Raw genomic sequence first — 72,089 nt, forward strand, 5'->3', positions numbered from 1 at the left:
AAGTCTCACACGCGATTTGGCAGGGTACGTGAATTTCAGGGGTGCTCGGGAAGTTCCACACGCGATTTGTCTGGGTACGTGGATCTCAGGGATGCGCGGGAAGTCACACACGCGATTTGGCAGGGTACGTGGATTTCAGGGGTGCACGGGAAGTTCCACATGCGATTTGGCCGGGTACGTGCGCGGGAATTTCCACACGCGATTTGTCTGGGTACGTGGATCTCAGGGGTGCGTGGGAAGTCTCACACGCGATTTGGCAGGGTACGTGGATTTCAGGGGTGCGCGGGAAGTTCCACACGCGATTTGGCCGGGTACGTGCACAGGAATTTCCACACGCGATTTGTCTGGGTACGTGGATCTCAGGGGTGCGCGGGAAGTCTCACACGCGATTTGGCCGGGTACGTGCGCGGGAATTTCCACACGCGACTTGGCTGGGTACGTGGATCTCAGGGGTGCGCGGGAAGTCCCACACGCGATTTGGCAGGGTACGTGCGCTTGAATTTCCACACGCGATTGGGCTGGGTACGTGTATGACAGGGGTACGCGGGAAATTCTACACGCGATTTGGCTGTGTGCTCCCAGGTATTCCCTGTACACCCTCCACGGCCCCTGCAGGCAGACGACACCACAGGGGACTACCCTGCACACCTGCTCATGTCACCCAGCACCCCCACCCCCCAGCATCCAGGGGCACCCTCCACCAGGCCCCCACTCATGTCTCCCACCACCCCCACCCCCCAGCAGTGCAGGGGCACCCTCCACCAGGCCCCCACTCATGTCTCCCACCACCGCCACCCCCCAGCAGTGCAGGGGCACCCTCCACCAGGCCCCCATTCATGTCCCCCTGCACCCCCACCCTGCAGCAGTGCAGGGGCACCCTCCACCAGGCCCCCACTCATGTCTCCCACCACCCCCACCCCCCAAGCAGTGTGGGGCAGCCTCCACCAGGCCCCCACCCATGTCTCCCACCACCCCCACCCCCCAGCATCCAGGGGCACCCTCCACCAGGCCCCCACTCATGTCTCCCACCACCCCCACCCCCCAGCAGTGCAGGGGCAGCCTCCACCAGGCCCCCACTCATGTCTCCCACCACCCCCACCCCCCAGCAGTGCAGGGGCACGCTCCACCAGGCCCCCACTCATGTCTCCCACCACCCCCACCCCCCAGCAGTGCAGGGGCAGCCTCCACCAGGCCCCCACTCATGTCTTCCACCGCCCCCACCCCCCAGCAGTGCAGGGGCACCCTCCACCAGGCCCCCACCCATGTCTCCCACCACCCCCACCCCCCACCCACCATGGGCAGCCTCCGCCAGGCACCCACTCATGTCTCCCACCACCCCCACCCCCAGCATCCAGGGGCACCCTCCACCAGGCCCCCACTCATGTCTCCCACCACCCCCACCCCCCAGCAGTGCAGGGGCAGCCTCCACCAGGCCCCCACTCATGTCTCCCACCACCCCCACCCCCCAGCAGTGCAGGGGCACCCTCCACCAGGCCCCCACCCATGTCTCCCACCACCCCCACCCCCCACCCACCATGGGCAGCCTCCGCCAGGCCCCCACTCATATCTCCCACCACCCCCACCCCCCAGCATCCAGGGGCACCCTCCACCAGGCCGACACTCATGTCTCCCACCACCCCCACCCCCCCCAGCAGTGTAGGGCACCCTCCACCAGGCCCCCACTCATGTCTCCCACCACCCCCACCCACCCAGCATCCAGGGGCACCCTCCACCAGGCCCCCACTCATGTCCAACTCATGTCTCCCACCACCCCCACCCCCCAGCAGTGCAGGGGCACCCTCCACCAGGCCCCCACTCATGTCCCCCTGCACCCCCACCCCCCAGCAGTGCAGGGGCAGCCTCCACCAGGCCCCCACTCATGTCTCCCACCACCCCCACCCCCCCAGGAGTGCAGGGGCACCCTCCACCAGGCCCCCACTCATGTCTCCCACCACCCCCACCCCCCAGCAGTGCAGGGGCACCCTCCACCAGGCCCCCACCCATGTCTCCCACCACCCCCACCCCCCAGCAGTGCAGGGGCAGCCTCCACCAGGCCCCCACTCATGTCTCCCACCACCCCCACCCCCCAGCAGTGCAGGGGCACCCTCCACCAGGCTCCCACCCATGTCTCCCACCACCCCCACCCCCCACCCACCATGGCAGCCTCCGCCAGGCCCCCACTCATGTCTCCCACCACCCCCACCCCCCAGCATCCAGGGGCACCCTCCACCAGACCCCCACTCATGTCTCCCAGCAGTGTGGGGCACCCTCCACCAGGCCCCCACTCATGTCTCCCACCACCCCCACCCCCCAGCAGTGCAGGGGCACCCTCCACCAGGCCCCCACCCATGTCTCCCACCACCCCCACCCCCCACCCACCATGGGCAGCCTCCGCCAGGCCCCCACTCATGTCTCCCACCACCCCCACCCCCCAGCATCCAGGGGCACCCTCCACCAGGCCCCCACTCATGTCTCCCACCACCCCCACCCCCAGCAGTGCAGGGGCAGCCTCCACCAGGCCCCCACTCATGTCTCCCACCACCCCCACCCCCCAGCAGTGCAGGGGCACCCTCCACCAGGCCCCCACCCATACCTCCCACCACCCCCACCCCCCACCCACCATGGCAGCCTCCGCCAGGCCCCCACTCATGTCTCCCACCACCCCCACCCCCCAGCATCCAGGGGCACCCTCCACCAGACACCCACTCATGTCTCCCACCACCCCCACGCCCCCAGCAGTGTGGGGCACCCTCCACCAGGCCCCCACTCATGTCCAACTCATGTCTCCCACCACCCCCTCCCCCCAGCCACCAGGGGCAGCCTCCACCAGGCCCCCACCCATGTCTCCCACCACCCCCACCCCCCACCCACCATGGGCAGCCTCCACCAGGCCCCCACTCATGTCTCCCACCACCCCCACCCCCCCCAGCAGTGTGGGGCACCCTCCACCAGGCCCCCACTCATGTCTCCCACCACCCCCACCCCCCCAGCATCCAGGGGCACCCTCCACCAGGCCCCCACTCATGTCCAACTTATGTCTCCCACCACCCCCACCCCCCAGCAGTGCAGGGGCACCCTCCACCAGGCCCCACCTCATGTCCCCCTGCACCCCCACCCCCCAGCAGTGCAGGGGCAGCCTCCACCAGGCCCCCACTCATGTCTCCCACCACCCCCACCCCCCAGCAGTGCAGGGGCACCCTCCACTAGGCCCCCACTCATGTCTCCCACCACCCCCACCCCCCAGCAGTGCAGGGGCACCCTCCACCAGGCCCCCACTCATGTCTCCCACCCACCCCCACACCCCCAGCAGTGTGGGGCAGCCTCCACCAGGCTCCCACCCATGTCTACCACCACCCCCACCCCCCAGCCACCATGGGCAGCCCCCACCAGGCCCCCACTCATGTCCAACTCATGTCTTCCACCACCCCCACCCCCCGGCAGTGCAGGGGCAGCCTCCACCAGGCCCCCACTCATGTCTCCCACCACCCCCACCCCCCAGCAGTGCAGGGGCAGCCTCCACCAGGCCCCCACTCATGTCTCCCACCACCCCCACCCCCCCAGCAGTGTGGGGCACCCTCCACCTGGCCCCCACTCATGTCTCCCACCACCCCCAACCCCCCAGCAGTGTGGGGCACCCTCCACCAGGCCCCCACTCATGTCTCCCACCACCCCCACCCCCCAGCATCCAGGGGCAGCCTCCACCAGGCCCCCACTCATGTCTCCCACCACCCCCACCCCCCAGCAGTGCAGGGGCAGCCTCCACCAGGCCCCCACTCATGTCTCCCACCACCCCCACCCCCCAGCAGTGCAGGGACAGCCTCCACCAGGCCCCCACTCATGTCTCCCACCACCCCCACCCCCCAGCAGTGCAGGGGCACCCTCCACCAGGCCCCCACTCATGTCTCCCACCACCCCCACCCCCCAGCATCCAGGGGCACCCTCCTCCAGGCCCCCACTCATGTCCAACTCATGTCTCCCACCACCCCCACCCCCCAGCATCCAGGGGCACCCTCCACCAGGCCCCCACTCATGTCTCCCACCACCCCCACCCCCCAGCAGTGCAGGGGCACCCTCCACCAGGCCCCCACTCATGTCTCCCACCACCCCCACCCCCCAGCAGTGCAGGGGCACCCTCCACCAGGCCCCCATTCATGTCCCCCTGCACCCCCACCCTGCAGCAGTGCAGGGGCACCCTCCACCAGGCCCCCACTCATGTCTCCCACCACCCCCACCCCCCAAGCAGTGTGGGGCAGCCTCCACCAGGCCCCCACCCATGTCTCCCACCACCCCCACCCCCCAGCATCCAGGGGCACCCTCCACCAGGCCCCCACTCATGTCTCCCACCACCCCCACCCCCCAGCAGTGCAGGGGCAGCCTCCACCAGGCCCCCACTCATGTCTCCCACCACCCCCACACCCAGCAGTGCAGGGGCACGCTCCACCAGGCCCCCACTCATGTCTCCCACCACCCCCACCCCCCAGCAGTGCAGGGGCAGCCTCCACCAGGCCCCCACTCATGTCTTCCACCGCCCCCACCCCCCAGCAGTGCAGGGGCACCCTCCACCAGGCCCCCACCCATGTCTCCCACCACCCCCACCCCCCACCCACCATGGGCAGCCTCCGCCAGGCACCCACTCATGTCTCCCACCACCCCCACCCCCAGCATCCAGGGGCACCCTCCACCAGGCCCCCACTCATGTCTCCCACCACCCCCACCCCCCAGCAGTGCAGGGGCAGCCTCCACCAGGCCCCCACTCATGTCTCCCACCACCCCCACCCCCCCAGCAGTGCAGGGGCACCCTCCACCAGGCCCCCACTCATGTCTCCCACCACCCCCACCCCCCAGCAGTGCAGGGGCACCCTCCACCAGGCCCCCACCCATGTCTCCCACCATTACCCCCCACCCACCATGGGCAGCCTCCGCCAGGCCCCCACTCATGTCTCCCACCACCCCCACCCCCCAGCATCCAGGGGCACCCTCCACCAGGCCCCCACTCATGTCTCCCACCACCCCCACCCCCCCAGCTGTGTGGGGCACCCTCCACCATGCCCCCACTCATGTCCAACTCATGTCTCCCACCTCCCAGCATCCAGGGGCACCCTCCACCAGGCCCCCACTCATGTCTCCCACCACCCCCACCCCCCAGCAGTGCAGGGGCAGTCTCCACCAGGCCCCCACTCATGTCTCCCACCACCCCCACCCCCCACCCACCATGGGCAGCCCCCACCAGGCCCCCACTCATATCTCCCACCACCCCCACCCCCAGCATCCAGGGGCAGCCTCCACCAGGCCCCCACTCATGTCTCCCACCACCCCCACCCCCCAGCAGTGCAGGGGCACCCTCCACCAGGCCCCCACTCATGTCCCCCTGCACCCAGGTCCTCACAATCCCCAATCATGTGCGTTATGGTCAGCCTCCACAGCCCAAAGGCCCTACCAAGTAACCCATTCACCCACATGGAAATGGAAATTACATGTTACACCCCCATTGTTCATAAAGCAAATGAACCCATGTCCGTCACACACAATGGTTGCAATTGAATGGGAAAACACCCAACATGACATGCATGAAACCAATGAGATGATACCACACAGTCAAGTATGAAAACAAAAATTTGTATTAAAAAAAATTGAATGCAAATGAAATGAAACAAACTACAATGGCAATGAAAAAAAGATAAGCTGCATGTCCCTCCAAAAAAATAAAAAATACAAATCCAAATCCAAAAAAATGTTGTCCAAAGTCACATTAAAAATAAAATCAATCAGAGAGAGAAAAATAAATGCAAAGACCATTGCTCGATGGTGAATAAATAATAAAAAAAAAATAATCAAACAATCCAATGAAGAACTATGTACAAAACATCCAAGGGTCCATGAGCCCAACTGAAGAAAGGAAACCTACAAAAAACCCTAACTAAAATGCAACTATATACAAAAAGTGGATCAGTGTCCATCGACTCCAAATCATAAGAAGAAACAAAGGAAACCTAAAACTAAAGAACTATATACAAAGGCGGCGGGCAAGTCCAGCGGCTCACTCCGTGGTGTTCCGGGCCAGGGCATCATCAAACTCCTCGTCTATGTCCCGGAGGCGGTCCTGTTCCATGGCCCCGAGGGTCCGCAGGGACGACGCCATCTGCTCCTCCAACCCCCTGCGGATTGCCTCAAGGCACTCGGCCCGCCTCAGGGCCCTCCGCATGGAGTTCTCCGCCCTGACCATCGTGAGCCGTGCCTCTTCCGCCCGCCGCCGCTCCGCACCTATCTGCTGGCCCAACCGCAGCCACACGGAAGACACTTCCTGTCCTGGGTCCTCGTGCCCTCCGGCCGATGCCTGCCCCTCCGATGTTGATGGCCCCGAGCCATGATGCCTCCCAAGTTGACTCTGCTGCTGGCTCCGACGCAACTGCCTCTGCCAGCACTACGGCATCCAGGCTGATGGAATCCACCGACGCTGTCGTGCACGTGCCCTGCCTGATGATGCCGGCACATCCTCCATCTGCTGGGGTACAGTTGCTGTGGTGTCCACCCCTGCTGGACCTCTGACTCCCGACTGTGGCAGGGATGGGATCCCCACCGAGCTGGCTGCATTGGTCAGGGTAGGTCCACAGGGGGCCCTGGTGGCATCTGGGCCGGAAGACGGCAAGGAGAACGACCGGCGTATAGCCTCCACAGAGGAGGAGAGGGCCGCCAGATTGGCTGACACATGCAGGAAACCCCTGAACATGGAAGATCCCAATTGGGCCACGTCGGCACGGTGCTCTTCGTGATGACGTGCGTGCTCCTCCCGGGAAGCACGCACGTCATCATGAATTGCACCCACGCGCATCGCGACCCCAATCAGGACCTTCTCCATACGGCCACGGGTCCCCTCGTCCGCAGGAAGAGGGGAGTCAGGTGACATGGACATCCCCTCTACCTGCGGACGGGCCTGGGACGGGGCATCCCTGCTGGTGCATGGTGGTGCACTCACAGGGTCAGGGACAGCGACATGTACAGGCCCCTCCACGGTGACCTGTGCTGCCTCCTGCCCCTACCCCTGGACTGCACCACTTGCACCAGCAGGGATGCTCCCACCAGGCCCCATGTGTGCCTCAGTGGCGGCCTCCTCCTCCTCTGTGGAAACCACCAACCTGGATGGCTCCTCACCGTCTTCCGCCGTAGCAGGCCCCTGTGGGGGCTCACCCACCCCTTTCGCTGCAGCCGTGGGGGCATTCCCGCCGCCTTGCTCCACAGCGCCGTCTCCGCCCTCTTCTTCACTAGCTGCTGCGTAGAGGGAGACATAGAACACAAGCATCAGGGTACTGTTCAATGGTCCCCTAGACAGGAAGCAATAGCAGATGAGTACCACTGTCAAAGTACACTTCCATCATGTCCCTCCACAACACATGGGTCAGTCCAGGCAAAACACACACAGTAACAGGCATCGTGCATGCCATGGACATTTCCATACATGCCCAATGGACTCTTGAAACATACAATGATATGGAACTCACATGCATCATGGGTCATGCCGATCACATGCACACAGTACACCTCAGTCACATCCATCTGGCCTCATACACCCCAAACACAGCGGATACAAGGGTAACTAGGCTGCATCAGTGAATCTGTGCATTGTCACACACATGTGTCATGCATCCATGGCATTCACAAGTCACAGACACGCAGGTCAGGCACACAGACATGGCTACCATATATGTACCTGGCATCAGCACCCATCCCTCACCCCCACCCATGTCCAGGAACAGAGACTGGCATGCCCTCATGTGTAAAATCTGCATCAAGCTCCCCATGTCGCATTTAAACACATGCAACAACCATGTGGTTCACACATCACTGGTCGCACATGCATTACCATGATGTCCCTGCACACATACATGCATACATGGCCTATGTCAAACATACAGGCAAGTATCAGACAACCAGCACACCGCAACATGCCCTGTCTCACACAGCAATGCTTGGCCACTTACCGCTCAACTCCAGACGGGTCTCCCTCTCAAGGATCTGGGCGTGGAGCGCTGGGCGTACGTGTTCCAGGACCCTTATCTGGATGGAACTCATGCGGCCCCGGCCCCCCTCCACAAGGCGCCGGGCCTTCACGAGGGTCCTGGACCTCAAGTCCTCCCAGCGCTTCTTGATCTTCTGGACGTCGCGGGTTGCCACCCCCTCCGCGTTGATGGCAACCACACAGTCGGCCCAGATCCTCTCCCGTCCTTCCTTGCTGGCGCGGGATGATCCAAAGAGGGCATCATACTGCCCCAGGACATGCTCCACCAGAACACCAACTTCGGTGGCAGTGAAGCTGGTGCCCCTCTTCCCCTCTGGCCTGGGGTTGCCACTGGTGCCAGATGTGGAAGTGCCCGACATGGCAACCCCAGAGGCAGGAGTGGGTGGACAACTGGGTCCTGGGGCTGGGCTGTGGAGCGATGTTATCCCAGTCGGGAGTCTTCAGTTCCAGCAGGGGTGGACACAGCAACTGGACCCCTGCAGATGGCTGATGTGCAGGCACCAAATGGCAGGGCACGGTGGCAGCAGGCAGGCAGGCAGGCAGGCAGCAGCAGCAGATGGCACGTGGGAGGCTGCTTGGGGCACTGGGGGGCAGTAATTCGGCCTTCTGGGCAGGAGCGTGGTCTTCCGTGTGTTTAGGCGTGGCCAGCTTGATATGGAGTGATTTGGCACGTGAAAATCCTGCACGTCAGCGTGAAATTCGAGGAAAGGCCCTTAGCGCGTAAGCGCGTCAGCACGCATACGTGATTCTATTGGACCAGAGTCCCTCAGCGCGTAAGCGCGTCTGTGAAGTCACCCGCACGGGTGTTTCCCTCATAGCACATGATGACGGAGCATACGTGGAAAGACTGCATGTCAGAGTGTCATCGCGTGTAATTTGACAAAAGTGCACGTACACGCGATTGGCCTATGTACGTGTATTTCAGGGGTGCGCGGCACTTACACACGCGAGTACATCAGCGCACGTGTATTCCGGGGAGCGCGGGAATTTCCACACGCTATTGGCCTGGGTACTGGATTTCAGGGGTGCGCGGGAAGTTTCACACGTGAGTACATCAGCGCACGTGTATTCCGGGGTGCGCGGGAATTTCCACACGCTATTGGCCTGGGTACTGGATTTCAGGGGTGCGCGGGAAGTTTCACACGCGAGTACATCAGCGCACATGTATTCCGGGGTGCGCGGGAAGTTTCACACGCTCGCCTACAACACGCGCAAAGAAACACGTACGCCAGTAGGAAGCAGGCATACGTCGACCCGCGACGCATAAATTTGCGTGCAAAAAAAAAAAAAAGCTCAGACGCCAGGATGAATATACCGTTCCTAGCAGCAGTGGCCATGGGCTACCAGAGGAGGAGGAGGAGGAGGAGGAGGATAGTCAGGGCCAGAATATTCACACCCAGAACCAGCCTTTTAGGGATGCCTGATGACCAGGTGTATGGGAGGTACAGGTTTCCACCACAAATAATACTGGACCTGGTGAGTGAGTGGGAGGATGACCTCACATCACCCACTCTGTGCTCCCAAGCACTCAGCCCCCTGGAGAAGGTCCTCAATGTACTGCACTTCTTAGCCACTGGATCATTTCAGCGGACAAGTGCCATAGTGGGTGGGGTGTCACAGGCCATGCAGTCACGCTGCCTACACCAGGTCTTGAACATCATCACTGCACGCCCATCAGTCCGCAGGCACATATACCTGCCCAGAACACATGCAGAAAGGCATGCTGCTGCCCTGGATTTTTACGGTGTGGCACGATTCCCCAAAGTGCTAGGTGCCATCGACTGCACCCATGTGGCTCTACGTCCCCCCAGGGCATCTGAGCACATCTATAGGAACCACAAGCACTGGCATTCCATCAACGTGCAGGTAGTATGTAATGCCAAGGGAATCATCACCTCAGTATATGCCAACTATCCCGGGTCCACCCACGACAGCTTCATTTACCGAATGTCCACCCTAAGCCGGGACCTAGAAGCTGGGCGGCATGGCGATACATGGCTGCTTGGTGAGTATGAATGCCACTGCACATGCATGCATGTCAGATACTGAGCAAGGTCACAACCCCACCAATGATACCAATCACCACCTCCACAGGGGACAGTGCCTACCCTCTCAGCCCCCACATGATGACGCCAATTCGGAACCCCACCACGCCACCCGAGGTAAGATATAACACAGCCCACATTGCAACCCGGGGCATAGTGGAGCGCACATTCGGAGTGCTTAAATCACGCTTTTGCTCCCTTGACCGTTCTGGCGGGCAGCTGTTATACGCTCCCTCAGTAGTGTGCAGGATCATAGTGGCAGCATGTGTCCTGCGCAACGTTGCAACACGCCGGGGCCTGCCTGTGGACATGGTGGTGCCCCCATATCCCCAACCACATGCACGCCCGCTGCGCATGGGAGGGGAAAGGGCACGGGGGGAGGCAGCCCGTACACAGCTAGTGGCTAATTACTTCACATAGAAATCACACCCCTGTGGAGTGCACACTGCCCTGGCACATACCATCTGACACTCAATGATGACTCAACCTGACACTGATCCTGAATGTCTGGAGAATCAACCGTTGAAACCATATCAGCCTGAGATTGTTCACCTGGAAGTGTTACAATGTGTGCATCCCTACCTACACAAACACCACCAATGCAGTTTCGTGAAAAAACACATTCATGCAGCTAAAATGAACACCCACTTGCAAAATGCAACATGAGGACAGTGCCATGTCACCCAACCCATCCCCAGCACCGCCACACGACACACCGTGCCACGTCATGCTATGTGCAGGTAAACAAAGTAATCCCCACAACATGACACAAGTGTCACAATGTACAGTGTCCCTAATTGAAACTCGCGACACCTGAAATGCTCACAGTAATGCAGGACCAACAACACACTTGAGCAGGTATTTCGCAAAAAGACTTATCATCTACTGACCCTCAAAACTACCATTAACATGAAATTACGAATGTAAGGAATTAGTAGTCTCACCACCTGGAAATGCCTGCACTCCCACCACTTCCAACTGTATGGTGTTGCCGCCATGTACAGTAGTAGGTGCACTGCTGCCAACATGGACTCCATCTCCAATGTAGAGGGCCTTGTGCAGACATGAGGAAAGGACCTGCAAATCAGGAGGTAGACACGGATGATGAGTTACACATCAATGCAACATGCAGTGTACAACATAACAGCAATATGCACTAGGAATGTATACACAGTATTGACTAGACTGCCCACACATGTAGTGGGAGTCCAATGTCACCATGTACGTCAATGTCACTTGGGCACACCCTTTGCAAGCCTATGGAAACGGGAAGCAGGCGGGGTGTGTGTGGCATAAACCCAAGCATCTGAACCAAATACATGACAAGCCTGCATGTGCCCAGCCACAATGCAGTGTATGCCCACGGGAGCCACACAAGGCAACACATTGTCCCAAATAAATAAAAAAAAAAAAAAAATCAAAAATGGCCATTAATGGGCCGGGGGGTTGGGGAGGCCACCCAGGAGGTCCGAAGACAGGGTGCACACCAAAAACCACCTGTGTGGATCTTGCGAAAAAAAAACACCTCCATGGGCTCATGGCCCACACGGCTACCCTATTGTGGGAGTATCACTGCTGTCGCTATTATCACCCTGTGCAGCTGCATCCGGAGGTGGTTGCACTATGGGAGGCAGCCCATGCAAGGCCCTAGTCTGTTCCTCCATGGCTGCAAGCATGCGGGTGTGGTAGGTCTCGTTCTGGAGGATGAGTGTGCGGAGGTCCCCATGCAACAACTCACGGGATGCCCGGACCTCCGCCCTAGTTGCCTGCATCTCAGCTGAGAGCGTACGGGTGAGACGCTCCAGCTGCTGTTCTGTCCTTCAGTTTGTTGAAGCCTCAGGCTCAACAAGAGTCGTCCTGAGGTGAAGGAGTTCCAGCCTCAGGGATTCCCTGTGGCCCTGGGACTCTATGGAGATGGCTTCCTGCAGAGTCGCCAGTGCCGCCCGCCTGTCCCTGTTGGACGCCAACATGTCCTCCCTGTGTGACTGGCAGATGGAGTCGGTTGCCTGCTGTAGTCGCTCCATCAGCCTTTCGGGGGGGACAATGGAAGTGGCCACCCTATCCATGGCCTGAGCCATCATCTCTGATGATGCTGCCTGTTGGGTTGCCATACCGTAAATGGATTGCTCCCATGCGGTATAGCCAGGTGGCGTACGGCCACCACGTCGGCGGGCACCACACCTGTCTGGGGCAAGACGAACTGCGCCTTGCTGTGCCGGCACTGCCTGAGGCTGCAGGACTGCATTCCCCCTCTGATCTCCTGGCCCAGGAACAGGATCAGATGTCGCGGAGTGTGACCCTGCATCCGTAACCACCAAAGGCGTAGCTGCCAACACTGACATCCCCATTTAGGGTTCTGACCCTGGTGCAGGTGGGTGGGACAGAACAGAATCCCTCCCAGGAACACTCACCTGCGACGGCACGTAGGTCTCATCATCCGAATCAACACCTGAGTACAGCTCGGGGGAGGTGCAGCCAGAGACACCCCTTGAGAGCATGACCTGCAGCAGTTGTGGGTTCTCACCCACCACCACACCACGTCCCTCACTGGTGGTCGGTCGGCCCTCGGACCCCTCCTGGGTCTGCACCATCTCCACAACCCCAGCAGTATCAGGTGCATCTTCCCCTGCAAAGACATAAAAGCAAACAAATGGAAACAGGCATTAGCACCATGGCACACAATGAGGGCTGAGAAGCAACAGAACCAGTACTTGATTGACACATGTCCCACATGACTAAAACCCTCCCATGCATGCACCCTCACTGCGTATGAAGGGGAGGCAAATGGCACACATTGATGACACCAAGATGGAAGATGAACACATTTGCTGCATGCTGCCTAGCAGTGGCATCACACATTGGCCTGTGATTGCCAGGTGAAATACACATGCCATCACACAGATGGCATGTACCATTGCTATTGAGAGAAGATGGAGAGGAGGGCAGCACTTATTCATTCAGTCCGGTTCCCTCATGTAATAGCTTTTCTAATTCAAACAGGTCTGATTTTTCACCTGGAGCTGCCAGTCCAAAATGGTCCGATTGCACAGGGACATGTCTAAACAAATGATATCCAGGTAACAAAGTCACTCCACTTTACCATAGCCATGTCAGACATGTGACTAGAGGACTGAGAAATGCCTAATAAAAGTGGTGGAATGCAAACAATCTGCCTGAATGAACAGTGAAAAATAAGCAACAATGTTGGTGCAAGGTGACACTTCAAGGGCAACTGGCGTGCTGTTGGGCTATATGTCTACTGTTGGCAGAAGGGATACTGCTATGGCCAAATGCTGCTGCGCAGAATGTATTGCATGAAGCACATGGGTGACCCAAACGACTCAGGCGTACACACCCTCACCTGGCACACAAACAGAAGCCCTCACACACACACCATGCACATGGATGACACACACATGCATGTGCACTCACCGGACAATGCCTCATAATCAGGCAGATCTCCCACGCCTTGGATCTGTTCCTCCGTGACGTAGGTCCCAGCGACTGACTCATGTGGAGTGAGTTCCATGTCTTCTAAAGGAGACCCACCTCCAGTCACTAGAGTTGTGGCATGACTTGAGGCCAGCTTATTCTTTGCCCTGCGCTTTAGGTCATTCCAGCGCTTATAGCAATCATTGGCTGTGCGCCTCACGATTGCAAGGGCACTTACGATGTCTGCAACGGTCTGCCAGTGTGCCTGGCGTTGTGCAGGTGTTGTCTTGGATCCTGCAACAATGACCATCTCGTTATCATGTGCGGACTCATACTTGACAAGTGCATTCAGTTCTGCATCCGTGAAGCTGGGCTTCCTCGATGGGCCGGACTGTGTAGCCGTGTCTGGGGCATCAGTCTGTGCCGGACGAGCACTCTTCCTCTTCCGCTTGGAAGGTGGTGGTGATCCTGAGTGTCCTACGCCGCTCTGTACACTAGGGGCAGGAGCCCTGGTGGACTCTGTATCAGGAGTGTGGGATTGCACACTCAGCATGGGAGTTGGTGCAGGCATTGGCTCAAGTGTAATGGTGTCAGGGGGAATGTCAGCAGGATGGACTAGGACCAACACTGTCCTGGCTGGGTGAGTGAGAGCTGGGGTGGATGGAGCCGCAGCTGCCCCTGCAGCCTCTCCACCCTGCCTACTTGGGGCAGCAGATGACCTTGCTGCCCCTGATCCACGTGGCCTGATGACATCAACGTGCACCGGCGCACGTGTCATAGGCCTGCTGACCTGGAAGTCAACCATGGAGTCAGCCAGGTCTGGTGCCACAATGGGCTGGTCCAACAAGGCTGAGCATGGATGGTGTCAGCCACATCAGCCTCAACCGGGGGGGGGATTATGGGTGCCCTTGACTGGTCCTCCACACATGGGGGGACAGGGCACCCTGCAAGTAACGACCACGTCCCCTACCGGATCCACCACGGCCACCACTTGTGGCTCGTCCACCTTTGCCACCCTTATGGATTCCTCGCCTCCCAACCATGGCACTGATGTTAATGTGCGTATGGGAGTGGCTGTAAACTATTGTCCTGGGCAATTGGGGGTCAAAGGGGTTGGGTACCAGATGGTAATTGTACCCTAGTGCTCTAGCAAGGCTGAATGTGACCCCGGGGGAAAGATGACGGGTCACGCAACGCACAGGTAGCCCAAAAAAGGGAGATGACGTGCACGCAACCCCTCCTAGACCACGTGTGCGGAAAAAAAAACCTGCACTACGCTGTGGCACCCAGTAACACAAGAATGAACGTATGCACATGACACGCAGCCTAGAATGACCTCTGAAGGGGTAGGCTACACACGGGGCAAGCACAGATGTTAGATACGTGCGTGACTCACCGTCTGCCAGGAAAAAGAGCGTGAAAAAGAAGCGCGTTTGGTTGGGAACACCCCCGCCAAAAGAAGATTTGTACGCTGTCTGAGGAGACAGGACAACAGTAGAAGGGAACACTGTTTGAGGAAACAGGCCCAGGAAAACCAGAAAAAGAGAAAAAAGAGAAAAAGCTGTCAGAGGTAACAGGGAGTACGAACTTGAAACGCTGTGAAGTAAATCGCGTGTGAAACGACAAGAAGTACAGAATTCACCCACTCGCTCTCCATGAAAAGCACGTACAAGGAAATGGTGTTCTACACGTACCTTTTATGCAGGCCCACATGTCCAGCGTCACTTACGCCGCGTGTACGCACTAGGGCCATTTCCACCAATTACACGCTTTCTCACTTCTGCGTGTAGGGCCATTTCCACCAATTACACGCTTTGTCACTTCCGCGTGTACGCGCTAAGGCCATTTCCACCAATTGCACGCTTTGTCACTTCTGCGTGTAGGGCCATTTCCACCAATTACACGCTTTGTCACTTCCGTGTGTACGCGCTAAGGCCATTTCCACCAATTACACGCTTTGACACTCGGACGTGTCTTTCATTTTTTTAACACGCAACATTTCCAACGTGTGCCCTATTCAACGTGCACGTGACTTCATAGACGCGCATACGCTGGTGACGCGTTTACGCACTAAGGGCCTTTCCTCGAATTACACGCAGACGTGTTGGATTTTCACGTGCAAAATCACTCTGTATCAAGCTGGCCACGCGTTCACACACGGAAGACCATGCTCCTGCCCAGAAGGCCAAATTACTGCCCCCCAGAGCCCTTAGCACGCTCCCACCTGCCATCTGCTGCTGCCTGACTGCCTGCTGCCCACGTGCCCTGCCATTTGCTGCCTGCACATCAGCCAGGGGTGCTGTTGCTGTGACCACCCCTGCTGGAACCGAAGACTCCCGACTGCTTTTCGATCGCCCCACAGCCCAGCCCCAGGACCCAGTTGCCCACCCACTCCTGCCTCTGGGGTTGCCATGTTGGGCACTGCAACATCTGGCACCAGTGGCAACCCCCGGCCAAGGAGGCAGAGGGGCACCAGCTTCACTGCCACCGAAGTTGGTGTCCTGGTGGAGCATGTCCTGGGGCAGTATGATGCCCTCTTTGGAAGGTTGCGCGCCGACAAGGAAGGACGGACTCGGATCTGGATGGACATCGTGACTGCCATCAACGCGGAGGAGGTGGCAACCGCGACTACGAACGTGTCAGGAAGCGCTGGGAGGACTTCAGGTCCAGGACCCTCAACAAGGCCCGGCGCCTCCTGAAGGCAGCGGATGCTAAGGGGCGCCGGGGTCACTTGTCGGAAGATCAGATGAGGGTCCTGGAACGCATATCCCCAGTGCTCCACATCCAGGTCCTTGAGAAGCAGACCCGTCTACAGTCGAGCGGTAAGTGTACATGCATACTGATTGTGAGCTGTGCGTGTGGTGGTGTGCCAGGAGTGTGCAGGTTGAACATGTATTTTTATGTGGCCAAGTAGGGGAGGTGTACAGGGCCGTGAGGGTGACACATGCGAGGGGTCTCATGTGTGACACATGGATGGTGCTTGTGTGTGTGGGCTTGCATGGCACAGGATGTGGAGGAATGATTATCAGGTGTGACATGGATGTCGATCAAAACACTGCGACAGTTGGTGGAGGTGTACACATGCATGCAAGTTTGGTGTTGTGTGTGCATGTGTAGTGTACTCCCTATGTTGCATGTGATGTGTGGATGACCTTTGGCTGCTCATGCTGTTGTATGTGAATGGATGGTGCTGGCTGTTGCAATATGGCTGTGGTATGGCTCATATGTGCAAGTTGAAATGACATGTGTGTTGGGGATTGTGATGCCATGTCTCAGGTTTACCAATGCCACTCATGTATAACTGTCATGTGTGTATGAGTCCATTTTACAGTGCCCTGATGCCTATGTTTTCTTTCTCCCTGTCTGCAGCGTCAACTGATGAAGAGGGCGGAGAAGGTGCTGTGGAGCACAGCGGCAGGGGTCGCACCACCAGCCGGAGACGCAAGGCCCGGATCCCCTCCGAGGTTGTGATCTCGTCGGGGAGTGAGGAGTCCGGTGCCGCGTCCCAGGCCGCAGCTGCCGAGGGGAGGTCCAAGAGGCGGAGGTTGGAGTTGGACTCCTCGGCAGCAGAAGGGGCAGCTGGGACCCCACAGGGCCCAACGGAGGAAGATGGCACGGAGTCATCCAGGTTGGTGGGGGGTTTGGTGGAGGAGGAGGCCGTGCAAGCGACAGTGGTGGGTTCTGGAGGTGGGGATTCCACTGGTGCTAGTGGTGCAGTGCAGGATCAGGGACAGGAGGCAGCACAGGCCGCCGCAGAGGTGCCTGTGTGCAATCCTGTCCCTGCTCCTGTCACTGCATCATCTTGCACCAGCGGGGATGCCTACCTCCAGACCCGTTCTCAGGGAGAGGATTGGCTTACAACACCTGGCCTTCCTCTCCCTGCGGATGTGGCTATCCTGCAGGTTGAGCCTGTCCAGGGTGGGGTGGCGTTGCGTCAACGGGCCATGCGAGCTGACCTGGAGTCTTTTCATGATGAGTCTGCACGTCTTCTCGCATGGCTCATTGACCGCGTTGACCCACTGGGACAGCTCACCAGTGCTGGATTCCTCCGTTTCCTGGACCTTGTTCCGACCCCCTTCTCCACAGAACCCCCTATGCCCCAGTCGTCCTCCATGCCATCTTCCCACCCATGTGTCACCTGGGTGCCCTGTGGAGCTGCCTCCGACCGTGCGGCCAGGCTGGAGGACGACAGATCCCTGCCACAGTCGGGAGTCGGACGTCCAGCAGGGGTGGCCACATCAACGACTGCACCCCAGCTGGAGGAGGATGTGCAGGCACCATCGGACAGGGCACATGGACAGCAGCAGCTGCAGCAGCAGGAGGCTGTAGGTGGGAGCCACGATAGCTCGGGGCCTTCAACATCAGAGGGGCAGGCATCGGCCAGAGGGCAGGAGGACCCTGGACAGGAAGTGTCTTCCGTGTGGCAGCGGTTGGGCCACGCCATAGATGCGGAGCGGCGGCGGGCGGAAGAGGCGTGGCTCACGATGGTCAGGGCGGAGAACTCCATGCGGAGGGCCCTGAGGTGGGCCGAGTGCCTCGAGGCAATCTGCAGGGAGTTGGAGGTGAACATGTCGGTGTCCCTGCGGACCCTCGGGGCCATGGAACAGGACCGCCTCCGGGACATTGACGAGGAGTTCGATGATGCCCTGGCCCGGAACACCACTAAGTGAGCCGCTGGACTGGCCCGCCGCCATTGTATATAGTTATTTAGTGATAGGTTTCCTTTGTAGTTTATTTTTATTTGGAGTCGACGGACACTGCTCCACCTTTTGTATATAGTTCCATTTTAGATAGGTTTTTTGGTAGGTTTCATTTCTTCTCTTGGGATGATGGACCCTGAATACTTTGAACATAGTTGGACTTTGGATTTGGATATTTTTTTTACTATGAATATTTTTTCCCATGGAGCAATGGTTTTCTTTTTCTTTTTTCCCTTCATTTCCTTTTCATGGACTTGAACTTTGGAAGATATTTTTTTGGATTATCATTTATTGATTTTAATTTGAAAAGGGACAGCCAGCTTAATTTTGTTATTTTTTTACTTGTGTATTTTGGTTAATTTTGATTGCCATTGCTGTTGTTTTTAATACATTATTTGGACTTTTTCATTCTTCAATGTGTGGTTTCATCTCATTGTTTTCATGCATGTCATGATATGGGTTTTCAGGTTCACTTGCAACCATTGTGTGTGTGTGAGACACATGTGTTGATTTACATTGTTTCCATTGGAGTAGTATTATGGGCACATGTAATACTTGGTTGTGTCTTTGGGCTGTGGTGGCTGGCCATGAGGCACATGCTTGAGGATTGTCAGGGCCTGTGGGCAGGGGGACATGAGTGGGGGCCTGGTGGAGGCTGCCCCTGGTGGCTGGGGGGTGGGGGTGGTGGGGGACATGAGTGGGGGACTGGTGGAGGGTGCCCCTGCACTGCTGGGGGGTGGGGGTGGAGGGAGACATGAGTGGGGGCCTGGCGGAGGCTGCCCATGGTGGGTGGGGGTGGTGGGAGGCATGGGTGGGGGCCTGGTGGAGGGTGCCCCTGGTGGCTGGGGGGTGGGGGTGGTGGGAGACATGAGTGGGGGCCTGGTGGAGGCTGCCCCTGGTGGCTGGGGGTTGGGGGTGGTGGGAGACATGGGTGGGAGCCTGGTGGAGGCTGCCCCACACTGCTGGGGGGGTGGGGGTGGTGGGAGACATGAGTGGGGGCCTGGTGGAGGGTGCCCCTGGATGCTGGTGGGTGGGGGTGGTGGGAGACATGAGTGGGGGCCTGGTGGAGGCTGCCCCTGGTGGCTGGGGGGTGGGGGTGGTGGGAGACATGAGTGGGGGCCTGGTGGAGGGTGCCCATGCACTGCTGGGGGGTGGGGGTGCAGGGGGACATGAGTGGGGGCCTGGTGGAGGCTGCCCCTGCACTGCTGGGGGGTGGGGGTGGTGGTAGACATGGGTGGGGGCCTGGTGGAGGGTGCCCCACAGTGCTGGGTGGTGGGAGACATGAGTGGGGGCCTGGTGGAGGCTGCCCCTGGTGGCTGGGGGGTGGGGTGGTGGGAGACATGAATGGGGGCCTGGTGGAGGCTGCCCCTGGTGGCTGGGGGGTGGGGGTGGTGGGAGACATGAGTGGGGGCCTGGTGGAGGGTGCCCCTGCACTGCTGGGGGGTGGGGGTGCAGGGGGACATGAGTTGGGGCCTGGTGGAGGGTGCCCCTGCACTGCTGGGGGGTGGGGGTGCAGGGGGACATGAGTGGGTGCCTGGTGGAGGCAGCCCCTAGTGGCTGGGGGGTGGGGGTGGTGGGAGACATGAGTGGGGGCCTGGTGGAGGCTGCCCCTGCACTGCTGGGGGGTGGGGTTGGTGTGAGACATGAGAGTGGGTCCTGGTGGAGGGTGCCCCTGGTGGCTGGGGGGTGGGGGTGGTGGGAGACATGAGTGGGGGCCTGGTGGAGGCTGCCCCTGGTGGCTGGGGGGTGGGGGTGGTGGGAGACATGGGTGGGAGCCTGGTGGAGGCTGCCCCACACTGCTGGGGGGGTGGGGGTGGTGGGAGACATGAGTGGGGGCCTGGTGGAGGGTGCCCCTGCACTGCTGGGGGGTTGGGGTGCAGGGGGACATGAGTGGGGGCCTGGTGGAGGGTGCCCCTGCACTGCTGGGGGTGGGGGTGCAAGGGGACATGAGTGGGTGCCTGGTGGAGGCTGCCCCTGCACTGCTGGGGGGTGGGGGTGGTGGTAGACATGGGTGGGGGCCTGGTGGAGGGTGCCCCACAGTGCTGGGTGGTGGGGTGGTGGGAGACATGAGTGGGGGCCTGGTGGAGGCTGCCCCTGGTGGCTGGGGGGTGGTGTAACGCTCACCTGAATCCCTCGGAGGCGCGGGTCTGGTCTGGGCGTTCTCCGAACCTTCCAAAGTCACTCGCAGGTCTTTGGCACCACCCTGGAAGGGCCAGCTCCTTACTGTGATCTTAATCTGGAGAGTGAGATGTCTGCGGGCAGAGAAGAAACAGGGGTTAACGTCTGCCTGACGGGGTTTCGGCCCTTTCCCCTTCCTGACACTCCTACAACTCTCCTAGGCCGCACGTGCTCACCTTAGGTAGGTAAAAGCGGCGCTCTCCATCCTGCGTCTGTGCAGGGGCGCTGTAGCCAGTTACTTCACTGGACGATAGTTCAGCCCTTTATTGCGGAGGTTGAGTCCAGAAGGCAAGACCGTCGTTAGCTGCACGAACGGTGAGTGCCTTATATGAGTCTTTTTATTGTCCTTTCAGAATCTTGCCTCTTTTGCAGGTCCGGTATGCTGATCCGGTAAGTGGAGAAGTCCAGAGTTTTTGCAGGCAAGCAAAAAGTTCATCTGAAGTTAAATGCACTTTTAAAAGTCTTTTTTCCCTTTCTTTCAGGTGGCTGTGCAATCGGCGATGAAGACTGATGCCGAAGGATAGTGCCGGAGGATGGACAGGTATCACCGCTTAAGGCGCGTGAGTAGAAATGGAGTCCTGAGCTCTAATAATGTCCTTCTTGTATTTTACAGGTGCGGACAAATGGCGCTGAACGGAGCTCGCGGAGACCGTGGCACAGGTAAGCAGATATCACAGAGTTATCGCTAACCTGTATTCTTTGTAGTTGCAGATGGCTGGAGAACGAAGAATGGCGGCACGAGGCCTTGGAAGGCGCCGGAAGGTGGTAAGAGCAGCTCTGGTACTTTCTCGTGCTACTCTAATGTTCTCGTTTTCCTTTTCAGATGTCGCGAAAGGCTGGAGCTGGATTCAGGAAGGTAAGTTGAAGATTTTCCTGTTTTCAGGTGCAGAAGAAGAAGAGCAGCTGGAGCCGACACGGTGAGCGTCCTGCTGCTATTGCAGGATAACGCGAAGCACGTGAAACCAATCGGGTGTGGTTTAAATAGCCTTCAGTAGTGCTTAGGCGTCTTCTTCCACAGCTTTCAGAGGTAAGAAAAGAGTTCCAGTATGTAATTCTTGGGAGTGGTGCTGGCCCCACCCAGCAGTTAAAGTAGTCCCAGCAGGATTGGATGAAGAGTTCATCCTGCAGGTAGGAAGGCAGCATGGTCTGCAGGAGGTAAGTCCACCCAAGCACCAATCCTTTTTATATGAGCCCGGCGCTTCCAGTGCCGGGACTGGGTCCCTTTATGAGCATGAGCCTGGCGCCGCTGGCGCCAGGACAAGGTCCAAAAGGCCCCTACGGGGGCCGGCTTGTGCCTGGAATAAGGGTCATGACCCTGCTTCCAAGGATGTTGGGCTAGGTCTGACACCTTGGAGGCAGTGGTCATGACAGCACCCCCCCTCAAGGCCCCTCCCAAATTGGTCTTCCCCGGAGGCTTTGGTTTGTTGGGGAAGGTCCGATGAAATTTTCTGATTAGACGAGAAGCATGGACATTTTCTGAAGGTTCCCAAGATCTCTCCTGGGGGCCATACCCTTTCCAATCAATCAGGTAATACAGTTTTGACTTGAAAAACTTAGAATCCAAGATGTTCCGAACCTCGTATTCATTTTCTCCGTCTACTTGGATTGGCTCTGGAGGTTTAGTCAGACGGGTTCCGGGTTGCATAGGTTTCAGGAGTGAAACATGGAAAACAGGATGTATTTTCATTCGAGTGGGCAATTCTAATTTAACCGCCACAGGATTTATCACAGCCGTGATCGTGTAGGGTCCTAAGTACTTTGGATTGAAGGTGTGTGGTCCTTTTAGAGACAGATGTTTAGTAGACAGCCAGACTTGGTCTCCTACTTGGTACTGAGGGGCCTCTTTCCGATGTTGATCAGCACCTTTCTTATAAGATTCTTTGGCTCGTTGAAGGTGTGCGACGGCTTCCTTAAATGTTTGAGTTATGGTCGCATGAAGATGGTCCACAGCGGGTGTTCCGAGATCTTGAGGCGGATCTAAATTAGAGGTCCGAGGGTGAACCCCATACAACAGGAAGAAAGGGGTTTTACCTGTTCCGGTATGTATTGAGTTGTTGTATGCATATTCAGCAATCCAAAGAATGTCCCTCCAAGTACCCTCTGATTGTTGTAACATGCAACGAAGATACTGTTCCAGAGTTTGGTTAGTCCTCTCAGTCTGCCCGTCAGTTTGAGGGTGGTGGCTGGTAGAGAGTCGCACATCAATTTGTGCAAGACGACAACAACTTCTCCAGAAATGGGAAATGAATTGGCTCCCTCGATCAGAGATTAGGACTGAAGGGAACCCGTGCAAGCGAACGATGTTTTCAAGGAATTCTCGGGCTAGAATGGAAGCTGTGGGTAATCCTTTCAGTGGAACAAAATGAGCCATCTTTGAAAAAAGATCAACAATTACTAGAATTGTATTATATCCGGAACAAGGGGGTAAATCCGTGATAAAATCCATTGAGAGGGTGTGCCAAGGGCACGGTGGAATGTCTATCGGATGCAGTAGCCCGGCTGGTTTTTCTCTCTGGCTCTTATTTTGTGCACAGATGCCGCATGAGGCCACAAAGTCTTTGATATCCTTTCTCCAGGACGGCCACCAGAAATGTCTTTTAATTTTTTCGGAGGTTTTGGCTACACCCGGATGTCCCTCTATTAAGGAATCATGATAGCAGGTGATGACCTGTTTCTGTAAGTCATCACACGGTAAATAAAGTCTGCCTTGGAAGTATAATAGATCTTGATCTATCGTAAAATCCTTTCCTTTCTGCAGCCAAGTCAAGGAATCTTCGGGAGTTATTATTTGCTTGATCTTCCTTTTTATGTCGTCAAGAGACATTGTGTTGATGACTCCCAAAATCTTTTGTTCGGGGATTATGGGTACTGGTTCTGGATTAGCTGCGAGTTCGTTAACGCCTATTCGTGAAAGGGCATCAGCTTTTCCGTTTTTGACGCCCGGCCGAAACGTAATCACAAAATCAAATTCTGCGAAAAATAATGCCCAACGGAGTTGTCTTGAAGATTGGGCCTTGGCTGACTTCAAATATTGGAGGTTACGATGATCAGTAATTACAGTGACAGTGTGCCGGGCTCCTAGGAGATAATGCCGCCAGGCCTTAAAGGCGGACTTGATTGCCAGAAGTTCCTTGTCCGTGATTGTGTAATTGATTTCCGGGGCCGAAAATTTGCGGGACCAAAACGCCACAGGGTGTAATTGGTGTGTTTCAGGATCTCTTTGTGACAAAACTGCCCCCATTGCAAGACTAGATGCGTCGGTCTCGACGATATAAGGAAGTTCTGGACGAGGATGTTTCAGGACTGGAGCAGAAATAAATTTGGCTTTCAAATCTTGGAAGGCTTGTTCGGCCTCTGGAGTCCACTCGAATTTTTTGTTCTTTTTTAGGAGAGCCGTGATAGGTTGGACTATTCGAGAGAATTCGGGGATAAACCTTCGATAAAAATTAGCGAAGCCCAACATGCTCTGTACTCCTTTTACCGAAGTCGGAGACGGCCATTTGGTGATAGTATCCACTTTTCTTGTGTCCATGTGAACACCGTTGGGTGACAAAATGAACCCCAAAAATTCGACTTCCTTTACATGAAAGGTACACTTTTCCAATTTAGCAAATAAACGATGGTGGCGAAGCCTCTGCAAAACTGCGGTGACATGTCGTCGGTGTTCAGCTTCTGAGGAGGAGTATACCAGGATGTCATCAATGTAGACGACTACACAAACATCAATAAGCTCTCGGAGAACGTCATTCATAAAGAACTGGAAGGCGGCCGGTGCATTACATAGTCCAAAAGGCATTACTTGATACTCGAATAATCCGTATTTTGTGCGAAAGGCCGTCTTCCATTCGTCACCCTCCCTGATTCGTACCAAGTGGTAAGCTCCTCTGAGATCTAGTTTAGTGTAAATGCAGGCGCCTTTTACTTAGTCCAATAGTTTGGGAATCAGAGGCAGCGGGTACCTGTTTTTGACTGTAATCTGGTTCAGGGCGCGGTAATCTATACACGTTCTCAGGTCACCTTCCTTTTTCGGGACGAAGAACAAAGCTGAAGAAGCTGGAGATTTTGAGGGACGAATAAATCCGTTAGCCAGGTACTGGTCTAAGTATTGTCTGAGGTGAAGATTTTCTGGCTCAGTAAGAGCATATATTCTACTGCACGGTGGAGTGGATCCGGGTATCAGGTCTATCTGTGCGGGGGCAAGGTGTTGGCCTGATCTTTCTGGAAGACATCACTAAACTCTTGGTATTCAGGAGGCAATTGGAGGTTCTCGGAAGCGATGGCTGCCAGCCTGATGTCGGGCCGAGAATCACAAGTTTGGGTGCACTCTGGAAACCGGATTACCTTGGCTCGCCAGTCGATCTGAGGATTGTGTTTTTCCAACCAAGGAACTCCTAGAATAACTTGAAACTGCGGGGCCTTGATTACATCAAACACGATTCCTTCCCGATGTCCGTCCTGGCAGAGCAGCATCACTTCCACGGTGGTGTGAGAGACTGGTCCGGAAACTATTTCTGTACCATCCACTGTAGTGATTACATCTTTTACCAATTTAGGACATAAAGGAAGATTCATCCTAGCTGCCATATCTTGATCCACGTAGTTACCGATTGATCCGCTATCAATGAATGCCTTAATAGCATGCATACGATTTGGTTGGTCGGGGCTTATGAGGACCATGGGCAGTACGAAATGCGAGGTCAAGGAACTGGTTTTTACGCTCGGCAAGCGGACCTCTACGCTTGCCGGGCGAGGTCGTTTCCCGATTCTTGTTGTTTTGCATCCTTATCGGAAGCTCCCAAGGCTTTCTTGACCGGTTTCACTGAACAATCTCGAAGGAAGTGTCCAGACTTCCCACAGTAGAGGCACAGCTGTAACTGTCTTCGCTCGTTCCTTTAGAGTTAAAGGTCCTTTCACGATGCCTATCTGCATGGGTTCCACGGAGTCATTTCCTTTAGCAGGGTTTTGAGTCTTTGAGAACGTCCGGGTTTCAAATCTGGAGCGATCGGCCTTTCTGTTCTGTAGTTGATGATCTAATTGAACTACTAGGTCGATATAATCGGAGCACTCTTGCGGAGGATTTACCACCTGTGCTAAGACATCTTTAAGTTCTCCACGTAGCCCCCTGTGGAAAAGCGTGATCCTCTTGTCTTCTGGCCACCTGGTTTCAACCACCAGTCTGTTAAAAGATGCTATGTACGCCAGGAGATCTTGGTTACCTTGTCTTAGCGATAGGAGTTCATTGTCCAAGGCCTGCCCTTGTGAGTGTCGTGCGAACAACTTTTCCATACTGGCCTGAAAGTCTTGGAAGTTTTGGAGGACCGGATCATCCTGTGTCACTAAAGGAATGGACCAATCAGCCGCATTGCCACTAAGATAGGAAAGTACAAACGCTACTTTAGCTTGGTCAGTTGGGAATGCAGCGGGTCTACACAAAAAGTGCAAGCGGCATTGGTTGATGAATACTGCGTAGCGTTTAGGATCGCCTGAGAAACGTTCTGGTGGAGCCAGGGGCACGTTCCCTGGCAGATTAATCTGCACCGGATTGCTTGAGGTTGTAAGTGGATAATTCCCTCCCGAGGTAGGCAAAGGTGCTTGCCCAGCTTGAATTTGTAGCAATTGCCTGGCCAGGTCGTCCGCTCGCTCTTTGGAAACGATCAATTCCCTTCGTAAGGCATTTATTTCTTGACGAGATGCATGTACCTCGGCCCTCAGCTCCCCAAGCAATTGGGCCAATTGGTCTGTATCCGAGGTTTCCATTGCGCCTGGGTGGGATATTTGTGGTAGGCTTCGCGTTCTGTAACGCTCACCTGAATCCCTCGGAGGCGCGGGTCTGGTCTGGGCGTTCTCTGAACCTTCCAAAGTCACTCGCAGGTCTTCGGCACCACCCTGGAAGGGCCAGCTCCTTACTGTGATCTTAATCTGGAGAGTGAGATGTCTGCGGGCAGAGAAGAAACAGGGGTTAACGTCTGCCTGACGGGGTTTCGGCCCTTTCCCCTTCCTGACACTCCTACAACTCTCCTAGGCCGCACGTGCTCACCTTAGGTAGGTAAAAGCGGCACTCTCCATCCTGCGTCTGTGCAGGGGCGCTGTAGCCAGTTACTTCACTGGACGATAGTTCAGCCCTTTATTGCGGAGGTAGAGTCCAGAAGGCAAGACCGTCGTTAGCTGCACGAACGGTGAGTGCCTTATATGAGTCTTTTTATTGTCCTTTCAGAATCTTGCCTCTTTTGCAGGTCCGGTATGCTGATCCGGTAAGTGGAGAAGTCCAGAGTTTTTGCAGGCAAGCAAAAAGTTAATCTGAAGTTAAATGCACTTTTAAAAGTCTTTTTTCCCTTTCTTTCAGGTGGCTGTGCAATCGGCGATGAAGACTGATGCCGAAGGATAGTGCCGGAGGATGGACAGGTATCACCGCTTAAGGCGCGTGAGTAGAAATGGAGTCCTGAGCTCTAATAATGTCCTTCTTGTATTTTACAGGTGCGGACAAATGGCGCTGAACGGAGCTCGCGGAGACCGTGGCACAGGTAAGCAGATATCACAGAGTTATCGCTAACCTGTATTCTTTGTAGTTGCAGATGGCTGGAGAACGAAGAATGGCGGCACGAGGCCTTGGAAGGCGCCGGAAGGTGGTAAGAGCAGCTCTGGTACTTTCTCGTGCTACTCTAATGTTCTCGTTTTCCTTTTCAGATGTCGCGGAAGGCTGGAGCTGGATTCAGGAAGGTAAGTTGAAGATTTTCCTGTTTTCAGGTGCAGAAGAAGAAGAGCAGCTGGAGCCGACACGGTGAGCGTCCTGCTGCTATTGCAGAATAACGCGAAGCATGTGAAACCAATCGGGTGTGGTTTAAATAGCCTTCAGTAGTGCTTAGGCGTCTTCTTCCACAGCTTTCAGAGGTAAGAAAAGAGTTCCAGTATGTAATTTTTGGGAGTGGTGCTGGCCCCACCCAGCAGTTAAAGTAGTCCCAGCAGGATTGGATGAAGAGTTCATCCTGCAGGTAGGAAGGCAGCATGGTCTGCAGGAGGTAAGTCCACCCAAGCACCAATCCTTTTTATATGAGCCCGGCGCTTCCAGTGCCGGGACTGGGTCCCTTTATGAGCATGAGCCTGGCGCCGCTGGCGCCAGGACAAGGTCCAAAAGGCCCCTACGGGGGCCGGCTTGTGCCTGGAATAAGGGTCATGACCCTGCTTCCAAGGATGTTGGGCTAGGTCTGACACCTTGGAGGCAGTGGTCATGACAGGTGGGGGTGGTGGGAGATATGAATGGGGGCCTGGTGGAGGCTGCCCCTGGTGGCTGGGGGGTGGGGGTGGTGGGATACATGAGTGGGGGCCTGGTGGAGGGTGCCCCTGCACTGCTGGGGGGTGGGGGTGCAGGGGGACATGAGTGGGGGCCTGGTGGAGGGTGCCCCTGCACTGCTGGGGGGTGGGGGTGCAGGGGGACATGAGTGGGTGCCTGGTGGAGGCAGCCCCTGGTGGCTGGGGGGTGGGGGTGGTGGGAGACATGAGTGGGGGCCTGGTGGAGGCTGCCCCTGCACTGCTGGGGGGTGGGGGTGGTGGGAGACATGAGAGTGGGTCCTGGTGGAGGGTGCCCCTGGTGGCTGGGGGGTGGGGGTGGTGGGAGACATGAGAGTGGGTCCTGGTGGAGGGTGCCCCTGGTGGCTGGGGGGTGGGGGTGGTGGGAGACATGGGTGGGAGCCTGGTGGAGGCTGCCCCACACTGCTGGGGGGGTGGGGTGGTGGGAGACATGAGTGGGGGCCTGGTGGAGGGTGCCCCTGCACTGCTGGGGGGTGGGGGTGCAGGGGGACATGAGTGGGGGCCTGGTGGAGGGTGCCAATGCACTGCTGGGGGGTGGGGGTGCAGGGGGACATGAGTGGGTGCCTGGTGGAGGCTGCCCCTGGATGCTGGGGGGTGGGGGTGGTGGGAGACATGAGTGACGGCCTGGTGGAGGCTGCCCCTGCACTGCTGGAGGGTGGTGGTGGTGGGAGACATGAGTGGGGGCCTGGTGGAGGGTGCCCCTGGTGGCTGGGGGGTGGGGGTGGTGGGCGACATGAGTGGGGGCCTGGTGGAGGCTGCCCCTGGTGGCTGGGGGGTGGGGGTGGTGGGAGACATGGGTGGGAGCCTGGTGGAGGCTGCCCCACACTGCTGGGGGTGGGGGTGGTGGGAGACATGAGTGGGGGCCTGGTGGAGGGTGCCCCTGGATGCTGGGGGGTGGGGGTGGTGGGAGACATGAGTGGGGGCCTGGTGGAGGCTGCCTATGGTGGCTGGGAGGTGGGGGTGGTGGGAGACATGAGTGGGGGCCTGGTGGAGGGTGCCCCTGCACTGCTGGGGGGTGGGGGTGCAGGGGGACATGAGTGGGGGCCTGGTGGAGGCTGCCCCTGCACTGCTGGGGGGTGGGGGTGGTGGTAGACATGGGTGGGGGCCTGGTGGAGGGTGCCCCACAGTACTGGGGGGTGGGGGTGGTGGGAGACATGAATGGGGGCATGGTGGAGGCTGCCCCTGGTGGCTGGGGGGTGGGGGTGGTGGGAGACATGGGTGGGGGCCTGGTGGAGGGTGCCCCTGGATGCTGGGGGTGGGGGTGGTGGGAGACATGAGTGGGGGCCTGGTGGAGGCTGCCCCTGCACTGCTGGGGGGTGGGGGTGGTGGTAGACATGGGTGGGGGCCTGGTGGAGGGTGCCCCACAGTGCTGGGGGGTGGGGGTGGTGGGTGATATGAGTGGGGGCCTGGTGGAGGCTGCCCCTGGTGGCTGGGGGGTGGGGGTGGTGGGAGACATGAGTGGGGGCCTGGTGGAGGGTGCCCCTGCACTGCTGGGGGGTGGGGGTGCAGGGGGACATGAGTGGGGGCCTGGTGGAGGGTGCCCCTGCACTGCTGGGGGGTGGGGGTGCAGGGGGACATGAGTGGGTGCCTGGTGGAGGGTGCCCCTGGATGCTGGGGGGTGGGGGTGGTGGGAGACATGAGTGGGGGCCTGGCGGAGGCTGCCCATGGTGGGTGGGGGTGGGGGTGGTGGGAGACATGGGTGGGGGCCTGGTGGAGGGTGCCCCTGGATGCTGGGGGGTGGGAATGGTGGGAGACATGAGTGGGGGCCTGGTGGAGGCTGCCCCTGCACTGCTGGGGGGTAGGGGTGGTGGAAGACATGAGTTGGACATGAGTGGGGGCCTGGTGGGGGCTGCCCATGGTGGCTGGGGGGTGGGGATGGTGGTAGACATGGGTGGGAGCCTGGTGGAGGCTGCCCCCACACTGCTGGGGGGGGTGGGGGTGGGTGGGAGACATGAGTGGGGGCCTGGTGGAGGCTGCCCCTGCACTGCTGGGGGGTGGGGGTGGTGGGAGACATGAGTGGGGGCCTGGTGGAGGGTGCCCCTGGTGGCTGGGGGGTGGGGGTGGTGGGAGACATGAGTGGGGGCCTGGTGGAGGCTGCCCCTGCACTGCTGGGGGGTGGGGGTGGTGGGAGACATGGGTGGGAGCCTGGTGGAGGCTGCCCCACACTGCTGGGGGGTTGGGGGTGGTGGGAGACATGAGTGGGGGCCTGGTGGAGGCTGCCCCTGCACTGCTGGGGGGTGGGGGTGGTGGGAGACATGAGTGGGGGCCTGGTGGAGGGTGCCCCTGGTGGCTGGGGGGTGGGGGTGGTGGGAGACATGAGTGGGGGCCTGGTGGAGGCTGCCCCTGGTGGCTGGGGGGTCGGGGTGGTGGGAGACATTTGTGGGAGTCTGGTGGAGGCTGCCCCATACTGTTGGGGGGTTGGGGGTGGTGGGAGACATGAGTGGGGGCCTGGTGGAGGGTGCCCCTGGATGCTGGGGGGTGGGGGTGGTGGGAGACATGAGTGGGGGCCTGGTGGAGGCTGCCCCTGGTGGCTGGGGGGTGGGGGTGGTGGGAGACATGAGTGGAGGCCTGGTGGAGGGTGCCCCTGCACTGCTGGGGGGTGGGGGTGCAGGGGGACATGAGTGGGGGCCTGGTGGAGGCTGTCCCTGCACTGCTGGGGGGTGGGGGTGGTGGTAGACATAAGTGGGGGCCTGGTGGAGGGTGCCCCACAGTGCCTGGGGGTGGGGGTGGTGGGAGACATGAGTGGGGGCCTGGTGGAGGCTGCCCCTGGTGGCTGGGGGGTGGGGGTGGTGGGAGACATGAGTGGGGGCCTGGTGGAGGCTGCCCCTGGTGGCTGGGGGGTGGGGGTTGTGGGAGACATGAGTGGGGGCCTGGTGGAGGGTTCCCCTGCACTGCTAGGGGGTGGGGGTGCAGGGGGACATGAGTGGGGGCCTGGTGGAGGGTGCCCCTGCAATGCTGGGGGGTGGGGGTGCAGGTGGACATGAGTGGGTGCCTGGTGGAGGGTGCCCCTGGATGCTGGGGGGGTGGGGGTGGTGGGAGACATTAGTGGGGGCCTAGCGGAGGCTGCCCATGGTGGGTGGGGGGTGGGGGTGGTGGGAGACATGGGTGGGGGCCTGGTGGAGGGTGCCCCTGCACTGCCAGGGGGTGGGGGTGGTGGGAGACATGAGTGGGGGCCTGGTGGAGGCTGCCCCTGGATGCTGGGGGGTGGGAATGGTGGGAGACATGAGTGGGGGCCTGGTGGAGGGTGCCCCTGCACTGTTGGGGGGTGGGGGTGGTGGAAGACATGAGTTGGACATGAGTGGGGGCCTGGTGGGGGTTGCCCATGGTGGCTGGGGGGTGGGGATGGTGGTAGACATGGGTGGGAGCCTGGTGGAGGTTGCCCCACACTGCTGGGTGGGTGGGGGTGGGTGGGAGACATGAGTGGGGGCCTGGTGGAGGGTGCCCCTGGTGGCTGGGGGGTGGGGGTGGTGGGAGACATGAGTGGGGGCCTGGTGGAGGCTGCCCCTGGTGGCTGGGGGGTGGGGGTGGTAGGAGACATGAGTGGGGGCCTGGTGGAGGCTGCCCCTGCACTGCTGGGGGGTGGGGGTGGTGGGAGACATGAGAGCGGGTCCTGGTGGAGGGTGCCCCTGGTGGCTGGGGGGTGGGGGTGGTGGGAGACATGAGTGGGGGCCTGGTGGAGGCTGCCCCTGGTGGCTGGGGGGTGGGGGTAGTGGGAGACATGGGTGGGAGCCTGGTGGCGGCTGCCCCACACTGCTGGGGGGGTGGGGGTAGTGGGAGACATGAGTGGGGGCCTGGTGGAGGGTGCCCCTGCACTGCTGGGGGGTGGGGGTGCAGGGGGACATGAGTGGGGGCCTGGTGGAGGGTGCCCCTGGTGGCTGGGGGGTGGGGGTGGTGGGAGACATGAGTGGGGGCCTGGTGGAGGCTGCCCCTGCACTGCTGGGGGGTGGGGGTGGTGGGAGACATGGGTGGGAGCCTGGTGGAGGCTGCCCCACACTGCTGGGGGGTTGGGGGTGGTGGGAGACATGAGTGGGGGCCTGGTGGAGGCTGCCCCTGCACTGCTGGGGGGTGGGGGTGGTGGGAGACATGAGTGGGGGCCTGGTGGAGGGTGCCCCTGGTGGCTGGGGGGTGGGGGTGGTGGGAGACATGAGTGGGGGCCTGGTGGAGGCTGCCCCTGGTGGCTGGGGGGTCGGGGTGGTGGGAGACATTTGTGGGAGTCTGGTGGAGGCTGCCCCATACTGTTGGGGGGTTGGGGGTGGTGGGAGACATGAGTGGGGGCCTGGTGGAGGGTGCCCCTGGATGCTGGGGGGTGGGGGTGGTGGGAGACATGAGTGGGGGCCTGGTGGAGGCTGCCCCTGGTGGCTGGGGGGTGGGGGTGGTGGGAGACATGAGTGGAGGCCTGGTGGAGGGTGCCCCTGCACTGCTGGGGGGTGGGGTGCAGGGGGACATGAGTGGGGGCCTGGTGGAGGCTGTCCCTGCACTGCTGGGGGGTGGGGGTGGTGGTAGACATAAGTGGGGGCCTGGTGGAGGGTGCCCCACAGTGCCTGGGGGTGGGGGTGGTGGGAGACATGAGTGGGGGCCTGGTGGAGGCTGCCCCTGGTGGCTGGGGGGTGGGGGTGGTGGGAGACATGAGTGGGGGCCTGGTGGAGGCTGCCCCTGGTGGCTGGGGGGTGGGGGTTGTGGGAGACATGAGTGGGGGCCTGGTGGAGGGTTCCCCTGCACTGCTGGGGGGTGGGGGTGCAGGGGGACATGAGTGGGGGCCTGGTGGAGGGTGCCCCTGCAATGCTGGGGGGTGGGGGTGCAGGTGGACATGAGTGGGTGCCTGGTGGAGGGTGCCCCTGGATGCTGGGGGGGTGGGGGTGGTGGGAGACATTAGTGGGGGCCTAGCGGAGGCTGCCCATGGTGGGTGGGGGGTGGGGGTGGTGGGAGACATGGGTGGGGGCCTGGTGGAGGGTGCCCCTGCACTGCCAGGGGGTGGGGGTGGTGGGAGACATGAGTGGGGGCCTGGTGGAGGCTGCCCCTGGATGCTGGGGGGTGGGAATGGTGGGAGACATGAGTGGGGGCCTGGTGGAGGTTGCCCCTGCACTGTTGGGGGGTGGGGGTGGTGGAAGACATGAGTTGGACATGAGTGGGGGCCTGGTGGGGGTTGCCCATGGTGGCTGGGGGGTGGGGATGGTGGTAGACATGGGTGGGAGCCTGGTGGAGGTTGCCCCACACTGCTGGGTGGGTGGGGGTGGGTGGGAGACATGAGTGGGGGCCTGGTGGAGGGTGCCCCTGGTGGCTGGGGGGTGGGGGTGGTGGGAGACATGAGTGGGGGCCTGGTGGAGGCTGCCCCTGGTGGCTGGGGGGTGGGGGTGGTAGGAGACATGAGTGGGGGCCTGGTGGAGGCTGCCCCTGCACTGCTGGGGGGTGGGGGTGGTGGGAGACATGAGAGCGGGTCCTGGTGGAGGGTGCCCCTGGTGGCTGGGGGGTGGGGGTGGTGGGAGACATGAGTGGGGGCCTGGTGGAGGCTGCCCCTGGTGGCTGGGGGGTGGGGGTGGTGGGAGACATGGGTGGGAGCCTGGTGGCGGCTGCCCCACACTGCTGGGGGGGTGGGGGTAGTGGGAGACATGAGTGGGGGCCTGGTGGAGGGTGCCCCTGCACTGCTGGGGGGTGGGGGTGCAGGGGGACATGAGTGGGTGCCTGGTGGAGGCTGCCCCTGGATGCTGGGGGGTGGGGGTGGTGGGACACATGAGTGACGGCCTGGTGGAGGCTGCCCCTGCACTGCTGGAGGGTGGGGGTGGTGGGAGACATGATTGGGGGCCTGGTGGAGGGTGCCCCTGGTGGCTGGGGGGTGGGGGTGGTGGGCGACATGAGTGGGGGCCTGGTGGAGGCTGCCCCTGGTGGCTGGGGGGTGGGGGTGGTGGGAGACATGGGTGGGAGCCTGGTGGAGGCTGCCCCACACTACTGGGGGTGGGGGTGGTGGGAGACATGAGTGGGGGCCTGGTGGAGGGTGCCCCTGGATGCTGGGGGGTGGGGGTGGTGGGAGACATGAGTGGGGGCCTGGTGGAGGCTGCCCCTGGTGGCTGGGAGGTGGGGGTGGTGGGAGACATGAGTGGGGGCCTGGTGGAGGCTGCCCCTGGTGGCTGGGAGGTGGGGGTGGTGGGAGACATGAGTGGGGGCCTGGTGGAGGGTGCCCCTGCACTGCTGGGGGGTGGGGGTGCAGGGGGACATGAGTGGGGGCCTGGTGGAGGCTGCCCCTGCACTGCTGGGGGGTGGGGGTGGTGGTAGACATGGGTGGGGGCCTGGTGGAGGGTGCCCCCAGTGCTGGGGGGTGGGGGTGGTGGGAGACATGAATGGGGGCCTGGTGGAGGCTGCCCCTGGTGGCTGGGGGCGAGGGTGGTGGGAGACATGGGTGGGGGCCTGGTGGAGGGTGCCCCTTGATGCTGGGGGTGGAGGTGGTGGGAGACATGAGTGGGGGCCTGTTGGAGGGTGCCCCTGCACTGCTGGGGGGTGGGGGTGCAGGGGGACATGAGTGTGGGCCTGGTGGAGGAAGCCCCTGCACTGCTGGGGGGTGGGGGTGGTGGTAGACATGGGTGGGGGCCTGGTGGAGGGTGCCCCACAGTGCTGGGGGGTGGGGGTGGTGGGAGATATGAGTGGGGGCCTGGTGGAGGCTGCCCCTGGTGGCTGGGGGGTTGGGGTGGTGGGAGACATGAATGGGGGCCTGGTGGAGGCTGCCCCTGGTGGCTGGGGGGTCGGGGTGGTGGGAGACATGGGTGGGGGCCTGGTGGAGGGTGCCCCTGGATGCTGGGGGTGGGGGTGGTGGGAGACATGAGTGGGGGCCTGGTGGAGGCTGCCCCTGCACTGCTGGGGGGTGGGGGTGGTGGTAGACATGGGTGGGGGCCTGGTGGAGGGTGCCCCACAGTGCTGGGGGGTGGGGTGGTGGGAGATATGAGTGGGGGCCTGGTGGAGGGTGCCCCTGCACTGCGGGGGGTGGGGGTGGTGGGAGACATGAGTGGGGGCCTGGCGGAGGCTGCCCCTGCACTGCTGGGGGGTGGGGCTGGTGGGAGACATGAGTGGGGGCCTGGTGGAGGGTGCCCCTGGATGCTGGGGGGTGGGAATGGTGGGAGACATGAGTGGGGGCCTGGTGGAGGGTGCCCTGCACTGCTGGGGGATGGGGGTGGTGGAAGACATGAGTTGGACATGAGTGGGGGCCTGGTGGGGGCTGCCCATGGTGGCTGGGGGGTGGGGATGGTGGTAGACATGGGTGGGAGCCTGGTGGAGGCTGCCCCACACTGCTGGGGGGGTGGGGGTGGGTGGGAGACATGAGTGGGGGCCTGGTGGAGGCTGCCCCTGCACTGCTGGGGGGTGGGGGTGGTGGGAGACATGAGTGGGGGCCTGGTGGAGGGTGCCCCTGGTGGCTGGGGGGGTGGGGGTGGTGGGAGACATGAGTGGGGGCCTGGTGGAGGCTGCCCCTGCACTGTTGGGGGGTGGGGGTGGTGGGAGACATGAGTGGGGGCCTGGTGGAGGGTGCCCCTGGTGGCTGGGGTGTGGGGGTGGTGGGAGACATGAGTGGGGGCATGGTGGAGGCTGCACCTGGTGTCTGGGGGGTGGGGGTGGTGGGAGACATGGGTGGGAGCCTGGTGGAGGCTGCCCCACACTGCTGGGGGGTTGGGGGTGGTGGGAGACATGAGTGGGGGCCTGGTGGAGGGTGCCCCTGCACTGCTGGGGGGTGGGGGTGGTGGAAGACATGAGTTGGACATGAGTGGGGGCCTGGTGGGGGCTGCCCATGGTGGCTGGGGGGTGGGGATGGTGGTAGACATGGGTGGGAGCCTGGTGGAGGCTGCCCCCACACTGCTGGGGGGGTGGGGGTGGGTGGGAGACATGAGTGGGGGCCTGGTGGAGGCTGCCCCTGCACTGCTGGGGGGTGGGGGTGGTGGGAGACATGAGTGGGGGCCTGGTGGAGGGTGCCCCACAGTGCTGGGGGGTGGGGGTGGTGGGAGACATGAGTGGGGGCCTGGTGGAGGCTGCCCCTGGTGGCTGGGGGGTGGGGGTGGTGGGAGACATGAGTGGGGGCCTGGTGGAGGCTGCCCCTGGTGGCTGGGGGTGGGGGTTGTGGGAGACATGAGTGGGGGCCTGGTGGAGGGTTCCCCTGCACTGCTGGGGGGTGGGGGTGCAGGGGGACATGAGTGGGGGCCTGGTGGAGGGTGCCCCTGCACTGCTGGGGGGTGGGGGTGCAGGTGGACATGAGTGGGTGCCTGGTGGAGGGTGCCCCTGGATGCTGGGGGGTGGGGGTGGTGGGAGACATTAGTGGGGGCCTAGCGGAGGCTGCCCATGGTGGGTGGGGGGTGGGGGTGGTGGGAGACATGGGTGGGGGCCTGGTGGAGGGTGCCCCTGCACTGCCGGGGGGTGGGGGTGGTGGGAGACATGAGTGGGGGCCTGGTGGAGGCTGCCCCTGGATGCTGGGGGGTGGGAACGGTGGGAGACATGAGTGGGGGCCTGGTGGAGGGTGCCCCTGCACTGCTGGGGGGTGGGGGTGGTGAAAGACATGAGTTGGACATGAGTGGGGGCCTGGTGGGGGCTGCCCATGGTGGCTGGGGGGTGGGGGTGGTGGTAGACATGGGTGGGAGCCTGGTGGAGGCTGCCCCACACTGCTGGGAGGGTGGGGGTGGGTGGGAGACATGAGTGGGGGCCTGGCGGAGGGTGCCCCTGGTGGCTGGGGGTGGGGGTGGTGGGAGACATGAGTGGGGGCCTGGTGGAGGCTGCCCCTGGTGGCTGGGGGGTGGGGTTGGTGGGAGACATGGGTGGGAGCCTGGTGGAGGTTGCCCCTGGTGGCTGGGGGGTGGGGGTGGTCGGAGACATGGTTGGGAGCCTGGTGGAGGCTGCCCCACACTGCTGGGGGGGTGGGGGTGGTGGGAGACATGAGTGGGGGCCTGGTGGAGGGTGCCCCTGGATGCTGGGGGGTGGTCGGAGACATGGGTGGGAGCCTGGTGGAGGCTGCCCCACACTGCTGGGGGGGTGGGGGTGGTGGGAGACATGAGTGGGGGCCTGGTGGAGGGTGCCCCTGGATGCTGGGGGGTGGGGGTGGTGGGAGACATGAGTGGGGGCCTGGTGGAGGCTGCCCCTGCACTGCTGGGGGGTGGGGGTGGTGGGAGACATGAGTGGGGGCCTGGTGGACGCTGCCCCTGCACTGCTGGGGGGTGCGGGTGATAGGGGACATGAGTGGGGGCCTGGTGGAGGCTGCCCCTGGTGGCTGGGGGGTTGGGGTGATAGGGGACATGAGTGGGGGCCTGGTGGAGGGTGCCTCATGACTGCTGGGGGGTGGGGGTGCAAGGGGACATGAGTGGGGGCCTGGTGGAGGCTGCCCCATGACTGCTGGGGGTGCAAGGGGAAATGAGTGTGGGCCTGGTGGAGGGTGGCCCACAGTGCTGGGGGGTGGGGGTGCTGGGGGACATGAGCAGGTGTGCAGGGTAGTCCCCTGTTTTGTGGGCTGCCTGCAGGGGCCGTGGAGGGTTTACAGGGAACGCCTGTGAGGACCCACCCAGCCTAATCGCGTGTGTAACTTCCCGCGCACCCCTGTAATACACGTACCCAGCCAAATTGCGTGTGATAATTCCCACGCACCCCTGTAATACACGTACCTGGCCAAATCGCTTGTGATAATTCCCGCGCACCCCTGTAATACACGTACCCAGCCAAATCGCGTGTAAAACTTCCCGCGTACCCCTGTAATACACGTACCCAGCCAAATCGCGTGTAAAACTTCACACGTACCCCTGTAATACACGTACCCTGGCCAATCGCGTGTAAAACTTCCCGCGTACCCCTGTAATACACGTACCCTGGCTAATTGCGTGTAAAACTTCCCGCGTACCCCTGATATAAACGTTACCCGCTTTGCGTTCCTTGTTTGGCAGCCATGTAAACTGGTCCAGGGTTAGCGCAGCCCTTTGCGATGATTTAGCGATTTTGATGGCTTTTCCTTGCGCGAGGGCGTTCTTGGGGGCGTTACTGGCGCTGCTGCAGGATCGCTGCGATACTCTGCGCCACGGCTGGTTTGGGAGCCTAAAATCCATGAATACGCTGTGTGCGGAAATCGGTTTTAGCGGACGCGCCTGGCGCAGACAATCGCACGCGGACACTCTGCGCCAGCCGCTTGCGACACTTTTCTGCGAAATTCTATGAATTACCCTGTTTATGTAGTGAGGCTTATTTTGGAATAGCAGTCATTTATAGAGGCGAATTTTCGTAGGTAACCCTTAGTGAGATAAATTGATTTGCCCAGGATCACATATTTTTGTTAAGTGGCTAAACCAGAATTTTTGTTATCAATCTGCAACTCGAGCACTTAAACACAGATCTTCAGACCTATAGATAGTAGAAATATTGTTTGTGACAAGCCTTTTTGCAACTTTGGTTTGAAAACACAATCTGACGGTTGAATGCAGGACATACACGTGGTGTTTTTCGTTTTGCTAACCAAAGTTAACTGTTGTTTTTGCAGCAGTTTCATAAATAATTTTGTTTTTATGGTGTATATATCTAACCATGTTGTCCAAACTGTCAATGTACCTATAATTTAGATAATTATTTCAACTGTCAAAGAAACTAATCTCAATTAATGATTTTATTTATAAAAAACACAGCAAGCTGCACTACCGCCACGTCCCTCTTCCTCACTGCAGTACGTACTTATGAGGTTCCCAGTTCAATTGTCAGGAGCCCTTCTTTTTATTTCCATTCACTTTTTCTAATTCATGCTTCGCCCTTCCCACTGGATTTATAACACCCCAGTGCCACAACATGCTTTAGTTGTAATTGTTCCTGGCTTTGGCATGGTCTCAGGGAGGCTGCTGGGCTGTCTTAAGCAACAACAATTCTTTCCATGCTGGGTTTGGAGGGACGCTGAAAGAAAGGATCGTCTGGCTGGAGTTTCTTGGTTGGCCTTTGGGAGACCTGTGATGAAAATAGGAGTGCTAATGGCTCCAGCGAGGCAAGGGGCCTCTGGTTGAACTGTTTAGAGAGCAAGCAATTCAACAGTTAAGCTACCGACATGACTCAGGAGGATGAGTTCTGTGTGGTCCTAGTGACATTGACAAATGTGATTCTGCTCACATGTCTACAAAACAAGAGCCAACACAATCACAACATTAAAATGGGACAGTTAAGAGATAGACCTCCTTCGTCTTTTGTGGTAACATGCACCAGGGGAAGGCTATGCTCTTAATAGGGGTGTGAATGTGATCCAGTAGTGACTCAAACAACACAGTAAAACAGTCCAAAATAAAGGGAATGTTGAATTGGGTAATGCTTTCATGGTCAACAATACTTGGTTTTGGTTCTTGGTTCTGCTTACTGTGTTAAACCTGGTGTTGAGCGTTGATGCAAACTGATCAAGCTCAGTGCGGGTACAGTAGGTCATGTGGGTCCAAGTAGCACGTGGATGTTGAGCAACAGGGTATGCAGTCACTCTGTGCATTTGAAAGGGGTCTTTCAGCGATGCAGGTCCGGTGTCAATCAGGATCTCTTCGGGGTTGGGACTGGCTGAATAGGTTTGCAACCACTGGGAGGGGCTGATGAGTGATGCTCCAGTGGTTTGAGTTGGAAGGTGATCTGGTTGCTCCGATGTGTGATTCGGTGAAGCAGCAGTTCGAGAGTTAGTTGGGTTGAGTCGTGGTTGTAACCTCTGAGTAGAGTCAGCGTGTGAACACTGAGTAGTTTGAGTTGGGCCCACCCTCTAGCAGTTGATTTGAGCTTAACAGGTGACTGGCTCAGCAAGGGCATGATGCAGCATCAAGCTGGTTCAAGATGAGGTGATTCCGTTCAAATGGGTGAAAGAGCACAAACGACAGTGCCTGCATATTCTCTCTGGTGCTAGGTGCAGCAAAACAGGGTGCTTCAGCTAGTCTGCTCCCCTGGATGCTGTGAGGCACATTGAGGGGAGTTTGAGGATAGGATGATTCTGTTCAGGGTCTGCTCTTCCAGCTTTAGAGATTTTGCCCAGAGAGGCAGGTCCTGATCGACAGCAAAAGCTACCCCCAATGCACCCTCAGAAGGGGGAGGGGGCAAACTTCTCCTCTGCCTTAGACTGCTCCTTCTTCAACTGAGACTAAGGTCTTTGGAAAGTGCAACCTCCCCAACGGAGGTCCAGTGAGTCCTTCTTCGGTGTTCTTCCAGAGAGAATCTAAGAAGGAGTGGGAGACTCCTTCTTTTCAATGTGAAAGCCCCCAGGTGATTGGACTAAAGCTAACCTTCCCCAGGGGCCCTATCCTTACCTTTCAAAAGGTTGGACTTTGCCCTTCTGAAATCACACCCAAGAAGCTTTGCTCCAGAGGAAGTGGAGGGGACATGAAGGAGAGAGCTAGAGAGAGAGAGAGAGGGTGCAGAGAGAAACACAATGGTGGAAGTGTCTTTCACATGAACAGAGACTTCCAGCATACTGCAAACCAGCCCCCTTTCGATCCAGTTAAGAACAAAGGTCTTTAGAAATGCAGCACACTGGTGTGATGCTACTCCTTTTGAATGGGTGTGTTCTTTCGATACCAGGACAGCAGCCTGCTACATTACTGTCTCTGGTGGAGGGTATTACCAGCCCTCAAAAAGGGATAAAAGAAGAGGCATGGCCATTTAGGTCCCTGTCCTACCGTTTGTCATTCTTGACCCATCGGCCCATAATACACTTCACTTTCCACAGCAGAGCTGACTCACAGGAGCTGGCATCTATGTGGTTGTGACGGCCATGATCATAAGTAGTGCCATGTACTATGCCTAATCCCAGGCATAGCTTTATTTTAGAGTTTACCATGCAACCATAATGGTTTACTTATGTTCATTGCCAAGCTACCAGTATCACCTGCACTATTGAAGCACAAGGCTTTACCTTCAAAATCACAAGCCCCACACACGACAAAGGACGAATACTAGATTGGCTTGCTGACCTGAATTGTTTTATCAACATCCTAACTACCACACAATCATCGAATTTAATATCAGCCTCTTACCCAAGTCCAACACTCTATCGCAACTTACTCCAGAAGCTCACGCAAAAAACCACAAGAACATCACACCAGACAACATGCTCCCCCTACTACTGCCAATTTCTATGCTTGTAAACCCCACCGCTAACCGTACCACTTTAGTTACGCTCTATCATCAAACTCTGCAAGAGGCCATCGACAAAGAGCCCCCCCCCAGGCCCTTGCAAAAACTTCATCACCTCTGCTAAGCACTCCAACCTATCCTTTACCCTAATTCGTGTAGACCCTTAGTAATTTTCAGGAAACAATAAAGATATGTGTGAATTGCAAAAAGCACAGGTTTAACGTAAATGCAATAATGGCCAGGAGGTCAGAGGGTCTCATGAGACAACAAAGACTGAACATTCTTGACCTGCCCACATTGGGCACATATTTATAGGCAAAAACCACATTAGAATACATGTGTATACATTCTATACATTACGTCTCAGTACATTCTAATCAATCTATTAGGCCATGCCTAGACAGACTAATTACAACAGAAATTGCCCTATCCAAATTGGCTACTGCAACAATATATCACATTGTATGTGCATCCCATCGAAGGGGACCCAACAGGCAGTCAGTGAAGAGAGTGAGACCTGCCCCGCTAGCAACAACTAGATACAGAGATCTTCCCTCCCATGTGACCAAAATCTTGGCAATCCAAGAGATTCTCAAAACCTGCTCCCAAATTCAAAACCTGTCCTTGTTACTATTGCACACTCATCCACACATACCACTATTCATGGTGTGCTCAACTCCCTGGGGAAGCCTTCATGAGAAAGCATGATTGAGGCCTAATTCTTTCGAACATTTCTTATAGTTGTGCTTCCCAGGCAGCCTGCCATGCACTTGCAAGTCCAGAGACTCTCTAAGATGTGGCAGAAACTAAAAGCAATTCAATAAAATACAGAAACATTCCCTTCAGTATTGTTCAATGGCGTACCCATACTTTTGCAAGGCTGTGACCGTACTCAAAGAAACTCTGCTAACCTCGGCCTAGTAGACACTCTTTTATTAAATAGCCAAGCGATCCTATTCCAAAAATGTACAATCCTAAGAGCAGATCTGCTTATCCACACAATTATTGCCAATACTTATTAACAAACACTGTCAAATACACAATTGTGACAAATATCTGACTCCAAACACTGTTGTCTTGTCAACGAATAACATTAGTACCCGGCACGCGCAGTGCACCAGGAATACAACGTGTGGATTGGCTCTTTTTTTACGAGCCATACCACACGGTATTCCCTTGTACACCGGTGCGTCCTGCCTGTGCCGGGTACTCTGTTCCCAGCGAGGGGCGTGGCAGCCCCTCAGCCAATGAGGAGGCTCAAAACGGGGCAATCCCCGCTCTGAGCCTCCCTATGGCTGAAGGCTGCCTTCGTCCCCTGCCGGGGACTTGGGTAAGACTTATTTATTTATTTATTTATTTACCCTTTACTCCCACCTCCCTGCCCTCCCCACCCCACTTACCTTCTATCCCTTGGTCTCCGGCGGGGAACGATGGAAGCCTCCAGGGTGTGGAACCTCGTTGCGGGCCCATCCTCGCTCCGAGCCTCCACACGGCTGGAGGCTTCCCTCGTCCCCAGCCAGAGACCACAGTACATATTTTTTTTTCACTTTTCCTCCCTCCCTTCAACCCTCCCAACCTCACCTTCTTTTTTCTTCTTGTCTTGGGAGCGGACGCACTGGAAACACATCTGTTCCCAGCGCGTCTGCTCATGATGGATGCCATGGGAAGGGAAAACGGACTATGTTTTTCCTTTCCCGGCCGGCATATTTTTCACTTTTTTTTCTGTTTCGAAACACGTTTCAAAACAGAAAAAAATGGCATTAGTACCCCGGTCTGACAGGCTGTGGTACTAATGGCCATAATATCCTTGGCGGCAGCCCAATACCGCCCACAGTAATGCCCCCGGGGTTTCATAACTACGGCACCGGGGGCATTACCTGGGGCAGTATTGGCCCACCGCCTCGGGTCTTATTGCCACAATACTTACCAACTAACACCTTTAATGCACAAAGTTGCTACCAATGCCTCACAACAAGCACTGACAACAAGCACTGCTATTTACAAAATACCTAAAAACACATTATCGAACAATAAAAACCCTTATTTGCACAATGATGTAGATCCTTCACCTGTTTGCTTACTTCAAGACGAGTGTACTCAAAAACTCAAGTTCCCTTCACTCTAGAACTGAGGGACAGCCTGCCCTTTTATCATAGGATTATTACTTCATGCACAAAATTGTTTTTCCCCACTAAGAGCAGCTTCCCCACTATAATTCATCAACACATATTCCATAACAATATATCAAAATCCCTGTATTTTATGCAAAAATGCACACAGTTGCAATTTGTCCTCCAAATCCCTCTGATATTGCGCCCCCATCACCAGCTTGCACAGCCCTGGCCTGGCACCTCCAAGCCAGAAACCAGGCAGCCCTGTAGAGAACACAGCATTTGCTCACCTCTCCATCTGGTGTGTGCACAAAACTGTCTTCTGAGGGGCCGATGAGCAGCCAGGGACAAGCAACGCCAGCCCCCAGTGTTCTTGGGAGGCGCTGGAGATGTAGACCCTTAGTAATTTTCAGGAAACGATAAATAGTCACACAAATTGCAAAAAGAACACTTTTAATGCAAAACGATCAGAGGTCAGCGGGTCTCATGAGACCACAAGGACTGAAAACTCTCAACCTGCCCACATTGAGCACAATATTTAAAGGCAAAAACCACAAAATTAGAACACATTTGTATAGATTCTTGACATTAGGTGCAAGTATATTCAAAGCATCAAATTAGTTCCTGACTATACAGAATAATTACAACAGAAATTGTCCTATCCAAATTGGCTACTGCAACAATATGTAACACTGTGTGTGCATCCCATTGCAGAGGACCTAATGTGCATCCCTAATGTGCAACCAATGAGGAGAGCAAGACCTGGCCCCTGCTGGAGCAACAGCACTCACTGCTCTAACTATTAAGAGTTCAACAAGGCTAGGGTTCTCTCCTTTTTACACTCCACACCTCTGCTCTTGGGGAAATAACCTTCCCTTTTTGATTCTTGTGCCGACACTTTGCAGATGACACCCAAATCATCTACTCTTTTCCTGAACTCACATTTGACCTCTCTATCATTGCCTCTCTGCCATTTAACATTTGGATGGCTTTGCTTTCTCTGGTTTGAAACTGTACCAACACAGATGTGCTCTTCTGTACTGCCAAATGCTCTCTCTCATCTCATCCCCTGCCTATCCAATTCCCACCTGACTCTCCTAATCTTCAGGTAGAAATCTCAGCATCAGCTATTACCCTTCTCACACCTCCTCGACCTTCATCTCTAAAACTGCAATGGCGGATCGCTTCAACCTCCTAAATATTAGAAAACACAGGCACCTCCTTACCTTGAACACCACCAAGCATATCTCAACCACACTCCCCTATGCTTTCTGTCGTCACAACAAGATCATTAACTTTGCTACAAGGACTCTCTTTGAACTCCCTCACACCTCCTTCCCTGTACCATCACCAGGCTGAATGGCTGAAAATGTAATAAAGGGCCAGATTTACCTTTTTTTTCTCTTGGTTCACAAACGTATCCATGGTGAGACATCACGGTATCTATTCTCCTCTATCCACTCTAAAAGCCTTCTGGTAATTTCCACTCTGCCTTCTCGACTATACTTGTGGCCCTTTACTCCTGTTGGGTGTCCTGACCCACGTTTAAGCTATCATGCTGCAACATTTGGTGCTGTGGGCTTAGAAAATTCAAGATGGCGGAAAACCCACAGGTGCGCTGAAATCCAGGAAAGCTGCGCAGTTTGTGCGCACACTAAAATGGTTGCCTCACTTGCCACCCACCAGTGCGAGAATGAAAGGCTGGGTTGCCATGAGGGAAATGGGTTGCCAAAGGAAAAACAGTAGCGCCGGTTAGCTTCAAAGCGCTTTAAAACCACCATTGGACTACCCGCACAGTAGTCTGAAACCATTGGGAGTGGCAATGCTGATTGCCAAAAGCAAACCCATAACTGTTGGGAATTCATTTTCTTAAATCCCAAAAATGGGTGCAGTACCAGTACTCACCACTATCCAAAAGCCGGCAGTTTAAAACCACCCTGTGTTTCTCTGAAGGCAGGCTCAAACTGTCTATTTTAAACATTGCAACACATCTAAAAACTCACTGGACACCAGCAGACATTTGGTAGAATGGAGTGTTGTGTGCCTACAAAATCTGGGAAATGAAGAGCCCAAAACAATGCTTATAACAAAACTGCTATGGAGTCAGCAGTTTAAGTTGCACTGGATTTAAAGACACTAAAATCGAAAATGTTTAGATTAAATGAGTGAGCTATGTTTGGTGTCACATGCCTTTGTAACTGTTTAAATGTCATAGTTTTAAACTTAGAATCAGCCTTCTAGCTGCATATGTAAAAATGTTTAGTTTTATTTGAATGCAGAAACTGGGGAACAAAAAGTGACATTTATCTGAAACCTGGCTTAAGGAACTGAATTCTGCCTGGCAACTACCCCCATCAGAAGGGAAACTTGAGTCACAGCTGTGTTCCCAGGCCAACCTTCCTTTTGCTGCCCACACTAAGGATATGCCATCTATCTGATAATTGAATTATCTGTGCTCTGCAAGAGAGTGAACAAAGCCCTCTTCACTCAGGCAAAGGTTTTTATTACCGCAGTCGTAAATTGTAGCTTCCTCTTGGCAGGAGCTGGGAGGAGCACTGCCTGTGAGAGCAAGCTGGCTTGGCAGAAACTGGAAAGACTGGTTTCTATACCATGTGACCTGGGAAACCACACCCCTTTGGAGCCAGAACATAACTTTAAAAAGATGAATAACTCATAGTACGGACATGTGAAAATTTTATAAATGATACCATAATTCTTGTGATTTTTCTGCCCACATTTTAAGAGGTTTTTCGACCCGGTGGCGTGTTCAGGGGGGTGTCAGCGGAAAAGTGGATATAACTCTAAATGTATGCATGTTAAAAATCTGAAACTTCATCAGTTAATGTCCCTACTCCCTGCACACATGTATGTAAAGTTGGGTCCATGTCAGAAATTGCAAAATCAGTTAAAAAGTGAAATATGTGCCAGTTCTGAATGCAAGCTCCCAGGAAGAGCAGAGTTTGAACAGGGGATACCTCCTGTAATGCATGATGGGTGCATATGATTTTAAAACAATATGTACCTCTGCAAATATGTATTTGTTTCAAATCTAGATTTGTGTGTAAGTTGACAGGAGGAGTGGACTTTCTGCAGGCTGTAAAATGACATCACGCTGACTCACAGTTCATTCCCCAATCAAATGATAAATGGAAGTTTGACCAATTAGAAGCTGAGAGAGAGGTAGGGTCAGTGATGCTAGAACACACCCACATTCTAAACACATAAAAGCAGACAGACAGGACAGATAGGGAGTTTCCAAATCCATCTGCAGCGGGACGCTCTGCCGGAAAAATCCATACTTACCTCCATCAACCTCCAGAAAGCCAAACTAGAGACTTCAATCTATCCAGAACTAAGAGACCAGACCAGAGAGAAAGCAGTGCTGTACCCAGAGAGACCCAGACCAGCAGAGAGATCTGACCCAGATCACTGTGAAGTGCAGAGGCCAGACCAGACCAGACCAGAGTCCAGTCTAAAACCCTGACCAGATCCATGGCGAGGCCCATTTCACTCAAGAATATAGTGTGAGTACCCAGCAGAACTGTGTAGAACCAATCTCTTAGTTTAAATTCATCTAATTCAATCTATTTAACCTAAGGAGAACTGCCTCCTAGCTGTCACCTGTCATTTCTAGTTGCAAGCTGCACTTGTCATTTTGAGCTTTTGAAATTTGCAAACCCAAAAACGACCTTTATTAAATCGCTCATATCTCCGCGACCGTTTGGGCTAGAGACTTGCAGTAACTTTCCTCTGATAGCTTAGAATCGTAGCTTTGAATCGCACCAAGAACCGCATTCCTACCCCTTATAGTTTTACCGCAATCGCGGAACACGCATCCGCGAATTTTACCGCGATTTGCAATTTCTTCACATGTAAAAACTGCTGCTGCTTGCCTTCCATTTGCCAGAAATTCGTTTAACCTGCTAACTATCCCTGCCTCATTGCTAGTGTGAGCCTGGACTAATGTTAACTAGATACCACTCACCCTGAACCTCTGAAAGGGAATTAAAAGCGTTTCCAGCATATTTCTCATTCATTGCCAGCACATATCAAAGCATTTGGGCCTGTGTTTTCAAAACTCCTATCTGTTTTCTGTAAGCTTGCTGGATTGAACTGAATTACAGTTGATTGCATTTCTGAGAACTGTGTGCTTTCCTCCCATTCCCTTGCATTGCATAAAGAGGGGGGAGTGAATAGCCAGAGAAAAGTGATTACATTGTTTTGTTGAAATCATATTGAGTATTTTCTATACTGCATTTCATTCATTCCACCTTGCATTTCCTTGAACCCTATAAAGCATTTTCTACCACATTATACTTCTGTACCTATTTACCAGTGTGCTACCTTATCCATTCATGTCAACTCATTAGTGATTATAAGAAGTGTGCTAGTGCCAGATTCTCCGTTGTTGATCTTTATCATATCCGATTAAGTGTGCTATTCAATTGTTAATTTATTATAAAGCGTGATATATATATCTATTTTAAATTATCAAATAAACCTTTTAAACTTGCAAAACAGAACTACTTCTTGGCTCAGTGGGATCAGGGGGATTCCAAGAGGGGGGTGTTATATAGGGGTAGTCATCCAGAACGCATGAACTGGACCTAAAGATATATCAATAAGGGTTTTCATTCAGTATTATAGACTAGGCGTTGACTTAGCTGTAGTGTTGAATTGAATCCTCTTACAAATTGGGGGCTCGAGCCGAGACGTTGGGTTAGATTTACCACTTGTGCAGCTTAATACAGTGTGCTAACTGACGGGATACATACATCCGGTCGGATCACCACGCTGCATTACGCTGTGAAGCATTCCTCAAAAGGGACACTCCAAGAAAAGTTCTGTTCTGCAAAAATAAAATACAAACTTCTGTAAGTCAGGACAGAGACCAATCTCTAGAATGACGACCTTAGTAGACATGAAAATAGCCAGAGAGCACCTCTTGCATAAGCTATTTGTGAGAGGTGAATGGACCGAACAGGGCCAGGATGCGTGGTTGCAGGCCATCACACAACAGGTCACTGAAACAGGGTCAGATATATATAGAGACCAGGGTCCCTTACATGTGGCCCTGAGTGAACTATATATGGCTCCTAAAGCCAAAGATGAACACAATAAGATTGCCAGGGTAGCGGCGTATTTATATTTACATATGGGAGCCGTGCAGGACAAATGTGCTGAAGGCCAAGATCTGGCGAGTAGGCAACTGCTGGCATTACAGAAGGTCCAATCTGACCTGGTCTCTTCTGAGCAGAGGCTGCAGAGGAGCCAGGAGTCAGAAAATGACAGCAGACTGTACATCACTAAAATGAAGGAGGATATGGATGTGCTGCAAAAGGAAAAGTCAGAACAGGATACCAGATTTCTGGCCCTGCAGAAGGAGCACCAAGACAGTTTGGACTCCTTACTGCAGAGCCAGAAAAAGCTGGAGCAACAATTAGACTTTAACAGGGCATGCACGGAGCAGGTAGCCACCCTGCAAAGTCATCTAGATAGAGTGAAGGTAGAGAGCAACAAGCTGATCTTGAAAGACCTGGATACCCAGGCAGAGTTTGATGAGGAGCGCCAAAAAGCTGGTGCCCTTCAACGGCAAAGGGACGACCTGGCGGTACAAATGCAGGCTCTTAGTCAGGAAAGAGACGCCTTAGGCCAGGAAGTCTGCCATTTAAAAAGAAAAATGGAAGAAAATCACCTGGCCCACCAGGGACTGGGTGATCTCCAAAAAGAACACCAGAACTTGTTAGAGCACACCAGGAGGGTGGAGGATGCTCTAGCAAGAAAGGAGCAGGCCAAAAGGGACACAGCTCAGGAGGTAACCCTCCTGCAGCAAAGACTGGCCCAGTTCTCCAGGACCAACCAGGAAGCACAGAGGGAAAATGAGGCCCTCTGTCAACACAATGATAGGCTCCAACAACAGGTAGCGATGCAGGAGAGACTGATAGAGTCGAGTAAGGCCTTAACAGAGGAACTGAAAGCACAAATGCAGGCTCTTGCATTGCAACAGGGAGCAGGGGCGGATAGAGATGAGGTCCGCTGGGAAAGAGAGACTCCTGACCATAACCGCAGGAGCCCTAACACCAGGGGCCTTCATCTCCCCCAGTCCCTGGACTCTACCACCCCCATGTCCCCTGGCGCACATGAGCACAGGGCCGCAGGGATGGCAGATTACTATCCAGCTAAGAGTATGGGGCTCATAGGCCAGTACCACTCAGGAATGGAGGGGTGGGCATCCGGGGATGGGCACCCAAGTACAGTACAGTTCAATGGGGAACCCCAGGAGAGTAGGCCCATTAAGGGCATCCTGAAAACCTCTGCCCAGTTAGGTCAGTGGAGGGGGTACCCATCAAATCCTGGCAGCAAGGAGGAATCTGAAGACTCCTCTGAACTGCGCAGGACACAGGAGACCAGGTCCCCACATTCTGCCAGCCATTCCCAGGCTCGCAGAATCCGGGAAAACCTGGAAGAACAGACGGGAACCTCTGGGAGCAGTGCCTCTGAGTCCGAGGAAGAATGGACAAGGGTTACCCGAACCAAAAAGGCCAATAAGGCAAAAAGGGCCTTGCTTAAGGACCCCTTAAAGCAGATTAAGGCGATCAGGAGCGTCATCACGCCTTACCATAAGAACGCTAAGTATTCTGTTTGGGAGCACTTAGAGTTGTTTGAACAAATGATGGAGACTTTCCATTTGAAGGACAGCCAAAGCTGTATTCAGTATGTAAAGTGGACCTTCTCCCCGGAATACTCCAGTTTCTTTGCAGGGCTGGAGGACCAAAATCATTTAAGATGGTCCACCTATAAGGCGGCCATCCTGAAACATTTTTCTGTTCACAGAAATCCTCAAGAGGCTCGCAAGGCAGCCTACAATTTGCAATGTGGGGAGGATCAGGCCCCACAAGAATTTGTGCAGGAGTTAAAGCGTGCGTTTGCACAGACCACAAGAAGGGTGCGCACAGATAGTAGAGAGTTCATAAATACGTTTTTCCATGCCTTGCCCAAATACATCATGACCCAGCTCGTGAGGGATTTTCACGAGAAAAGATCCTTAGATTGGGTCATTGAACAGGCTACCCGGATCTATGAGGTGCAGAAACCGATAGATAGCAAAAGTAATGCCCAGAAAAACCCCAAAGCCAACAGCACCCCTGCTGCTGTCAAGGTGGCAGAGGTAAAGGTCACCCCCGTTTTGGATCTGGAGATGGGGGGGCCTAAAAACCTACCTGCACCTAATAATGCTAGGCCCAGAAGGTCCTCGGGCCAGTCACAGACAGGGAGCCAGGGAGGCAGCCCCACAAATGGGGTCCCTCACTCTCCTGATTATGTAAGTCCCCGTTACAAGGGAAATCGACCCATCCTGGGTTATGTGTGGACTCCTCCAGCCCAAGGGGGGGGATCCAGCCAAGCACCTAACCCAGGGAACTTCCCTCCAAACTTCCCACAGGAGGGCAGAAATTTACCAAACCCTGGGCAGAACTTTTTCCCCAGATATCCACCCGACTTTCAGCCCCAAAACCATCCATCCTTCTTTCCCCAATTCCCCGAGCCCAGACCACTGAATCCGGGAGAGGGGAGGCCAAGGGTGGAGGGGTACCCAAATCTTCCCAACCAGGGGTACTACCAAAGAAGGGACAGCTACCCTTCCCGGGATCAGCCCAGGGGAGAAAACAGGGCCCCGTATCAGCCTGAGCGGGTTTCCCAGTTAGAGCGCCATGTTCAAAACATGGCGCGGGATCTGGGTCACATACTGAGGGCTCAGCAGAACCCTCAGATGGGCGTGCCGGCGCAGAACGCACCCAACTCTGGACCTGGTGCTCCAGAACAATGACGGGGGCAGCACCCCGATAACACACCGGTTCCCAGGGAGGAGGCACAAAGGGAAGGGGGGTGTAAAGCCTTGGAGGAAGCTTCCTTCCTCACTTGTAAACAGCCCCTGGAAACCCAGGAACCGGAAACAAAATCTCTGGCCCCTGAAAGTCTGCCTCCTAAGGAGCAGAGGGGGGGTAGGAGAAACAAAAGACCCAAAAAGACTCAGTTTGAGGAGGAGGTACAGATCTTCCAATTTGAGGGAGACGGATCCTCAGAGGATCCTGAGAAAAGGATCTTCTCCTTCAGAGAGGGGGGAACTCCTCCCAAAGAAAAATGGGTCCCTAGGAATGCAAATCCAGACTGGGGAGATGTGGAGACTGAGCTACCGCCGCCCACCATCTCATCCCAGAACCAACAGCTAGAAAATCCCCGGGTTCAAACCCATACTGGGGACTGCCTCCAAAAAGGGGGGTCGGCCCAGAACCGGAGCCAGGGGAACCCACAATGGCTCTGATCTCCAGTTGCCAACTTTTTCTTTCAGATTCCCAAGGCTCTCCACAGAATTCTGCCCAAAATTCTTCCCTCGCGATGTCCAAAACCAGAAAGTTAGCCCACCAGTTGTCCAAAAATGTACATTATCTGTGCCCCCTTGAGGAGAAGGAGGGAAGATATTATGCCCCGGTACAAGTACAGGGGCAGGGTACAATTTTGGCACTGGTGGACACTGGATCTCAAGCTACCCTTCTGTCCAGAAGGGCCTTTGATGAACTGAATGCAGGAAGGGGAGAGAATTACCAAATTCCTCTCACCTCTCTTCCTGGACAACTGCAGAACTTTGACGGGAAGGAAATTCCCGTCGAGGGGACGGCAGACTTGGACATTAAGATCGGGCGACACAAGTTGAAACACCCGGTCATAGTTGTGACCCCAGAGGGCACCCCTTGTTTACTAGGGAATGACCTCCTGAGAAGGTTGTCACCCCTAATAGATTGTGTAAACAAGGTCCTCTGGACCCAGACTAGCCGACCAATAAAATTAAAACAGAGTGTTAACCATGTTAGTTTAAATGGCACCTGCCACATGGTTGAACAAAAATCTGACCAAATAGAATTTCACTTCCAGAACAACCAGATTCCAGACGTGACAGTAATAGCGGTAGGACAACAGACTGGTGATGGGGGGTCCTCTCTATTTCTGAAAATCAACCTTCCTTCCAATTTAAGGTGGTATTCCACGCTGGAAGGAAACACTCTGAGATTCTATACTAATCCACAATCAGAAACTCACACTCCTATAGTCCAGAAAGATGTGAAATCAGCTCAGAGCCTGGCTGATATTCAGCAAATTGAAGAGCAGTTGTTCATCCCTGTTCAGTTAAATGATGGGAAGGACTCTGTTCTCGCTCGAGTGTGTGTGAACAACGGTAAGAGCTTCATCAGCGAAGCCATGTTTCGCCAACTCCCAAAAGATCCAGCCATTCCCACCTTCAAACTGATAGACAAATGGGAAATGGACCTGGAAGCACCTAATTCCAAACATCTCCTGCCAAGCAGGTGTATGCTCAAAATCTCCATTGGCAACAAGAGCATAGTCCACAATTGTTGGGTCGTGCGAGACGTCCCTGCCGCCTTTTACTTAGGCAGTGACATTCTCAATCGCTTTGCCATTAGTTTGGACCTAATAAACTTCAAAGCTTGGTCCCGATTAGCGGATAATCCCATGGGCTTTGATGATCCAGAAAAAGCATTTAGGTCAGCTCAATTACTACCTTATGCAGTTGAAATTCAGATTAAAGAGGAAGTCACCATCCCAGAAAGGACCCGACAATTCTCCCTGGAAGTGAAAGTTAAAAGGGGACAAGAGTTGAAAAACCCTGATGCTTACATACATCTAAATGCTTCTCTCCAACAGCAAGGGTTGGGGGTAAACCCAACACCATTAGTCAACATAGAACATGACACCATTCCAATAGAGGTGGATAACAGCGACTTAAAGAGTATTACTCTAGCCGCAGGCACCATTATTGGAATGGCGGTTGATGACCGACATTTTTCCATCGACTTAGTAAATGAACTGTTAGGACCAATCCCCAAGGACTGTTTTGACAGTGACAGTGATGACAATACAACACCAGACAGGATCTTTACCCGGCATGGGGGGAACTTCCTGGTGTACACTTCCTGCCCCTATGGTAAGGAAGATGTGACTTGTGACTTCAGGAGGGATGAGGTGATTTTCCAGGTCCATGAGGGCTGCCTTTCCCACCTGATGCCTCCGGTCCAAATCAGCACTCTGACCAGGGACTTCTCCACCCAGCTGGAGGAGGCCGCTGAAATAGCCAAACCAGAAGTCTTTCCAGGCTTCAGGCAGATGGTGGAAGAGAGAGTCAACCTAGCTGATGCCTGTGTGACTCTGGAACAAAAGCAAAAGTTGAAACAAGTTTTCTTGGATTTCCAAGATCTCTTTGCGGTAGACTCATATGACTGTGGTCGCACTGACATCCACACAACAACAATCCCCACGGACCCTGGCATGACTCCTGTGTTTGTGAAGCAATATCGCTTGCCTCTCGCATCAATGGAGTCCCTTACCGAAATAATTAAGAACCTTGAGTCCCGGGGAATAATCCGTCCAGTCCACAGCACCTTCAATAATCCGGTGCTGGGAATATTGAAGCCAAACGGCCAGTGGAGACTCTGCGCCGACCTCAGGGAGCTCAACAAACGGGTCCATACTTCCCGATGGCCTCTGCCCTACATTGACCAAGGGCTGGCCCAGATCCAGGGGTCACAGGTATTCACTGCAATAGACCTGACCAATGGGTACTGGACCGTGCCTGTCAGTAGGGAGGACCAATACAAACTGGCTTTTACCTTTGGGGGCCAGCAGTACACATGGACCCGGACTCCCTTCGGATACCTTAACTCCGGTAATGAGTTCAATATTTTCCTACATAAGGCCATGCCCGACCTGGGTGCAAGGGGTAACCTGGCTTATGTAGATGATGTCCTCATCAAAAGTTCATCTGTGGAGGAACATATAGCGGAGATCCGTTATGTTCTGACACAGTTGAGGGCCGCCGGAGCAAAACTTTCCTTTCAGAAAGCACAGTGGTGTAGAACCCGTGTTAATTTCTTGGGGCATGAGATTACTCCTCAGGGTCTTTGTCCCCAGGAAAAGAAAGTGGAAGCACTTCAGAAACTGAAAGACCCCACAACTCTGCGGGAACTAAGGAGCCTCCTTGGACTGACTAATTACAGCAGAAAGTTCATTGAGGGCTACGCAGAGATCACCAGACCCCTGATTCATCTCCTAAAGGGGGGGGTCAAGTGGGAATGGGGTCCAGAACAAGCCGAGGCGGTAAAACAACTCAAAAGAAGCCTCTCACAAGCGCCTTGCCTAGCTTACCCGGTCAGAAACAAGGAGTTCTTCCTGGAGACAGGGTTCTCTAATACGTGCTTGACGGCAGTATTATATCAAAAGCATGACAAGGTCAATAAAGTAATCTCCTATGCGAGCAAAACTTTATCCTCGGTGGAGGAAAAATTCAACGATTGTGAGAAGGCACTCCTGGCAACGGTGTGGGCATTGAAGAATTACCGCCCGTTTATCCAGGGGGAACACATCATAGTGGAGACTCCACACCAGCCTCTGCAATATCTCCAAAGTGACAGAATCCGGGCCGGAAATGTGAGTAATTCCTGAATTACTTCCTGGATTCTGTCAATGCAAGGCTTTCCTGTGGAGGTCAGATATGGCCAAAACAAGAAGAGTCCCCTCGCGCAAGGTCTGGCTGACTTGCATGATTGTGCCAGAGAAAACTGTCTCGAGGACGAAAGTCTAAAAATAAAGGACAACATGGATGCATACCTTAATTCCCCCCACAAAGTCTTTGAAGAGGACAAGTGTGAGGGAATGCCCACTGTCTATGTGGATGGATGCTCTTACCATGTTGACAACGACGGGGAGAAAGAACTGGTGGCCGGCGTAGGGAATGCATGGGTGAATGAGTCCCCAGAACCCTCCGCTGGATACAAAATTGGTCCCCGAAGTAGTCAGGTGGCAGAATTGATGGCGGTGCATCAGGCCATCCTCACTGCTGTCCAGCATCAACTCCACGAACTGGTCGTAATCACAGATTCGGATTATGTACGGAACGGGTTCGTGGAGCACCTGGTTAATTGGAAAACCAGAGGCATGTTATGTGCTAACAACAAACCCTTGAAACATGGGAAGTTGATCCAAAACATTGATGATCTGGTCACCTCGAATGAGATGACCATCTATTGGAAAAAGATCAAGGGTCATTCCAAAGTAGAGGGACCAGACAAAACTGGAAATGACTTAGCTGATCAGCTGGCCAAAACCGGGGCCATCCAAGGGGATCTAATTGAGATTGAGTCCCTATTGGGGGAAATCCAGGTCACTGCTATCACTAGGTCCCAGACCAATGCTCACAACGAACTTTCAATTGCACAATGGAGTAAGGAGACCCCTGATGCTGATTTGATTACCGCTCAGAAGGGGGATCCAATTATTGGTAAATTTTACCAGCACCTTGAGGACCCTGAGAACTTTCCCCTGACGGATACCGATTACATTGGGAAAGAGGACCTAAGAGTGTTGATGAAATGTCCAAAAATGTTCCGGATCCAAGACGGTTTGCTGGTAAGGAAATCCAAAGCTGGCCACGATCAGTGGGTGGTTCCTACCTCATTCCGAAGCCTGATGTTAAGTCACGCCCATGATGCGGCCACCGCCGGTCATAGGGGGTTTCACACAACATTGGAAATCTTAAGAGAGGTTGCATACTGGCCACACATGGGCCAGGACCTCAACCAATATTTGAAGGGTTGTCTTGTGTGTGCACAATTTCAGCCGACATCCCTCACACACCGGGCGCCTTTACAAAAGAGGGGAATGACACTGCCATGGTCAGATTTACAAATCGACTTTGTAGGCCCTGTGATTCGCTCGGCTAGGGGGAATAAGTACATGTTGACTGTGACATGCTTGTTTACCAAGTGGGTGGAATGTCTCCCAGCCCCAAATTGCAAGGCAGAAACTGCAGCTGCCTTGATGATTAACCACATCTTTTCCCGTTTTGGTCTACCTCAAAGGATTGAGTCAGACAGAGGTAGCCACTTCACCAGTGAAGTAATGACAAAGATGTGGGAGATACTGGGGGTCAAGAGAAAGCTGCATATTGCTTATAGACCAGCTTCTTCTGGGGCAGTAGAGAGATATAATCGGACAATTGTGAGCATATTAAAGAAGTTTGTGGCAGATTCTGGGCCAAGTTGGGATATCCGATTACCTCTGGTCCTAATGGCTATCAGATCTACCCCTTCATCTGCAACCAAAATGTCACCATTTGAGTTGATGACTGGGCGCAAGATGGTGCTTCCTCAGCATTTGCTCTATAGGACCCAAGAGCAGACACTGATAAATGCCTCCACTACTCATGAGGATGTAGAGAATTTAAGGAAACACCTCCAACATGCTTTTGCTTATGCTCAGCGGAATCTAGAAAGATCGGCTGATAGCATGAAGACCCATTATGACCTGAAAACTTCCAGGAAGGAATATCAGGTGGGAGACCGGGTCTATCTATACAACTTCCAAAGGAACCAGGCCAAGCAGCGCAAATTTTTGCCTACATGGAAAGGACCCTTTGAGATCGTCGATAAGATCTCCCCTGTGGCCTACAAGATCCGCATCCCCAAAGGCGGTTCGGCAGAGGGGGAAGACAAGTGGGTCCACATAAACCAGTTGAAATGTTGCCATCCCAGGCACACTCTGCAACAACTGGAGGAATCCTCTGGAATCCTAGCGGGTACTGTCTCAGACTAATTCAGTTCCAATCATAAAACATACCACATCTAGTCTCTAAAATATTGTGATTTGCATGAAACTGTCTCTTAGTTATACTGTTTTTTTTTATCAAAGTAAGAATGTAATGTTTCGTCATGATGAAATGCATATGCTGTCCCACCATCTCAACAGTGGTGGAAAAACGTCTATGAGTAGGTATTGCCGCTCTTCCTTTGTCGTCCTAGGAGAAAGAAGACCTTGAGACTGGCCAAGGAGGATGATCCGGAGACCGGGAACGAAGATCCAATGGGCCCAGTGGACCGCCCAATACTCCCATCAGGACTGGCGAGGAGAACCGATCGATCAGTACCGGATGGAGAAGAAGATGCTGAACTGTGCCATCTACAGAAGAGGAAGAAGATTATGCGGACAGACCGGTGCGTGGGTCAAAACCCATGGGCACGCGACTCCCCATCGACTCAAATTCAAAGTGCAGTCGCGTGGGGGGGGCTTGTTGGGTGTCCTGACCCACGTTTAAGCTATCATGCTGCAACATTTGGTGCTGTGGGCTTAGAAAATTCAAGATGGCGGAAAACCCACAGGTGCGCTGAAATCCAGGAAAGCTGCGCAGTTTGTGCGCACACTAAAATGGTTGCCTCACTTGCCACCCACCAGTGCGAGAATGAAAGGCTGGGTTGTCATGAGGGAAATGGGTTGCCAAAGGAAAAACAGTAGCGCCGGTTAGCTTCAAAGCGCTTTAAAACCACCATTGGACTACCCGCACAGTAGTCTGAAACCATTGGGAGTGGCAATGCTGATTGCCAAAAGCAAACCCATAACTGTTGGGAATTCATTTTCTTAAATCCCAAAAATGGGTGCAGTACCAGTACTCACCACTATCCAAAAGCCGGCAGTTTAAAACCACCCTGTGTTTCTCTGAAGGCAGGCTCAAACTGTCTATTTTAAACATTGCAACACATCTAAAAACTCACTGGACACCAGCAGACATTTGGTAGAATGGAGTGTTGTGTGCCTACAAAATCTGGGAAATGAAGAGCCCAAAACAATGCTTATAACAAAACTGCTATGGAGTCAGCAGTTTAAGTTGCACTGGATTTAAAGACACTAAAATCGAAAATGTTTAGATTAAATGAGTGAGCTATGTTTGGTGTCACATGCCTTTGTAACTGTTTAAATGTCATAGTTTTAAACTTAGAATCAGCCTTCTAGCTGCATATGTAAAAATGTTTAGTTTTATTTGAATGCAGAAACTGGGGAACAAAAAGTGACATTTATCTGAAACCTGGCTTAAGGAACTGAATTCTGCCTGGCAACTACCCCCATCAGAAGGGAAACTTGAGTCACAGCTGTGTTCCCAGGCCAACCTTCCTTTTGCTGCCCACACTAAGGATATGCCATCTATCTGATAATTGAATTATCTGTGCTCTGCAAGAGAGTGAACAAAGCCCTCTTCACTCAGGCAAAGGTTTTTATTACCGCAGTCGTAAATTGTAGCTTCCTCTTGGCAGGAGCTGGGAGGAGCACTGCCTGTGAGAGCAAGCTGGCTTGGCAGAAACTGGAAAGACTGGTTTCTATACCATGTGACCTGGGAAACCACACCCCTTTGGAGCCAGAACATAACTTTAAAAAGATGAATAACTCATAGTACGGACATGTGAAAATGTTATAAATGATACCATAATTCTTGTGATTTTTCTGCCCACATTTTAAGAGGTTTTTCGACCCGGTGGCGTGTTCAGGGGGGTGTCAGCGGAAAAGTGGATATAACTCTAAATGTATGCATGTTAAAAATCTGAAACTTCATCAGTTAATGTCCCTACTCCCTGCACACATGTATGTAAAGTTGGGTCCATGTCAGAAATTGCAAAATCAGTTAAAAAGTGAAATATGTGCCAGTTCTGAATGCAAGCTCCCAGGAAGAGCAGAGTTTGAACAGGGGATACCTCCTGTAATGCATGATGGGTGCATATGATTTTAAAACAATATGTACCTCTGCAAATATGTATTTGTTTCAAATCTAGATTTGTGTGTAAGTTGACAGGAGGAGTGGACTTTCTGCAGGCTGTAAAATGACATCACGCTGACTCACAGTTCATTCCCCAATCAAATGATAAATGGAAGTTTGACCAATTAGAAGCTGAGAGAGAGGTAGGGTCAGTGATGCTAGAACACACCCACATTCTAAACACATAAAAGCAGACAGACAGGACAGATAGGGAGTTTCCAAATCCATCTGCAGCGGGACGCTCTGCCGGAAAAATCCATACTTACCTCCATCAACCTCCAGAAAGCCAAACTAGAGACTTCAATCTATCCAGAACTAAGAGACCAGACCAGAGAGAAAGCAGTGCTGTACCCAGAGAGACCCAGACCAGCAGAGAGATCTGACCCAGATCACTGTGAAGTGCAGAGGCCAGACCAGACCAGACCAGAGTCCAGTCTAAAACCCTGACCAGATCCATGGCGAGGCCCATTTCACTCAAGAATATAGTGTGAGTACCCAGCAGAACTGTGTAGAACCAATCTCTTAGTTTAAATTCATCTAATTCAATCTATTTAACCTAAGGAGAACTGCCTCCTAGCTGTCACCTGTCATTTCTAGTTGCAAGCTGCACTTGTCATTTTGAGCTTTTGAAATTTGCAAACCCAAAAACGACCTTTATTAAATCGCTCATATCTCCGCGACCGTTTGGGCTAGAGACTTGCAGTAACTTTCCTCTGATAGCTTAGAATCGTAGCTTTGAATCGCACCAAGAACCGCATTCCTACCCCTTATAGTTTTACCGCAATCGCGGAACACGCATCCGCGAATTTTACCGCGATTTGCAATTTCTTCACATGTAAAAACTGCTGCTGCTTGCCTTCCATTTGCCAGAAATTCGTTTAACCTGCTAACTATCCCTGCCTCATTGCTAGTGTGAGCCTGGACTAATGTTAACTAGATACCACTCACCCTGAACCTCTGAAAGGGAATTAAAAGCGTTTCCAGCATATTTCTCATTCATTGCCAGCACATATCAAAGCATTTGGGCCTGTGTTTTCAAAACTCCTATCTGTTTTCTGTAAGCTTGCTGGATTGAACTGAATTACAGTTGATTGCATTTCTGAGAACTGTGTGCTTTCCTCCCATTCCCTTGCATTGCATAAAGAGGGGGGAGTGAATAGCCAGAGAAAAGTGATTACATTGTTTTGTTGAAATCATATTGAGTATTTTCTATACTGCATTTCATTCATTCCACCTTGCATTTCCTTGAACCCTATAAAGCATTTTCTACCACATTATACTTCTGTACCTATTTACCAGTGTGCTACCTTATCCATTCATGTCAACTCATTAGTGATTATAAGAAGTGTGCTAGTGCCAGATTCTCCGTTGTTGATCTTTATCATATCCGATTAAGTGTGCTATTCAATTGTTAATTTATTATAAAGCGTGATATATATATCTATTTTAAATTATCAAATAAACCTTTTAAACTTGCAAAACAGAACTACTTCTTGGCTCAGTGGGGTCAGGGGGATTCCAAGAGGGGGGTGTTATATAGGGGTAGTCATCCAGAACGCATGAACTGGACCTAAAGATATATCAATAAGGGTTTTCATTCAGTATTATAGACTAGGCGTTGACTTAGCTGTAGTGTTGAATTGAATCCTCTTACACTCCTCCCATGCTTCCTCTGCCTTTCACTCTTTCTCACTTATTGCCCCAAAAAGGTAGGGCTCTGCAGCCTTCCCAGATGGGAGCCTTAGATAAACAGTGAAAGATCTGGTATCTCTGGGAAGAGACTGTTAGAATTGTTAAAGAAATTCATTAAAGACTATTGAATGAAGATGAAGAAAAGTACAATCCTCCCTCATCCTTGTCTTCAAGCTCTCCCTCATGATTGTCATTAGAATCATTCCCAGAACACAGTTGTGGAAGTGGGTGATAGCTGTTGGGAGCACCCAGCCTTTCAGCACACCACACAGCATTCATGCCAGTTTCAGGCAGGGCTGTCTCATTCATTGTGTCACACACACAGACACCAGACACCCATAACATAGAATGCATATTGGTCACACACTCTATTCACACTGGTCCCCCCTCAAAGGGTGTACCCATAACATACTGTCACTGGGAAGGCTTCAACCAGTCTGGCCTGGACTTCCCCACAATACCATATATGGTTCTTCCACCCAAAAGCCAGTCAGGGGAAGGGACAGAGTCAGGGCTTCCCAGGACTTTTGGGAAAACAAGGTAACATGCAATAGAAACAAATAGTCCCCATGGGCCATCATGCCTTCTATCAGGAATCCACTGATTCCTATGGCAGGGCCTGGGTATCCCAAAATGGAGTATACTCAGAGTTCCTGTCATATTCAGCATGGAGCTGCTACAAGTCCATAACCTGCTCTGTGAACAACACATAGGTGCCCAAAACCATACACTAGGGGAACAGGGTTGTACCCCCACCCATGCATGCCATAAGGGTATCCCAGGTTCTCTGTTCACCACAACCAAAAAGAAGAAGAGCTGCACTGAGCAGGGTCCCAACTGGACACCTGTGCAGACAACACAGAACACACCTGGAGGCCATTTCCCTCCAATGCATTTCCAGCATTACAGATGCAATATTGCTTTGGTATGATCCACCCAAGGCCAAGGTGGTATCCCCCTTTCATCAGGAGTTCATTCTCCATCTTTCTTCTCAAATCCATGTTCACCTTAATAGCTGGAATGGAATCAGATCGATGAGAGAAGGGAAGCCCAAGTGTATTTTGAAAAATCAGTGCCCCTAGAAGATCCGACAATTTTTTCATTACATGTGGAGGTTTTTGCATGGGCAGGAATGCAGCTGTGGATATTATCAGTAGTTGGATAAGGGAACCCATTTCCATGGCCTATTTGGTTACCAGAGACCCTTTTCATGCTAAATACCCAAGGGAGATTGGACAGATCAATTGGTGTCTCTTGGAGAGAAGCTCAAGAGAGAGGTGTCTATTCAGGGCATTTGCTGAGCTTCCACATGGGCAGACCCAAGCTCATTCATTAGAAACTATCAGCTGAATCTGCACAGGCAGAATTCAGATGTTTTTTCATATTGGTGTATTATGTCCAGGTGCAAACTGAGATTCATGCTTATTGGAGAATGTCAATCAATTGGTGGAGGTAGGTGTGCAGAGCATCTGGCGACCTGAGTGATTGTTTAGGCTTGTACATTACTGGAGTTTGTATGTCTCATAAGTAAGTGCTTGGAAGAGAAAGAGGAACATGAAAGTAATGCACAGGCAACTTGTATGTAATCCTCATTAGCATCCAGGGCAGGGGGAACCACCAATCAGGTTGCTCAGATCGTGGCCTGGATCAACCAATCCAAGGCTGGGCTTCGAGCAACCTGATGCCTGCATCCACCTCCCTGCCAACTTCCCCCACCCCTACTTACCTGATTACTGCAGCGCCCGCCACTGCTGCCTCCTCCCGTTGTTCCTGCTCGACACCATGGAAATGGAAGAGGGACACCGTATGGAGCCATATTTGATGTGTATTTTGCTTGAATGAACGGGAGGCTGCAAGGCATACCATTTATTTTAAAAAAATACTTTGCTTTTAGTACTCTGGGTTGCCGGAATGGCAAACTGGTGTGCTAATAGCAATAATTACCCGTTCCACGGGCTAGAATGGGTGGTAACAGAACCAGGGACCTTCGTTAAAGGCCCTTGCTATGCTCGGGCCTTTAAATTGGGCCCTGAGCCGTTACCACCCGTTCCAACCTGTGGAACGGGTTATTATTGCTAAATTACTCCTACGCTTGCCCTTCACTGGGAAACTGTGCCGTGCTGGGACTCTGTGACTCTTATGCTCATGGTGGGAGAGGCAGATCATGAAGAGTAAAGAGAATGGAAATAAAAGAAGTGTCCCTGACAATTGAAATGGTTACCTGAAAAGAAAGTAGTGTCAAGGACGAGCAGGATACAAGTAATGAAGATCACCAATAAGTAATCCAAACATACCTAATGTGACTGAGATTTCCAAGTATGTAAGGGCAAGTATTGGCCCTGGACAAAACAGGGCAACGTGCCTTTGCTGCAGAGTTGCATTATAGTGCAATCAAAGCAAAACCTATTAACCAGGAAAGTGTTTAGGCAGTCAGAGTAGCAATTCCACAGGCCTTCGACGATTATCAAGGGCTCAAATACCCAAAAAAGTGAGGGGGCTCATAAACATACGCACAGTGACTGAACGTATCTTGAACGTGAAATACACACATTAAATTCACCTGGCCTTTCCTGGTAGAAGAGAAAACACAATACAAGTGAGAATTGTCTTAATACAAATTAATCCTCAATGCCTAAAAAATAACCAGATGAAGATGTTCTCATAATGCTGCTGGCAAAGTACAACATGTGCACACCTTTTTCAACCCAACAATCTATATTAAAATATGCCATGCAAAGTAAAATACCAATACAAGACATTTGCATTGAAGATACTTTCACGTGCTCTTATAGGTAAGTGTGTGCGCTGAGAACTTGAGGACCTGGGTTGCAACTCTGGTTGCTGAACACAAGCTTTCAACAATACGCTGATTTGTAAAGAGGACTTGCAAAGTGCACATATTATCATTAAAGTACTCCAGAAATATAGGAATCCTAGACAAATGTTAAATGGAAAGATGCAATTGTTGGATTATTTTCCCCCATCTTGATGACTTCAATACCATAATGCAATTCAGCAAAAGGATCAGCACATGGCTCGTTGGCTTTTTCAAGACTCCAAACAAAAGATAATGTGAAAAGGTAACATGGGTTTTTGCATCATTTGACAAAGGCATGCTTCATATGATGCGTGTGAAATGAGACCCAAAAAAAAAATATTTGACACATCAAAAAGCGAACACATGACAACTAAGGAGATAGTTTAAATCTGTATTTGTTAAAATATTTTAATTGTCTTCAAGAAAGACAGATTTGGGCAGCACACTACGTTTTTGTATGAGCTTTCAGAATGAAATAACCCTTTTGAATGCCTTGTCCAAAAAAATGCTTTTTAAATGGACAATTACTTTATGAAGACTTTAAACACGCTGATAAAACAAAGACTGTGATAGTCCTGACTGTGAGAATTTAGGGGAACTGATTGGCTGCAGAGGGGTATATTTGGGCCTCATTACATGTCCGGCGGCAACCTGTCGGTAAAACCGGCATGTTACCGCTGGACATGCAAATTTTACCGGCGCCTGGATTGCCGGAAACACTGGGGCATTACAGCTTCGGCGGTCCAGGAAGTTAGGCACCAGTAAAATTAAAATGTTAATCCCCATTCCCATAGAGTCGCATAGTACCGCACCGGCACCGTTAATAAGGGTGTTGGTGCTTCCGTGTAACTTGCCTGGCGGGTGCCGTTCTGCCTGCCAGGTCTGACCCTGGTGGGCGGGACAGCACCTGCCCGCAGAGTCGTAATGTGCCGGTCCAGTAGCAAGGGTGCCGGTAGGCTTACCAGCACCGTTGTTACCAGACTGGCACAGTTGTGATGAGGCCCATTGATCTCTCGAACAGTGTCACAGAGGGTTGGGAGCATACAGCATGGCCTCGCTAATACCTGTGGCTTGATGCAGCCAGCCATCCATTTAAAGTAATGTGAATTACTTTGTATACTCCTGCAGCTTGTGGCGTGCGGCCCCCAAGAGCATGGGATCCGGGACACGGCACAGATTGCTAAGAGATTAGGAAATTAGGAAAACATTTCTTAGGCGGGGCAAACACTTATATATTGGTAGAGGGACTAACTGCAGATACTGGGTTGGGGCAAACTTACTTGTGCAGGGGCATCTAATTTCTTTACACAATTTAATGAGGCTCTACTAGTGGTGCTTCTACGTTAAAAGCCGTTAACTCTCTCCTTCACGTCTGAAACCAGACTAAGGACAGTTGTTAGAATGAGCTGTGTCCTGACCCCTCCATCATTCCAATCACTCACCTTTCATGTAATCATGACCCCATCCCGATTTTAATTGCCTAAAAATGTATGCATACAAATGCAGTTGTAGGCTTTGAAACACTTTACGCTAGTAATTGCTGGGCCTTTGTTAGGCACGGTTTATGGTTTGTGTCCTTTCCGGTCCTGCAAGGGCTTTGTAGGGTAGCCTAGTCAAGTTGGCATAACCCAAAATTCCGGGGGCGGGCAGCAGGGAGAGACTAAAGACCGATCTGCACAATGTTTGTTGCACCGATGTTCTTCTCGGGTGGATAGCTCAGCAGCAATGCGCTCGCCTTAGAAGTAAGACAACTCGGAGCAACACAGGTATCCTATCATACAACTGCAAACTGCTCATGTCTTGGTCCTACCCTGAGACATAAGGGTACATTTAAGAAAAACGTAGGAGTCAAAGGCCATTTGCTTCATTAATGATGGCCGAGGGGTTTGGTGGACATCTGAAAAGACCATCACTGTTCTTCAGATTCGCAATAATGGGGAATCAAAAATTAGCCTTTACGCACCACCTACATTATGACAATATACAACTAAATACGGCTGCTGTCGAGGGAGTACTCTCTTAACTGCAGGTCTTCTGGGACCCTGTTTGTAGGTGCATTTGTGTAGATGAAATGTGGAGATCATGAGCTCCAGTCTGTTAACATGTGTAGGTCATTCAGAGCCCTGAAGAGATGAATCCTCTATATAACTTGTTATAGGGTGTCATATGGGTAGCGATGGCCTGCGATGAAGACAACGGTGCTGGAAGGCTGCAATTTGTATAAAGAATAAGCAAATTAAACTCTAAAATCAAAGAACCCTTTTTTATTATATCTGCATGCACTGCTTTTGATACAGATGGATTCGAGAGAAGGGGGTAACCATTTTATTCCAATAGAAGGGGATTTAGTTGCATTGTTTTTCGAAAACCGAGCAAGGAAATACACTCTGTAAGGTCTTCAAAAGTGTCTTTGGATTATAATTGTTGACATGGAGTTACATCTTGGGAAAGAAAAGGGCTTCAAATGATTCTGTTCATTTAGTTGCACAAGAAACGCATGTAGTGTGGGCGCTGTCCAATCGCCAAAGCACCTGCTGTTCTATAAGGCAGGATGTGGTGGTTAGTGCCAACAATCATCAGTGCAGTAGCAGTGGGGCTTGAGTGCTGGATACAGCAAAATGCTCCTGTGAATCTCTAAATATCTCCCGGTCTCTCCCTCTCTCGCCTTCTCACCACAGAAGGATAGTAGTTTCAATCCTGTATTAACCATTTCGTTGCTGAATTCGTTGATACCGGAGTGAAACCACTATACTTTCATTCATTCACTCTGCCTATACTTAGTCGGTTTCACCAAAGTGTAAAGAAAGGTAACGCATGCTAGTGCTATACAGGAAATATGCATACGTACACATGTGTATACGTAATTGATCCAATATAAATGGTGTGGGTCAGTGAGCAAGCTACAAAAAAATATATATATATATATATATTTTTTTTAACCATGGCAGCCGATTTTACATTGAAATATGTTGTTCCAACATCATTGATTCAATAACTGTCAAGCTGAGAAACATGTGGCAGTCCCGATGAATACTAAATGTGGGATATGCCTCACAGTCACAGCCAGTGATATCAGAGTGAATATTCCTTCCCAAGATGGAGCAACATTTCCTGGCCCTTGGTGGGTGAAATAGATGTTCTGATTACTCAGCTAGCCTGCCCTCAAGACTTATCAACTCAGTGTTCTCTCCCTAATCCCTATTCTCGTGGTTGCCCGCGTGGCCCAGGTACGAGATTCAGATGCAGGACTTGGATTGGTAAAACAAATAAACCTGTCTCTTCCATAATTGAGCTTGTCTGGATGCTGTGTGCAGGCATGCAGCCTGACTGTGAGCCCTGGCTGGTGCGCATTTCAGCATGGTTGATTGGAATGATCACGAGGCTGATCTCCTTTCAGACAATGTGCTTGTGTAGATGGAGGCCTTGATTTTCCTGATATGCCACGCACAGCAGGACAGGTGCCCGAGATCGGTTTTAGAGAACACATGAAGTGGTTGCATCAGTGATGATGGTGTTTTTTTAAGGTCACTTCTGAGTGGCACGATGATCCGCAACCATTGTCGGCGGGCTCTGCTCTAAAATGGTCAGTTGTCTCTTTGGCAAATGAATGCACATACAACAATGCTTCTACTTGCCTTTCTAATTGTTTAAGAAGGAACTTAGGACCTCCTGTTGCCAACGGGTGTTGCGGCCACAGCTCCCAGGGACGAGACGAGCAGCAGTGCTGCTACTGTGTGTAGTCACTGGTGCAGGCCTGAGTGTTACGGAGTATGGAAGAAGGTGAAAAAGGATGGGACCAGATTTTAAGTTAATATATAAGGCCCATAGATGGAATTTCTCAACATGATTTGCTGATACAAACTAGCTCACCTGCAGGTCTCACTGGAATGTGTTGACAACGCCTCTGCCACTAGGGTGCTCATGCTGGCTTTTCATTTGGTGGTGCTGTAATGCAGCAACTTAACCTGTGCTTTTCGGCACATGATGGCAGCCTCTGTATTACTCACTGGTGTACAGTCTATGGATGCCTGATTAGCACACTGGCATATGGTGTTGAGTCTTATTGTGCTTGCTGCCTGATGGTGCACAGTGTTGACCCACAATGAGTGAGCTGTCACACAGCATTGCACACAAGGATGTAACACAGTGGTGTTCTAGCACATCCCCACTAGGGATTTTAGGAAATGCAGTTCCACATGTTCATTCACAGCTTGCCATTTTAAGTATCTTGACGCCAAACCAATTGAGGTGCAATATGTTTGACAGTGTACATAGATCAGACAGGGAGACTTTGCCTATGCATTTGCCATTGTTTAACTGAAGCATTGTGTTGGTGAAAAGAAACCTACTGGGTAACTTCCTAACCAGCATATATTGGTGCAACCCCATATATATCGGGCCCGATTTATGGAATTAAATTGGGCCGTAAAAGGGGCGCTTGCATGCAAAATGTGCGCAAGCGCCCATTTGTCGATTCATGGAACACAATGTGCAGGGCTTACCCAAGACTTGTGCTGAATCCCCGCGGCTCCAACATGTCACTGTGACACCACGAACGCCTTGCGCGAGACTTCCAGTGAAGGTGCATACCGTCTTGCGCAATAACCTAAAAAGTGGGCGGAACACATGGAATGGGGAACAACAAGCGTAAATGTGGACATTACGTGGGAAGTACCACAGTAAATACTTGCAACACCCACACGTGCACTAACAACACATATTCATGGAATCAAACAGGGCTCACCGGCCTGTGGAAAAAGACACGCAAATCTGGAAAAACATCCGCCACGCAAAAGTTGGCGTAAGCGCCACTCCGCAACTAAAAACAATGTATAAAAAGCGAGCGCAAAAACCAACGCGCGTATACAGCTAGGATGAATGTACCATTTTTCGCAGCAGTGATCGTGGGACAACACAGGAGGAGGAGGATAGCCAGGGCACACATTTTTTTTACTCAGGACCAGCCTTTTTGGGCTGCCTGATGACCAAGTCTATGGCAGGTATAGGTTTCCACCTCATATATTAGACCTGGTCACGGAGTGGGAAGATTACCTCACATCACCCACGCTGTGCTCCCAAGCACTGAGCCCCTTGGTACTCAATGTGCTGCATTTTTTGACCACTGGGTCATTTCAGTGGACAACTGCCATAGTTGGGGGCATTTCACAGCCCACACAGTCATGCTTCCTATACCAGGTGTTGGCAATCATGACTGCACGCCCCTCTGTCCGCAGGCACATATACATGCCCAGAACAACCACAGAAAGGCAGGCCGTGGTCCAGGACTTTTAAGGGGTGGCGTAATTCCCTAAAGTGCTTGGTGCCATTGATTGAACCCATGTGGCCCTACATCAACCTAGGGCCACAGAGCACATCTATCCCAATCGCAAGCACTGGCATTCCATCAACGTGCAGGTTGTTTGTGATGCCAAGGGAATCATTACCTCTGTATATGCCAACTATCCAGGGTCCACCCATGATAGTTTCATTTTCAGAATGTCACTCCTACACCGGGCCCTAGAAGCTGGGAAGCATGGCAACACATGGCTCATTGGTGAGTACAAATGGCCCTGCAAATGCATGCATGTCTCACACAGACAGAACGACACCACTGACAAACCATGTCACCTCCACAGGGGACAAGGACTACCCTCTGAGCACCTACATGATGACACGTTACGGAACCCCACCACACCACCCCAGGTAAGATTCAATGCAACCCATATTGCAACCTGGGCTATAGTGGAGCACTCATTAGGGGTGCTAAAGTCACGCTTCCGCTCCCTTCACCACTCTGGTGGTGAGCTAATATATGCACCACCAGTAGGTTGCAGGATCATTGTGCCAGCATGTGTCCTGCACAGCGTTGCAACACGGCCTGGCGTACCAGTGGACATGGTGGTGCCCAACATCCCCAACCACATGCACAGCAGCTGCACATGGGAGGGGAAAAGGCACGTGGTGAGGCTGCCCGTACCCAGCTTGTGGCACAATCTTTCACCTAATATCCAACCCCTTCGGAGTGCACACAGCCCTGGCACATTCCAGGGGACAATTGATGATGACAAAGGGACAATAATCTGTCCCAACCTTACCACCCTGCAAATCTGTCCTTGCAAGTGCTACATTGTGTGCAACCCTTAAAACTTAAACTAACTCAATCTGGTGTGCGCAAAAGGAACATGTGGAAGATGGAGTATGCCACTAACACCATGCCAAAGTACACATCCAAATGCCGGTATGTCACTTAAACCCTCCCACACTTCATGTCACCTGGTTGACACATTATGCCATGGCATGCAATGTCAAAAGAGACAAATAAAAATGGCCAACACATAACACTACTGTCACAAAGCGCTCTACGATCAACGGAACTAAATAATAATTCACTCTCCTACAACAATATAATAATGTACACAGGAACATCAATTGGCCAGTACAACATACCAGAAACACAGGACCCAAGAGTGAATCTGTCTGATTACCCCGTCCGCACCCCAGCCAAATCGCATGGAAACTTAGTGCATACCCCGACTGCACCCCAGCGAAATCGCGTGTGAACTCACTGCGTACTCCATCCGCACTCCAGGCAAATTGCGTGTAAACTCAGCACATAACCCGTCCGCACCCCAGCAAATCATGTGAAATCTCAGCGTGTACCACATCCGCACCCTAGCCAATCACATTAAAACTCAGCGCATTCCCCGTCTGCACCCCAGCCAAATTGCATGAAAACTCGGCACATAAACTGTCCTCACCCCAGCCAAATCACGTGAAATCTCAGCGCGTACCCCATCCACACCCTAGCCAATCACATTAAAACTCAGCACATAACCCCTCCGCTACCCCAGCCAAATCACGTGAAATCTCTGCGTGTACCCCGTCCGCACCCCAGAGAAATCAGAACGTACCCCATCTGCACCCCAGCCAAATCGCATGAAAACTCAGCACGTACCCCGTCCTCACCAAGTTTTCATGCGATTTGGCTGGGGGGGCTCTATGCTGGTCCAGGGATGGTGCAGGGGCTTGTGCCGTGTTAGGCATTTTACTTGCTTTTCACTTGATGTGGTGGGGTGTTACTCGCACTGCATGATGTTCCTTGCTCCACGGCTAGTGACGACTCGGGAAATCCATGAATACGTGTGACGCGCAATTGTTTCTTTTTCGCCACGGCTGGCGCGCACTCCTTCTCAGCGCACAGCACTTGCGCCTTTTCTGCACTGTATTCTATGAATCGGGCCCGATGCGTGCCTGCAAAACGTGTTCTCACTGTTCCAGCTGATCCCATGATTCCATGAAAACAGTGGTTGGACACGTTCATAGTCATCTTGATGGTAGAAGGTGGCAAGCTTTTGGGACACCAAAAGTAGGCTGTTTCTGAATTGACTATGTAACAAGGTTCTAAGGGTCTTCCGAAATTCGCTACACCCGGGAATGGATAGTAAATCTGGTGACAAGGGTTTATGTGCAGGATGCTATGGCTGAGCTCTCAAAAGGTTACAATTACTCTTGCACAGAAAAAGCAACGTGGCCCTCGATATACACATTTCATTGCAGGAAATAAACTAAAGGGCAAGGGATTGATGACTATGTGCCTCCTTTGAGGGTTGATATCACCTTCAACGTTTAATGGCCCACAAAGTGAGAAGACATAGGATCAGCACATGATGCACAATTCTGATCACATGATTCAGGAGAACCCTTGGCAGGACAAGGATTTCACACTACAAAATATGTTACATTTGCCCTGGAGAATATAATTGGTCCATACATTTGTCAACATTGTTAATGTGGAGAACAAAATAATTCAAATGTTAGTCAGATCTGTATGGGATGAACAGGAAAAGGGATCCAGATAGTTCAATCCAATAACATCTTTAGTAGGAGACAGCATATGTAAAGCTGTAGGTACTGGCAGATCTAGTTGTGGCAAATTTGGATGGGTCGACTGTAAGGCTTCAGGAAGAGAAAGTCCTACTGCATGTGTGTATTGTCACGAATGCAGGATTAAAGGGCACTTTCCCTGGATGTTTAGAAAGGGAAGTCAAAGTATAGTAGGCATGGTTAATGGCAATATTCAGACAGTTGGTTTACAAGGGACTTTACCAGGGAATCTTGCCTATTCCCAACCTCTTCATTCGGTCCAGCCCCATTTCCCCCGACACTGTTAAAATCCTATACCCATAAATTAGAGCTCACCCCCCTCACTCTCACAGACACTGTTGGAATAGAGCTCTTGGACACTGCAACTCATGACTGCCAGTCACTATGGTAGAGGGCAATGTCAATACGGAATCATGTAAAAGAGGTGTATAGTATGCACAATCCACTAAGTAGACTGCAATTGTGATCACAATCTTACCACAAGTTCTCTGCAGTGGCAGCCACAGGGGACAACACGGGTAAAACCTGGGCTGGAAACAGCAAAACTGGGATAGCAAACAACATGCACCTGGTCCCACAGAGGACATGTCAGGACCAGGCAGCTGACATGAAAGGGCTGCCTGATTTACAAGATAGCAGGTTCCCCAGATAAAAACACAGCTTGCGAGAGATAATCACATAGACACTCTCAAGTACACCTGTGTTCAAGGGGTGGGTTTACGTGCCGATAGCCAATTACATATATCCACCACCAATGGTTCATAGGCATCACCAACAAGTCTCTCACTGCCTCAAGTCCCTACTAACCCAGGATATAAAAGAAGATCCAGGGTGAGAGTGTTTAGAGAGAGGATGACAGAAAGGAGGTGCACCAGAAAGGAGCAAGTAGTATCAGAGTATAGAGGTGGAGAAAAGCAAGATCAGGAAGGAGTGAGAATGAGAGAAGTATCAGGATAAAGACAAGCTGGGGGAAGACTATACTTATAGAAAATTTGGAAGGAGGTATCTGGGAGAGGACAGGGGATAAAGCTGATAAAATGTTATGCTATTTGGCATTTATATAGCGCTCTATATATCTTTGGTATGACCTCAAAGCGCTTGTGGGTGGAACAGCCTCGGGGACCATAGTTCAGGTCAGTCGAGAGAGCAGGGTATCATAGGGTGCTTGGGTGCACTCAATATGTGTG

Source organism: Ambystoma mexicanum, chromosome 11 (genome assembly GCF_040938575.1).
Source record: "Ambystoma mexicanum isolate Mex_15411 chromosome 11, UKY_AmexF1_1, whole genome shotgun sequence".
Taxonomy (NCBI): Eukaryota; Metazoa; Chordata; class Amphibia; order Caudata; family Ambystomatidae; genus Ambystoma; species Ambystoma mexicanum.